Source organism: Lampetra fluviatilis, chromosome 41 (genome assembly GCF_964198595.1).
Source record: "Lampetra fluviatilis chromosome 41, kcLamFluv1.1, whole genome shotgun sequence".
Lineage (NCBI taxonomy): Eukaryota > Metazoa > Chordata > Hyperoartia > Petromyzontiformes > Petromyzontidae > Lampetra > Lampetra fluviatilis.
Genome location: NC_136315.1, coordinates 9170830 through 9231777, shown reverse-complemented (window position 1 = coordinate 9231777; position 60948 = coordinate 9170830). Strand labels below are relative to the sequence as shown.

General features: G+C 47.0%; 2 protein-coding genes across 2 annotated transcripts in view; both read left to right on the top strand.

The window, feature by feature from the left end:
• The first annotated feature begins 16891 nt into the window (after positions 1 to 16891).
• Positions 16892 to 22041, top strand: CHCHD1 (coiled-coil-helix-coiled-coil-helix domain containing 1). Its single transcript, XM_078875624.1, has 3 exons — positions 16892 to 17198; positions 19775 to 19893; positions 21366 to 22041. The coding sequence occupies exons 1-3, from the start codon at positions 17063 to 17065 to the stop codon at positions 21513 to 21515; spliced, it is 405 nt and encodes a 134-aa protein (XP_078731750.1). The 5' UTR covers positions 16892 to 17062; the 3' UTR covers positions 21516 to 22041.
• A 37236-nt stretch (positions 22042 to 59277) lies between these two features.
• Positions 59278 to 60948, top strand: part of LOC144946579 (neurotrypsin-like) — a 50053-nt gene continuing 48382 nt past the window's right edge. The window contains exon 1 of the mRNA XM_078875594.1: positions 59278 to 59284. Coding sequence (XP_078731720.1) covers positions 59278 to 59284 — 7 coding nt within the window. The remainder of the gene's footprint in view (positions 59285 to 60948) is intronic.

The following is a 60948-nucleotide window of genomic DNA, read 5'->3' as shown; positions in this document are numbered from 1 at the left end:
AATTTTACAAAAAGCCCTCGACTCTTCTTTCCCGAGTCACGTGGCCCCAGTGAATGCGAAAGGCCGCAACTCCAGGGTCCTATTGGCGAGCCAGCAGCAGAAGTCCCACGTGGCGGCCAAAGAAAACAGCACAACATTTTCCAGCTGCTTCAAGCAAAGCCGATCTAATTTTTTCCCACCGGAGTTCAGGAGCCGCAATCAACGTCTTGGGCTGCATGTGGTTAGCCGAATGTTTATGCGCTGATGTATTTTATGCCCCGGGTTTTCACCGCGAGGGAGCGTGCTACATTTCCCTGCCGCCATGTTCGCAATAACAGTTCGTGTTATTTTGTCTCGGTGATTGTTATTTTTATATTGTCTAACCCATTCCGATCAGTGCCGATAATTCACCGAGGGCCCGTTTCGCCGCTGGAGCCATGAACCTGGGATCAACGTGGACGTCTGGAGCGTGCGGCGTGTCAGCCCGAAGTTCACTCAGTGGGGACACGTATCTCACCGTTAAAATACTGTGACCTGTAATGATCATTTAAGCCATCTGTGTGCGGTTTATTTTTCATTTAATGGTTAGTGGTGCTGCGGGTTAGAGGCAGGGCTTAAATTGCCCCAGAATATTTGTACGGGTCACTGGTCGACTCGAGTAGGCCAGGTCGGAGCATAAGCTTCCTCCGCCACAGCCATGCTGAGAAGTATACTCGATGTGATGTGCCGGGTACGGCAATATATTCCAGGTAGGCAATCGGGACAGACCCGGATAAGATAAACCCCTTTTTAGAAAGTTCGACTCACAATATTAAGTTGGGGTACAAGGATGCATTGATTCATTGGTCAATATAAATTCGCATGCTCACGATGCATGCAAGAAATCGCACGTGTAAGCATTACTTTTAATTCGTATATAATGTATGTAATATGCTCACTCGACGTCTACTACCACTAGGGAACTGCTATTTCAACCACGATGCCAAAATAATTAATTTCTTGAATCAAATCACAAACCCCAAATCGTGACAATCGAATCCCAAGGATGGTGGTGGAATAGTCGCCTACCTCATCTTAAAGTTATAAGTTTCAACCTTGTTAATTAATCAACCGTAATCTTAACCTACCATATATCTGGAGTTGATTAAACTACTGTAGTACCATTTAGTGGGGAGTAAACAGCAGTTGCCCTTCGGGTAGACTGAGGAATTTCATTTAAAAAATTGAATTACCACCACTTAGTCATAGGGCCGCGTAGAGAAACGAGTTCCGGCCCGTTCTTATAATACAGGGTATTTAAAAAAAACGGACCCGATTTGATATCGCTATATCTCTGCAACCACGAACCGCCCATGAATGAAACTTTTACCAGTTGAAAGGGCGGGACATAGAGTTTCAAATGATTACCACTCGATGTCTCTCCCAGCGCACAAACAGCCCCTAGCCATTCGCAAGACAAACTGCCTCAACGTTCGATAGGTCGCATGGGACCCCAAGACTTGGCGCTACACTCTTGGCCCCCAAGATCCCCCAACATCATCACACCTTGCGACTTTTCTTGTGGGGATACGTCAAAGACCGTGTTGTTTTTGTGCCACCATTAGCGACTAATCTGGATGACCTCAAAAACAGAATCACGGCAGCGGTGACTTCAGTGGAAGAAGACACTTTGAGAGGCGTTTGGGACGAATTCAACTATCGTCTCGATGTTGTCCGTACAGCAGGTGGAGGGCACATAGAGCATTTATAAAATGGTTAGTAAAACTTGATAACTCATTAAACCGTTTGTCACTTTTTGTGTAATTGTAACATGTTTCCATCGTTTTCTTGGTTCTTTCGGTAAAGTCACGTAGAAGGGAAATAATAAAATAATAAAAATAAAACATTATAAAATACAATTCTCACGACGTTTCGACCACAACGCAAGCAGCCGCCCTCAGGTGAAGAACAGGTCTGTCGGAAAGACAGCGTCTGAAGACAGACCTGTTCTTCACCTGAGGACAGCTGCTTGCGTTGTGGCCAAAACGTCGTGAGAATTGTATTTTATTATATTATATTTTATTATTTTATTATTTCCCTTCTACGTGACTTTACCGAAAGAACCAAGAAGATGAATCCCTGCAGTCACGAAAGCTTTAAATCGAAATGTTTCCATTGTGAAATATACTGCTATGAAATTGGGTAAATTTTTTCAAACACCCTTTACATGGGTAGACGTTTTGACTTTAACCTAATCCCATGTACAGTGGATGTAAACAATCACTTGGCTCGTGAAAATGTGAATCACGCACCCAGAAGTGGAGAGGCTTGCCAAAGACAGACCCAGTTGGAAGTTGGCCTTAAGTTGGGTGGGCTGCAATCGCGTGCTGACCTGCCGTGTCACCTAGACATTCAGCAGATGTTGGCTGAAGATGATGTCTCGGTGGGGGTGTTGCACTTGTGCTGCTGATGATGGTGGCGGTTTCAATTGCTAGTGGTGGAATTGGAGATTACACTGGTCAACATACTTTTTCTGGCATAAGGTATTCCAACGGTTTTAAGGTAATTTGGGGTGCTGATTCCAAATCTGGCATCAGTTTTTGTCTATCACATCAGGTTTTTGAGATATCAAATATTGCATTTTCAATGAAAACTGCAGAAGAAAAATATTAAATAAATGTGGATATCTACATAAAATTATATTATAAACACACTATCCTAAACATACAGCACCATATTTTAACACTAAAGCAGTCACTGACTCGTAACAACTTGCAATCATATGTGACATAGTTAATTTCGGGTAAAATCAATGAAAATGGGGTATGCCGATAGCATAAAAATGATGTGATAGAGCAAATCTGAGATCAGATTTGGAATCAACACCCTGAAATTAGTCTAAAACAGCTGCAAAAGTCCAGGCCAGAAAACAATGTGTTTTTTTTGTTGACCAGTGTTATGATCAACTGGTTGACTATTTTTATTCGACCAGGTAAGCACCATTGAGCTGTAAAGCTATTTTTCAGAAGCGACCTGGCTATTACAAATGATAGCTCAACGAAGTGGTTCATCGTGTGGAAATTGAGAGCAGCCAAATACTCTAAACGCACGTTTTTACATGTGGAGGCAAACTCCAGAGGACCCGGAGAAAAAATCCACGTGACCACGGGGAGAGAGACATGCAAACTCCAAATATACATATTCGTAGGTTTTTTCGGTAAAGTCACGTAGGTAAAACATCAAAATTAATGAAAATAAAATAAAAACAAAAATCACGACGTTTCGGAGGCAACACAAGTCTCCGTCTCTGCATCAAGTGATGCAGCTAATTCGGCTGTGACGGTCCCACCTGATGACGGAGACTTGTGTTGCCTCCGAAACGTCGTGATTTTTGTTTTTATTTTATTTTCATTAATTTTGATGTTTTACCTACGTGACTTTACCGAAAAAACCTAAGAATATGATGCCTTGCAGTCACGAAAGCTTCAAATCTAGAATCCAAATATACACGCATCGGGTTGGGATCAAACCCACGACCTCCTGTAGACCAGGCAAGGTAGTTAACATCTCGCCACTGCGGCGCCCCTATGATGGTGGTGTTCATGTTTTGATGATGATGATGGTGGTGGTTGTGGTACTGGTGCTAGTGATTGTAATTATTACTTTAGCTGTTCAGCCAGGAAAACCTCACTCAGTCTCAAAACTGTTTCTCAAGACTTTTTTCCTGCCAAGTTTTCACAGTACGTTGCTGCTGTTTGTACTCGCAATTGAATAATATCCGGGTAATGTTTCAGCATTGGGATGTTTAGCCGATACCAGTAACATCAATCGTTTCTTTTTTGTAGAGTAGCATGGCGACGTGACGTCATACGCGCTGTGCGGTGCGATGACGTCATGTCTCCTCGTGGTACTTCAGGGGGCCCGGGATGGAGAGTAGTTGAAGCGGCAGCAGAGGGGGTAGAGCTCTGGGAGTCTGGAGAGAAGCCGGCGTCACAACCCTGATTCATAAATCGGTGCAAGCCCTCACATGAAGACCTGCCTCCGAGTCGTCATTAAGTACACAACATTTGTATCTATGGGAGGAGACCGGAGAAAGCAGAGGAAAGCCATGCAACGTAAGGGGAGAGCATACGAATAATATACAGGAAGGCTCCCGAGTTGAGAGTTGAACCTAGACACGTTTTGCTGTGAAGCAGAATGGTCATCACTGCTCCACGCTGATGATGATTTTGATGCAAATGCAGACGCCAAAGATGGTGATGTGTAGGTCTGTTGTTGCTGATGGTGATCTATGCACATCTAATGATGTTGCTGATAGTGTAATTGGAGATGATACTGATGATGCCGATCATAATGATGGTGATGATGTGCAATAAATTCAGAACCTTCATAGCTTCGTTGCTGAACTGTTCAAACATCCTGTGCACAAATTATTTTATGACGCAGATCCGAGTCCATTTTCTTTGTGCAAAAATAAACACGTCGCTTCACTTCCGATTGCTATTGTATGCTCCATTTACGGCAACACGAGTTTGCAATTTTAAAATCAAAAGGGGCCCTAATATTACGGTGCAATGTTTTCCCTGCATAGGGTTGACTTGGCGACGTTGCCTTTGAGAATTCTGAAGAGAAAAAGAACGATTTCCTGTCCGGAAAAAAACACGAACACGTACATTCTTTTGTTTGCACCTGTGCAATAAACGTTGGCGCTTGATTCTGAATCGGAATGATCACATTTGTGTCTCAGTCTGGATTCTTTTACAGCTGGCCTATCCAATTATTTAAGTAATCAATTACTCAACTTTAATTACTTTATTGATTAAGTAATCGATTACTTTTAATTATTATCGGTTACTCGACCCATCGAATAGCCACAACGTTTTTGAGAGATAAAAAAAACAGTTTCACCTCTGCCCCTGTGTGTGCTGCTGGACGGGAGGTGGAAGGGCTATTCTTTGGTGACGTCATCGGGATAATCAACCTGCGTCACCCTTGGGCGTGGCTCCGAGTGGGGTTTCCCACCTTCAGGGGTTGAATTTTGTTGAGAATGGCCAACACATTCAGAGAGTAATCGACCGCAAAGAAAGTAATCGATTACAATTTTCAGTCAATGAATCGGCTTTCATAGACTGATCGTCCCAGCTGTAGTTACATTAGCATCAGGTGCAAACGGTCAATCCGACGCATCTTATTTGTCTGAATCTATCATTTGTCTGAATCTATCGATGCGATGCAGACATTACGAATGGATTCTTAACAAGAACAGTCCTAAATCCGCCTGCAGAAGTTGCATTGCAAACAAGCAAACGAAGATCCCCCAGTATAGCCTCAACAGACTGTTGGGGCAAGTGCTGTGAGCGAGCGCCTATGAAGGACGGCACGGCACACGAGGGGTGGATTGCGAGCACCACGCCCGACCGCCTTTGTCTCCCGAGTGGCAATGTTTCTTACACATCTCACTAGCTAATCAATTTAGGCTGAGTCGACCTTGGGGAGGCCCAGTACCGGTTCAGGAAATCGTCACTGGGTGTTGGCCGTGAGCGAGAATCTAACTCGGGTGGCTTTGCTCGTAGCACAGCGCGCTCTCCACTGCAAACGCGCGCACACTCACACACAGACACATTCACACACACAAACAGACACACACACAAAGACACACTCACACACACAGAAACACTCACACACACAGACACACTCACACACACAGACACGACACACAGACACATGCACACACAGACACACTCACTCACACACAAAGACACACACACATACACAAGACCCACGGTGCATCCACGTGGGCAAGTGATATCGGGAGAAACGCTCAGGGCGGGTGCGGCAAGCGAGGAGGTTGTGTGACGAGCACAATGCCCAGCCGCCTTTGTCTCCCCAGTAAGGTCTACACACTGCACCTGGCATTCACTTTAAGGCAGGGTCAACGTAGGTTCATATGCCAATGATGTGCCATTTTTCTACTCCTTACGTGAAACAACGGTTGTTTTTTTGTTTTCGTGTTCTAAATTTGTTTTTTTACTTTCGTCATTTTGGTGACCCGTGCACTCCTGCGACTGAGGCAATATTCCTGAACTGTCGAGTTATAAACTTTGAAAAAAAAATTGAAACCTGAATGTTGAGCATGGCCGGAAATTGAATCCAGGTCACTGAGATCGTGACGTAGTGCGTGGAATGCTCCGCCACAGCTTCCACACACAAAGACAAAGGTCCCCCCCCATGTAGCCTGCATAGACTGTTGGGGCAAGTGCAGTTAATGAGCACCTTATAAAGGCTGTAACGGCATGTGAGGTGGTGCTTTGGCCAATAGCAATCACATTATTAATTAGGTATTCGTTTAAGGCTGAGCCAATCAAAAGAAGGCACATAACTATTTCAGATTCCACTGCTGATGGTAGCCGTGGCCCATGACCAGGGATCGAAATCAGGTAGCCAGCAATACAAAAAATATACTAAAACTTTTTATTTTATTTTGCCAGGTAAGGCCCACAGAGCTATGTAGCTCTTTCCAGAAGCGACCTGGCCACAAATGATAGCTCAACGAAGTGGCGTATCACGTGGAAACTTATAGCAGCCAAATACTCGAAACGCGTGTTTCTAAATGTGGAGGGAAAACCGGAGGACCCGGAGAAAAACCCACGCAACCACGGGGAGAGAGACACGCAAACTCCAAATATACAGCAGCAGGCGTCAGGGTCGGGATCGAACCCCACGACCGTCTGTATACCAGGCGAGGTAGTTAAAATATTCGTAGCACATCGTGCTAACTGCTGCACCACTGCTCCCCACAATTCAAAACACATAACACATGCTTGCCATGCACACGTGGCATTTGCATTCATGAGCCTCCTTTGGAAATTCCGTAACAAAAGGGGAAATCTTTACGATCAATTCATCTGCTTCTGTGTTTACTGCAGCACAGTAAACGCGTTTCTCATTCTGTGTTGGTTCTAAGAAAGTCGACAAACATTCCAAGCACTGCAAATCCCCAGAGGCGAAGGATTCTTCCGCCAAATGAACAGACGCGCGTCACATGTGCACTTCGTAAATGACCAGCCAGGAATATTAATCCAACAGGCGAGCCTCAAAGGCTAAATTAATCATGGAGGCATACGACTTGAAACTTCTTCTTGGTTCTTTCGGTAAAGTCACGTAGAAGGGAAATAATAAAATAATAAAAATAAAACATAATAAAATACAATTCTCACGACGTTTCGGCCACAACGCAAGCAGCCGTCCTCAGGTGAAGAACAGGTCTGTCGGAAAGACAGACGCTGAATGAGACGTTTCGGCCACAACGCAAGCAGCCGTCCTCAGGTGAAGAACAGGTCTGTCGGAAAGACAGCGTCTGAATGAAACGCTGTCTTTCCGACAGACTTGTTCTTCACCTGAGGACAGCTGCTTGCGTTGTGGCCGAAACGTCGTGAGAATTGTATTTTATTATGTTTTATTTTCATTATTTCCCTTCTACGTGACTTTACCGAAAGAACCAAGAAGATGAATCCCTGCAGTCACGAAAGCTTTAAATCGAAACTTGAAACTTGGTCAAAGAGACCGGGTTTCAGGGCATGGTCATCACCATTCCTAAATACACTGCTGGATGTATGTTTGTTGAACTTCTTTCGCACCGTACGTAGCCAACCGTGCTAGTCGGAGGTGCGGGGAAGGACAGCAAACTAAACACAAACAGCAGTTCTCAAGTAATGGGTGTTCAATGTAGACATGAAAGTGCCATGCTCCAGGAGCTTCCTAATATTCGAAGGAAGAGCGTTCCAGACGGTCACAAAAGCGCACCTGAAAGCGTGCGATGCAGTGACCATCATTGGGGATGATATCCTTAATAGCTATTTGATATCCCCAATGTATTGGTATCTTTCACGATCTTGCGAGCTGATTTCATTGCTCCATCTCGTCCGTGAAGGTCTTCCCAGAAGTATTCCATTCCTTGGCTGCCACTTTGTCGCTATTCTTGACCGTCAGCCATCAACCGTCCTGCAGTGAATCAAATTCCTTTGCTGGGCCGGATTTAAACAATCCCTTGCTTGCCACCAGGAGCGGAGAGGTGACCAGATGTCTCACAAGGGTTAGAGACAACGCACCGGCACCACTGAGATATCGAGGTTCGACTCCAGACCAGGTTTTATCGACTCATGATGGCACACGAAAGGGTGTGTGTGGCCAACCCCACTCCCGGCCGCGTTTGTCACCCCAATTGGCGATGTTTACACACCGCACCAGGTACTCGTTTAAGGTTGAGTCGACCTAGGGGAGGAGAGGCCCAAGACCGGTTCAGATAAAGCCGTCACCGGTGTTAGTGGCCACGGATGGGTGTCGAACTTGGGTGGCCGGGTTGGCAGCGCAGCGCGTTCACCGCTACACTCCCGTGTTCGCACGGTTGGCTAAGTACGGTGAGAATGAAGTTCAACATACTACATGCACACCAAGGCCGTAGCCATGGAGTCAACATTCGGGGGGACCAAATCTTCCAAGGGGTTTGGGGATCCCCCTCCAGAAAAAAAAATCTAAATTTGAAAACGAATTTCCCGCCTAAAATATTAAAAAATTCACTAACACACAGGATGGACTTTTTTTTATATTTATGTTTTACAATAATATCTAATAGTGTATTTTATTACATTGCTCTGTTTTTTTTCTTTTTTACCTTTTCTTGTTTGTATGTAATAGCAGAGATTAGGGATTAATAAAGTACAACCATAACCACAATAATATAAACAGAAATCTATTTTATAGCTACATATTGTGGGGGACATGTTTAGCATATTGTAATTACGGCCTTGATGCACACACAGCGTGTATTGCAAGAAACATGTGGGCGTGTTTAACCAGGAGGAAAACTCATGTTCCTAATCGTATCGCTAATTACTCGACATATGATGGATTACAAGTGGAAAGAAAAACGGAGAGAAAAAACTGCGAGATGTGAGAATGCGCTTCGAGTACACGACGCCACGTTTAACAACCGTCAATCACACATCCATAATCGTAGACTTTATACGCTATTTTGTTTTAACCCGCGGTTGCACCCATTATGAATGGATCGCCCCCCGTACAACACGACACGACCTGTGGATTTACAAAGCAGCGTCCGAACGCGACCGAATCTCAGACGTGTGTCCCATCGGTGTCCCGTGATTGACATTGAGAAGAGGACTTGCACGTGTCTGCAAGCCGCCACCGGTGTTCGCGTGCCGCTCGTGAGCGTTCGAGCAGTCAGCCCCAGTTCCCAATTTTATTGTTTGTTAAACTTTATTGTTGCTGTTGGGGCGGTGGGGTGGTGGGGGGGGGGAGTTCCTTGCTTCAGCCGACATCCATCACCGATCGAGGTTGACATTAGCCAGCGTCGCGCAGAAATTCCGGGCTACTAAAAGTTTGTTTGATCGCGTGTCAGGGCGAATTAAAAAAATTAGAGCGAGCCTTCCGAGCGCGTAAATATTTACGCGCTCGTTGTTTACCGCACGACTCCTGCCGCTTCCAATTTTGACACTTGAATCTACGCGCCTCAGCTGTCGGGCAGGCCCGCACCAAATGGCCGTGGCCTCTGTTGACAAAGACAGCGACTGGTCGGTCGCCTATTGCGCGTATTTAGGTGGGCCCCGGGCTTACGAGGAGGGAGAGGGGGTTGTTGGGATTAGACGAAACTCCGAGTGGCGAGCCAGCAGTCCTGAGACCCTGGGTTCAAGGTCCAGGTCAGCAATTAGAGGGAGGGGGGGTGTTGGGGGTCAGTAACGGTTGTGTGCAGAGAGTTCATCGTTTCAGCCCGGCCCTATGCTGACTTCACAGCAAACGAAATAACTGTTTGAAAAAACGAGGTTAAAGCTGCAGCTCTGTAATTGCTCGCTCATGCCACCGCTACACGAAGTACTTTTGGAGTTAGATTCGAAGCTTTCGTGACTGCAGGAATTACTCGCTGGTTCTTTCGGTGAAGTCACGTCGAAAGAAAATAAATTAAATCATTCTTTGGAAGAACGTTAATCAACCAGGTAGGATGTTGACTTGTGTTAGCCGACTCTCTGGGTTGTATTGCATTGTATTTCTAAGTTTGCTATGTTTGTTTTCTCATTCATTCGTACCTGATGATGGTTGCTTGTGTTGCAATCGAAACGTCGTATTCTTTTATTATTAAATTTATTTTCTTTCTACCTGACTTTGCCGAAAGAATCAAAGAGTGTAATAATAGGTTTTCCCCTTTTTTTCTGGCAACAAAACTGAAACCTTTTTTTTAACAAGGAATCATGTTTACATTAACCACATTACCTGCGGTCAAAATGCATCCGGTCGAACACCGTATGAGTCTAAGCTCTAAGGAAAGCCGTCTCTGGTGTGGACCAATCAGTTTCAAGGACAATGCATACATTATCAGAATGTTTTTTTATTGCATTCTGACCGCAGGTATTGTAGTTAATGTAAACATGATTCCTCGTAAAAAGGTTTCAGTTTTGTTGCCAGAAAAAGGGGAAAAAACCTATTATTACATTTTGGTACTGGCAAAGGAGGCCTCATGAACCAAAGAGTGATCTTCGAGTATTTGGCAGCGGTAAATCTCCACGTGATGAGAAGCCACTGCGTTGAGCTATCATTTGTGGCCAGGTCGCTTCTGAAAAAGAGTGGCTCAGTGGGCCTTACCTGGTAAAATAAGAAATAGTTTACAGTTTATTTGTTTTTTTACCAGAGGAAGATCTCGGAGAGCCCCTCTCCAGTGAGTTCCTCTCGAGCACGGGGCGGGAGGCGCACGCGGCTCTCTAAGGACTGCATCGTGGCTCTCTAAGGACTGCATCGTGGCTCTCTAAGGACTGCATCGTGGCTCTCTAAGGACTGCATCGTGGCTCTCTAAGGACTGCATCGTGGCTCTCTAAGGACTGCATCGTGGCGTTGTGTTTATTATGAAGGGAACACCGTCTCACCACCACAGTGCATTGCGCCTCTTGAAATATTGAGGTGGTTTTTGTTGGATTGTACCGAATTCGAAAAAAATGTCTCTTCTGGGTTATTTGTGTTTGCCGAACCCCTGCGCTGTGTGGACACAAGCGGAGGTGATTTGAGAGACGTGCTACTGATTGTAACTGTCGCACCATGACAATGAGCCGGTGACCTCGGGCATGCAAGTCCAGTGTGCCAACCACCGCACACACTGTGGTAGCATCCTGAAAAATGTAAATTGGTGAAAACAAATTCGGTTTCTCAAACATCATCGTCTCCAACGAGAATCGGGTAGCGTTGGTGGTGCTGAGTCGGTGTTGGGAACTCCACAAATTGCGTTGGCTGGGAACAGTTCATTTACACAACTAGCTATGAGATTTCCCAATGCAAGTTCAAATATCACTGTCCAAAAATTACAAATGCGTACAGTACGGCATTTAGAATACTCACAAACACTTTACATTGTACAGTGCACTAAACATGGCCACGTTTCATTCTACAAGAAGAAACATAAGCTTCCAATTCAATCATTTACCAAGTATTTAATTTATGGGCTGTTGAACAATTATAAATAATCGCTACCTAATGACCCGTTTCCATCCATCAATCAAAATGTACCGAGAAACCCCAATTTACAATCAATTGCCGTTGCTACGTGGACTTAAAGTGTCACTCATTGATATACTTACAGAATCATCCGTTCCTCCACATTCTAAGCAAGCTTGCAAATGAAACGGCGTTTCTTACAGTTACATACCACAACAGCAAACCTTAATAATTTCAATTAATCAATCAGCCCGCTGTGTAATATACACACCACTACACTGGCAGCTTTCCAAGTAAGCACTTGAAAAAAAGTCACTCCTAACCTAAAACAGATTTCCTGCATGTTCTGGCCGGGCCCGTGTGGGGGATGGACGATTTTATGCCATGGAAGAGAGTGGAACTTGATATTCACTGTGAAAATATACTGCGTTAAGTAGCGTGTGCTGTTCTAATGCATTGCTTATTTAAATCAAAGTTATGATTTAACGTGTGGCTTTAGCAATAACAGAGTACTGAAAAGTTATGTTTTTTTAATGAATGAAAAGACGATAAGAAATCTTTTCTGGGGTCAGATATTTCAGGTCAAAACTTTAGTAGTGTCATATAATTTGCAAAGCCATTCGTTCAAATGCTTCAGACTGGTAGATAAATCTGTCCTCGTTCATATAAACTGTATACCACGAGTAGAAATTTTTATGATCACAATGTACGACTAGTATTACCAGGGCTTAATCCTCACCAAATATTTTCTGGGCCACTGGTGGAACTTGAGGAAGCACGTGACTAGTCGGCACAGTCACAACCAAAGGTACACTGGTGTGGTGTGCCGGGTGCGGTACTATCAACGCCTGGCAATTTCCGACATTGCTGTGTGGCATTCTAACTGTAGCTGACTCATAACCACAAGACTGTGAGTCAAACGTACTCATCATCCTTTTTGGGCAGAATAAAACAAGTATCATTTTGTGGGAACTCAACAGCGGTTGTCCAACGAAAACACTGGCCCTTGCAATAGGAGTGTGTGGTGGATTGATGGCACAGTGATGAGTGCACTGATGACCTGAGTTTAATCCCTGGCTACGACTAACATCAAGTGGGAAGTGAGATCTGAACGGGTCAAACAACCTCCGCGAACTGCACAGCATGGGGTGGCCTTCATCCAGCAGTGAAATGACACAATATTGTTATGATTGGAATATGCGATTTCCAGCACTGGCTAGGAATCACCAACAAGAAATTATCGCCTACCCATTGGTCATTCACGGATGGCGACGCAGTCCATTTGGACCATCGGCCTCGCGAAAGCCACCAGACAAGCGGGAGTGGGCCGTGAGACCTGAGCTGTCTCGTCGCCCCAACAGTGGGCACAGCATGAACCCCGTTGGCCACCTGGGCACACTTTGAGAGCGCGGTGTTGAATGTGTGTGAACGCAGCCTTGTTTTGATGAGAGCCCCCAGTCCGTGTGGCGTGCACGCTGTAACGTGAGTCGTGTGAGCAGGGTTAATGCCCGGCCTCTCAACAGCTGTTGCCGAGTTTCTGCCACATGTGTTTTGACTCTTATTTGTGTGTGTGTATATATTAATCACGGTCAGTGAGAAAATGCCCGTAGGCTCACAGTGTCAAGCGGGCATCTACAAGCAGCATCATGGAAGGTATAATCATCATTTTCATCAAGATCCATGCATGGGCAGAGAGCCCGTCGTTGTCCACTGCACATTTCATCACTAGTTTTCACCTTTCCTGCGTCTTGTGGCAATATGCTCAAGTCGTTGCCGCATTTATTTTCTCGCACAAAGAGTCAATACGCTCCTTGAATTGAGCAAAGGTTCTAAGAACTTGGGAAAAGAAACGGAAGGAAATTCTAAGGTGCGGCAGCGCCAGGGGAACAGACGGCAAGATAAGTGTTGTGGGCTGCGGTGTGGTGGTTGAACACAACAGCGTGGGTGAGATGGAACCTTCACCCTGGTAGATATTCTTAGGTTTTTTCCGGTAAAGTCACGTAGGTAAAAAAACAGCTATCGTGCTGTGACGGTTCTATCTGAAGACAGAAGCTTGTGTTGCCTCCGAAACGTCGTGATTTTTATTTTATTTTTTATTTTACTTTTATTAATTTTTATTTTTATTTTTTACCTACGTGACTTTACCGAAAAAACCTAAGAATATGAATCCTTGCAGTCACGAAAGCTTCAAATCTAGAATTAATACCCTGGTAGATTATACAGTGCTCTCAGCACGAGTGGATACATTCATGAGCGAAATTCAAGGAAAGATTCCAATTGTAGTAGCGATAGAATTGATAAGGAGACGTGCAGCTTACGTCTTTATTGTATGTATGCATGTGGTGGGCCGTGCTGGCCTTAATAGGAGCTCGCTATCCGCACTTTCCCCAAGGCTACACGGGGTAGCTTTTCGTCTTCCGTGGGTATACGTGTGTACACGTGAGCGGTGGTGCAGCGGTTAGCGCTACGCTGCGCTACGAACCCGGCGAGCCGACTTCGATTTCCGCTCACGGCCAACTCCAGTGACGATGATCTGAACCGGTAACGGGCCTCCCCTAGGTCGACTCAGCCTCAAATTAGTACCTGGAGCGGTGTGTAAACATCACCACTGGGGAGACAAAGGCGGCCGGGCGTGGTGTTGGCCACCCACCCCCTTTCGCGTGCCGTGCCGGCCATAATAGGTGCACTTGCTCCAACAGTCTGCTCAGGCTATACGGGGGTGGGAGATCTTTGTCTTTGTACGTGTGAACACCTGTGTATGTGTGTGTGTGTATGTGTGTGTATGTGTGTGTATGTGTGTGTGTGTATGTGTGTGTAAGTGTGGTGTTAAGGTGCACAGGTGGCGCACACATGGGTCCAAGCTCACAGACGCGTTCGCACGCACGCAGCGTAAACAACACGTCGTCCTAAAATACATCGGTGGTGCTGCTACTGCTGCTTGCTAATTGATGTCGCCCAGCTTGGGCTGACGCGTGAGCTCGCGAGGTGCACGGCAACCACGAACGAAGGTGGTCTTCAGTCTAAGACAATGTTCATCACAAATTTTCACGGGGGGGGGGAGGAGGGTACGTTCGCCGATAAGACATCGTCAGTGTGAGCGGTCGCCACACCATTGGAAACCATTGGGAGGTTTGACAGCATCGCGATGATGGGGTGCGTCAGGGGTCACACTTAAAGGGCCGTCCATAAATGACGTCACGCACCTAGGGGGGGGGTCGGATATTTGTGACGATGTGTGACGAGGGGGGGGGGTTGAGAAATGTGACGTCACATCAAAATGCGCAACTTTAAATAAATATAGACAACACGTTCTACTTAATTAAATAGACTTTTTAATAAATGTTTTCTCCTACAACATCAGAGTGCAGCGCCACATTAAATACGCCACATTAAATACGCACTACAATGACAATAGTTTAAAGCGATTTGAAGCATGGTTTATTTTCAAAATGGAAATATGGTTTTGGGGGGCGGGGGCAGAGCTTTGTGACGTCATATTTGAGGGGGGGGGTCTGACTTTTTGTGACGCCGTGTGACGAGGGGGGGGGTCAAAAATCGTCCAAAATCGCGTGACGTCATTTATGGACGCCCCCTTAGGTCACCAGAAGGTCCCAGAGGGCCTTGCGTTGAAGACCACTGGTCTACGAGAGATGTATCTAACTGTGTCAGGTGGGCCACGTTCAGGTCACGGCCAATTCTGACGATGCCAATGCACACACCGCCGTCGCTTCCTTGCGATAGCGAAGCTCGTATCGTGGCGTGACGGCTGGTCGCTGGGAGGTCTGGGGGGAGGAGGTATACAAAAACAATCTGGGACATATCGTCGTAAGAAATTCTCACTATCACAGAAAGAGGGGAGAACTGCACGTGAATAGATTGTCTTGAATTGCGCATTATTACACAACTGACACAAACAGGACTTGCCCCAGGAGGACCTACACATTTCCCAGGACAGCTACCTGAAAACAGTGTGATCGTGTGAAAACGAAGACAGGTGGAAATGCTGCTGGGACACTGATCAGGATGCGGCTTTGTTGAACTAACTTTACATCGTAAGTTGCCAACCGTGATAATCAGATGAACGACTCTTCTTCTCGTGTTTCCAGTGCCTTGTCCCACTGGGGCTTCATTTGCCTTTGATAATGGTGCATATAACCCAGTGTACGCACTGCCCTGTTGAGGACACCATAGTCCTACTGGAGGCTAATGGGAGGTTCATGGCTTCAATTTTAGGAGGAAAAAAAGTCCGTATCAAATGTTCAGCCTTGGGTCAAGAAGCATGTGGATAGTTTGATAACCAATGTGAAGTGATGATGATGATGGGCCAGTATTAGGCTCCCACCAAAGCAGTTCTCATCGGAGCTAGATTGGCCCATTTGGTAGAGAAAGCGCTCCTGATGAAGCCACTAAGTTACTCGATTGCTCCATCTTCTCGTGTCACCTGATAGATCATGTGGTTGCTGCAAACCAATGACAATGATCTTGGATCAAACACTGAAGGGACTGGATCCCCGTATTCTTGAACAGGGAAATTGAGTTTTCAGGTCCATACGGCGTACAGCCGTTTCAATATGGGCACAAAAAACAACCTCTTTGTTTGTGTTTCTCCCTTGTGATGAGACCTTGTAGGATGAACGTGGAGATGTTTAAGGGGCACGGGGTGATCAACAAGGTCTGAATTGGTCTGTAATAAGGTCGGCACTGATAAGGGGTTGACAGGTATGACATCTGCATTCACGAACAAACCACCACGTCATTCGTTTTAAAACCATCCTACTTGCGATCCTCCCCGAAATGTAATGAGTCCCAGCATCTCGCGTGGGGCACAGTGAACCGTTCAACTCAAGGTAAGTGATAATAAAACAGCTAAGACCCCACTTGCTTGCCCATCGCCACATATATAGCCTCTTGTTGTTGTAACATCTCTCTCGTTAGTTCAGCAGTTCCACTGCTGGATTATATTTTTACCGCCTGAGGACGACCGCTTGTGTTGCTATCGAAACGTCGTGATTTATTTTATTTTCTACCCACGTGACTTTACCAAAAGAACCAAAGAGTATGGTTTCCTGCAGTCACGAAAGCTTCAAATCAAGATAGAATGTAGTCTTTCATGTGACTTAATTTTATGTTTTAAGTACTACAAAGAATGTATTACAGTATTGCGTGCGAATGTACAATATCTGTTATTCAAGAGTTTAACAATGCTTCAATTGTTTGTTGTTGAACCTTAACATATTATAACGCTGACCCTACATGCGTTTAAATACAAAGCATTATTGTGTTCCGACTTACGAACCGTGGCCCAGGAACGTAACCCGTTCGCAAATCGAGGACTGGCCGAGATTCTCCGTGCCCACGTGACGACACTTCGCGACAAGTTTTCCCACGCAACTTTACGACACCGTGGGGGCGAGATTATTATTTCGCGACACTTCGCGACCCAACCCCTTTACGGCACTTAACATGGCGGCGCCCTTGTGATGTTGGGGTCTTGCTACGTCTCGCGTGGTTCTCCAAACCACGGCTCCTGGGCAGGCCCCTGCACTCTCCTTGCTGCCCCTTAGCTGCCCCTGCAGTCCCCTTAGCTGCCCCCTGCTCAACTCGCGGCGCCATGGCCTCCAGGTGCGCGGACATCAACGCCAGGGTGGCTTTACTGACCGCGCGTTTCTCCAAGAAGCCCCCGCTGGAGCCCAAGAGGGTCCTGGCCCTGCAGGACAAGGCCGGCTTCAAGCGCGAGGCCTTGGGCGGTGAGTGCCTCCCCTCCCCGTCTCTCTGCCCGGTCAATCCCCACGGCCCCCCCACCCGTCTCTGGGCTCCGGGACAAATGCGATGCCTGGCGGCGAGGTGATGTGTGGATTGAGCGACAGCTTTTACTCATCTCTCTGGGTTTTCTCTCTCTCTCGGCTTCACGCGATGCAGGTTTGTGGGTTAGATCGCGTACGTATAAATGTGCCGAAACCCTCCACCCGACACAGCCAATCCGTAAAGGATTTGTCACGTAAAAAAACGCCAAATAGTTACTACTTCAGCCCACCGGTGTGTTGGAGAGTGAATCCACAACACTCTACGTGTTAAGCTGCGTGTGGACTGACTTCATATCGTCCTTTTGGACTTACACGCGATGCCAGGCGGCGAGTGGATGTTGAGAGCTGTGTTGAGTGTTGGGGTGGTGGTAGGGAGGGAATGGGAAGCTTGGATGCGGGCAAGCGGCAGAGGAACGGGGGTCTCCAGACGGCAAGGTCAAAGAGTGAATGATAGAGGATGTGGTTGGAGTGCACTGTAGTGAGATGTTAACTACCTCTCCTGGTATGCAGGAAGTTGTGGATTCGATCCCGACCCTGACGCCTGCTGCTGTATATTTGGAGTTTGCGATGTCTCTCTCGTCATCATCACTGTGGCTAGGAGATGTTAACTACCTCTCCTGGTATGCACGAAGTTGTGGATTCGATCCCAACCCTGACGCCTGCTGCTGTATATTTGGAGTTTGCGGTGTCTCTCTCCGTGGTCGCGTATATATTTTTTGCTCTGGGTCCTTTAGTTTTTCCCTCCACATAAAAAACATGCTTTTAGATTATTTATGCTGCTATACATTTACATATGATAAGCCACTTCGTCGAGTGATCATTTGTGGCCAGGTCGCTTTACCTGGTAAATAAAATAGTGTTGGTGTGTGTTAGTGTCTGGGTAACGCTGCCGGAATGGAATTTTTATCTTCGCCGTCGTCATCATGATTGCTGCCAATTCTGTCGTGATGACCATAATTATCGGCATTTCTATTGGTTATCGCTGTTATATTCTTTGGGTCCTTCGGTAAAGTCACGTTGACTTTACCGTGACTTTACCGAAAGACCCAAAGGATATTAATTCCTGCAGTCACGAAAGCTTTAAGTGAAGATTTATCGCTGTTATGTGGATATCATCACGGTCTATATCATGACTGTCATCGTCGTCATTGCTTTTGTCGTCACTATCATCACTTCATAGTCATCACAGTAATAATTATGGACAATGATAGTCAGAGGTATCGTCATCATCAACCTCATTGTCACCAATATACCCTGGAATGGTGACAAATCAAAGCATCTCTAACTCAGAAACATATACATAATGGTTAAAAACCACACGTGGTACAATCTTGCGAGGCGGATGTCGTTTCAAGAAGAAATGATCTGAATTCATAAGATGTGATACATCGAAGCGAGGGGAGTTCAGATACATTTGACTCACGGTGCCTATAAATACAGTATTTGTCTACCCGTGGGTATTGGTGTTGCCCCAGTTGAGAGGGCACTGTGTTTCATCACTGCCTCCCCTCTCCGTTGTGATGTCATTCATACTACATTATACAAAAAAAAGTTTTGCTGGCTGACTTCATGCTTGGACTCCTGTATGGCTGACTGGCGCGCAAGTTCGCGTGCGCGGTAGTGACGTCATCCACATTCCAAAGGGTTTTTCTGGGTTCGTGCCTCGTGTTGACACACCCCCACCCTCCACCCCCACCCTCCACCCCGGCCGTATATCCCACGCAAATGGGCAGGCAGTGTTCGTATTTTAAAAACAATGTTTAGAAAACACCGCAGTGTACAAACAAATTGAAAGTACATACATTCAGAATATTTATACTGGAGGAATCCAATAAGCTATAAAGTTCGGCTGTCGCAATTTTCACCTGAAGACGATGGCTTGTGTTGCTATCGAAACGTGATTTTTTTTTATTTCTACCTACGTGACTTAACAAAAGAACCACAGAGTATGGATTCCTGCAGTCACGAAAGCTTCAAATCTAGATGATAAAGCTCTTGTTCACAGATGTCCAGTATGGGGGGGTCAGCACGTTACAACAACAAATAATACGTCAACAACGATAGGATTGCTTAGCATAGGAAAGGTAAGCAAATCTCAAAAAAACATACATTACAAATATGTGCTTGTATCTTCACCAGACTGGGTTAGTATGTGCATGTCCCTTACAAGTGCATAAACCTACAAGAAAAAGAGGGAAGGTTACAGGGACATTGAGGGCATTGGAGGGACATTGTGGTGTGGTCAGTGCCAGTTGGTGAAAGAAGCAACAGAGTTGCAGAAGCACAGTTCGAGGGTGGGGGAGGCACAATACCGAGAATCATTATTACGACATTTAGTTATGGCCCAGTGCAGTGTAGTGAAATGGCAACCCAGATCTGATGAATCATTGTCAATATTTCTGATAATTTTATGTCACATATGTTCCAGATATGTCATTCACAAAAAAAACCTTAATCCAGACCTTAAGCTCTGGGACTTCATGCCGATGCCAATCGCTTTTGCTGTGTGTTTATTACAGAGGCGACGTGCATCACGGAGATGATGCTGCTCATGGCATGCTGGAGGCTCAACAACTTTACTGACTCGCCGTGCTCCAGCGAGATCAGGGCCTTCTCCAACTGCTCTTCCAAGACGAAGGTAGTGACACGGCGTCCGTCATTCTGGTCGTTTAAATAAAAATGTAGTGATACTTTTGCAATTAAAAATCTACTTTGCAATCACATAGGAATTACATTCATAAAATATGTATAATACTCTACAGTAGACCATTGGTTAACAGTGACATTGGTTAATGGTTTTTCGGTTAACGTTTCGCCTCCCATAGGACCCCATGGTTTCGACTAGCGTTAACATTTTGACTAGCGGTAATGTGTTTACGTGACGCACGCGGGCGCCAATTTCAGCCAATCCGAGCGCTCGGAAGTGAGCTCAGCATGGAACGGATTAAAAACGTTAACCGAGGGACTACTATAATCGGTATTTAACTTTTCTTTCTAAATCCACTGCTGGATGGACGCCTTTAAAAGCATTTCGTATATAGTGGGGGTTTTGACGGTAGTTCACGATGCAGGTGAGTTTGGGGGGTTGTATGTATGTACGTATGTAGAACTTCTTTTGCACCGTACATAGCCAACCGTGCTATTCGGAGGTGCGGTTAGTTGAAGGTGGGTACCGCTAGCGATTTAGATATCGCTTGCCATTGATGTTAGCCATGGCCAAGGCAGAACAGAGGTTTGCCGGCGTCATAGCGGGGCGACGCCACCGTTCCTGGCAGAGTCGCCCTTGAAAAAGAGCTTCTTAGCTCAGAATCAGAATATTTATTGATACTGGAGGAATGTGATGAGCTTTAAAGCCCTTTTTCACAGATGTCCAGTAGGGGAAGATCAGAACGTTACAATAACAAACAGTACACAAACATGATAGTAGTGCAGAGTTCAAGCTCAATGGGGCTTTACTCTGGAAATGAATTTCTGATTCTTCATCAGTCCTAATCTCTCTACTGTTAAAGGAAGGCAAAATGCACACAACGCATACAAATCCAAAAATGTATTTGTTAAGCGCACTATTTGACGCGTGTATTGTGAGCGCAGGAATAGATTTGTATCGATCGATCTAGACAACTGTACACGTCAAGTCACCATCTCCATCTGAAGAAATCTTGCGGGGAGCAAATTTGGTGGCGTGGGGGGGGAGAGAAAAGGAGGCAAGTGGGTGAACTGCTGAGTCTCAGTCGGTTGTCCTATCACGTTGGTTGTCAGTGATGTCGCTTGTCAATCATGTTGGCGTACTTCGATTTAAAGCTTTCGTGATAGCAGGGATTCATATTCTTGGTTCTTTCGGTAAAGGCACGTAGAAGGGAAATAATAAAATAATATAAAGAAAACAATAACGTTAAGAAAAAAACGCCACTTTTTCAAAAAAATTCTTGCTGTGGTTTTCACACCTGATGATGATTGCTTGTGTCGAAACGTCGTGAGAATTTTATTTTATTTTATGATTTCCCTTCTACGTGACTTTACCGAAAGAACCAAGAATATGTTGGCCTACCTTTGGCGGAGCTGCGTGCCGGCGTCGTTGACGCGTGAACAGCTTCCGCTTCTCTCTCACAGGCGCAGTTGAAGGACGAGCAGGACAGCGGGAAGCGTACCCACAGCATGATGAGTCAGAAGCAAGCCAACGCTCTCCTCTCACGCTTTCCCATCAAGGCAAACGTCAGGCGAGGCAGATTCTGGGATCTGGCATCTTCGCAAAAGTCTTAGTCCCCCGATATACACCACGACAAGTTTGAGGTGCGACCAGCCTTTTATTTTACGAGGTGGCAATGGTATTCATCAGTCCAACATTTTCCCAGCATTGCGATAAGTTTATTGACATTGAATGAGGTTCTGCTGGAATACGGTGATGTCACCTTGTAGGTATGCAATGATACATGGCTTAAAAAATATAGATTCTTAGGCATGTGATGTACGCCTAAAACCATCTGTGAAATCATCTTGTTATTCAAGAACATGCAGATGAAGCCGATGTTGCATCGTGGCTCATGGAACAAACAGAACTGGTACACGACAGGAAAATGAGAAACATTACAAACGAGGCAGTAAAAATCAGACATCGTGATCCCCAAATCATAGCAATTTTAATTTCTGGGGAGTAAATGGTGACACGTCTATGGCCTTGTATTTAAATGATTAGGCACATGTGTAGAGATATGGTGAGTTGTGTGCGATGGCGGAAGTGATGCTGGTCAAATTTGTTGTGCACTATAATAAAGGCATTCTCTTACAATACAGCGTTGTAATGTTTTTTAGACCGTAAATGATAATGCCTTAGGATTTCGTGTGACACAGAGCCTAAATACCCGAGTCACTTTTTTGTTCCAACAATAATCGGTCCAAAATGTTGTCGAATTATATTTTCCCATAGTTTTGGAGAAGAAGAAAAATCTTAATAATAATCTTACATTGGTGAAATAAGTGAACGTAAATGTCGAAGCAGTCGTTGCAAACATTACCATCGTTTAGTCACCGAGCCACACTGCACGGACAGTTTGAGTTAATGAAAGGGGCGAATCTAAATATTACCCGTCACATTCTTAATTAACATTGCCCAAGAAAATAATGTCCACAGTTGGTGGTCCAAAGACCACATTTCGTTGCCTTTATTCCCTGTCTACAAATGGAAATTTCCCAAAAATGTCAGATTGGTTTTCTATATTTTTTATGTTACAAGTCAATGTAAGAGGAGTGTCAGTTTGGTTTATCGTTCGTGCTTTTGCACCTCCGACACTGCCCTTTCCAAACGTTACGTTCAGTGAATATGGCCGTTTTGAAGTGTACACGTTTAAACCCACGTCGAATTATGTGTTACACTTTACATTTTTCTATTGCAAGTTATTTCAGAGGTGAATAAGGTTGTTTGCAACGTCATTCAAGTTGGTTACTTGTATGTGTATACAGTATTGTATACTTGTACGTAGTTGTGTTTGCTGTAAAAACACATTAAACCTTAAAAATAACCATACAAGTCTCACCAACTTCATACTTTTTTTATTCTGTCTGCCTGTATTTAATAAATGTCAATTAAGGATGGCATTAAATAGATAAAATAAGTGGCCGATGATTTTGAAATCAATCTCGATTAAGGCTCAAGATGTTTTTAAGGGCGTCCGACTTGTTCCACCCAGGATTTTTGGATAATTCATGGAGCCTGCAGAGACCCCGTGTATATAGGAGGATGCACTTCACAGCATGATTCTACTGCTACTACTACAGTCATAGGTCACTGCAGATGGGTGCCTCGTGAATTGTATTGCTCCATCCCTGTGTGATTCACCAACCCCAACTAGATGTTGCTGGCTCCTTGCCAGGCACCAACACGTGTTGACCTCTCTTGTATATGTGGCTTATCGAAAGTCTTCCTGCATATTCGGAGTTAACAACAATCTCCAAATACAAACGTTTGAAAAGCTAGCTTCAAAAACTTAAAATGTTTCCATATTTTGAGAAACCCAACGCAGAAGATTCCTGGGTTTAACCTTCCACGAAGCTCATGGTCCACCCTAAGCCGCATCCGCACAAACCATGGCAGATTCGGATACCTGGTGCACAAATAGAAAATTAAAAACTCTGCAGTGTGCGACTGTGGTCATCCAGAACAGACCGTACAACATATAGCGACGAATGCCCAATCCACAAATACGGAGGAGACGTCACGGCGATACACTACTCCGCTGCTCCTGATGCGGTTCTTTGGCTTGACCACCTGAATGTGAAATTGCAGTCGTCGCTCTGCATCTACATCAGCCGTACGAAAGAAGAAGATATTTTGAGAAGCCGAAATTATAAAATGTTTCGTTTTCTACTTTTTAGTGCAGACCGGAGGAGAGGTGGCCCAGTAAGTTAGTGCAATGTTTGAATAGACTCCCTCAATCTTCACCAGTGGCTTATGAGGAGTGGGGGAGGCCTTCATCCAGCAGTTGATTGACAGCTATATATAGTTTTTTTTTAAATCATACACTGAACTATAATTGTACCATGTGTGAGCTTTGTAGTTTCTAAAACATCACTAGGATTTATGTCCACTAGTAACAACTGTTTATATTTTACATAATATCCTGGGTGCTGGTAACATTTTTGTTTATTTGTTGGTGCTGTAGGCATTAAGTGTATCCATCTAGTATACATTTGAGGGCCATTCATTTGGCTTGGACACATTTATAGTCATGCGAGGGACATGATCAGTGTAATCTGATGTAGTTTTAGTTTTTTTTACGGTAGAGGAAGGCGAGTCCGTTGTCTTCTTGCATGATGCAATTTGTCACCTTGGATAGAGAATAGGGCATTTTGACCCATGCTGCAGCACTGCCAGGGGAAACAGATGCTTCCTTATTACCTGCTTGGAATGCGCTTATGCATTGATTTCTTATAATCATCGTCATCACGATCCTTGGGCTGATAGCCTGTAGGTTGCTTATACCCCAATCGCTATGCTTATCTTCGGGGTCCTATTTAACCAAGTGCATCTTGAGACTAGCAGCAGGTCTTGAAGGACTGGTATTGAACTTTACAGCAGCTACGCGATCTGGTGGATGGAAGAATGCCATGGTGAAGTGTCGTTGCATCAATAGGTTTGGCCAAGATGACCTCTTGATCTTGTGGTCGAGGTTGCCAGCGCTGAGTTTGAATCAAGTGTAGTTCGTTCGAAGTCATAGCGCAGTCACCAATGACTGCACATAATCCCATTACATTTTGTATTTGTATTTTCACTTAATTTGGCAAAAATTTCCAGTCCTGAGAAACATTTCAGTTTGACTGCTATGCTATGAATATTTATATCATGGGCTACAGGAAAGTGCACAGCCCACAGCTTGGAGAAGTGTTCGCTTATAGGGATCTCAGAAGTAGTTCTGTGGTGTCCCATTTTGTGGGCCATTCTCCAGCGTGGGGTAGCACTGTTCTTGTCAGAGTTACGAATGGACATTTCTTCATCTCACGACGAAGCCAGGGGAATCGATTGTGGCTTGTGGTTTCGAACATTCTTCCATTAGGCGCAACCCAACATTTTAAACACATTCCTGCGGAGGGAGCTGGTAGGAACGTTGGGCTGCTCGGTCAATGGCCAGGGTCAACAGCGGCGTGGTGTATTCCACAAATATGGCCGACTGTAAGGGCGGGCACAAGCCGGCGTGAGTAGGTTAAACGTTGAGTTTTATAAGGGCACCACGGGGTGACCAGCCCCTCCACACCCAGCCCCACCCCTCCCAACCCCCACCCAGCCCCACCCTCCCCACCCAGCCCCTCCCCACCCAGCCCCTCCCCACCCAGCCCCTCCCCACCCTCCCTACCCTCCCCTCTCCACCCAGCCCGACCACTCCCATTTTTGGATGCACGACGGACGGACACAATAATCCCCTGTGGGCTGGTGGAACCAGGTGGTTCCTACCAGTATGAATCAAGCTATTCCTTCATGCATAAGTATATTTTGGTCGTCTGTAAACTTGGCAGAGTGCTCAATCAGTTCATATACAGGGTGCTTCAAAAAAATGTGAACACTGCTGAGAATTTGCAACAACGCCACAAGAAAAGTGCCTCCGGCCTCTGGAGACTACCTGGAGAAAATTCTAGGCACGCGTTGACGATGATGGCGAAAAAGTGTAGACTCTTTGACTTTTTGAAGCCTTTAACATTACATTTGTTATCATGTTACAGTGTATTTATTATCTGTCCTTTTTACAAGAAAAACGATAGTCCCATATAAGTGTTAACATTTTTTTGAAGCACCCTGTATTAATTTCCTGGTCAAGGATCTAGTCGGCCCATGACCCTTCTTTTGGTTGCTAGAATGAGTGCCACTATTTTATCGAGTGGCTACCCTTTGGAGGCACGAGTCCTGCCATCGGGATGTCAAAATCCCAGCGCTGACTCCGTGGCCGCCACTGGAGATTAGCGCTGCTGTTGACGGTCGGGCACGGTTGACTTCACTCGTGGTTTTAGGAGCGCTTCGCTCGAAGCGTGTCCACGATTGTTGAGTCCACAGCCATCGCGGTTTTGTTGTAGTGACACATAAATTGTATCCGTTTACCTAACAGGCATAGCTTAGTAGCTAACACGTGTTTGGCAGAGCTGCCGTTTGCAATAGCCCAATGTTTTGTCAGTGTATACAGGCACACACACACACGCGTAGCAGTTGTTCAAAAACAACATTTTATAAATCGAGTCTTGTATGTTGCACAGAAGTGAGAGTGTCCCCCCTCCCATGCTCTGGTGAGGCACATATCTCCATTCATGGCTCAGAGCCAGCGGTGGAGATTCCACGTTCCCATGGCTGAGGCTAGTGTTTAAAAGTGGCACTTGATTTACACTCGTACCATATACCGGTACTTATAGTCCCGCGAGGCACATCGTTTGTCATGACATTCTAAGTCGAGGGCCCTTAACTAAAATGATTACAACCAGCACTCTAATAACATAATAAATTACGGGCTTTTGTTAATCCAGACCTGGATGTAAGCCTCCCCGTGCCATGTCGGTCACGTGCGCTGTTTGAACAAACTTCGCCAGGGCATTAAAGGTTTCGCCCGTGGTGGGGATAATGAGATGTATTGAAGTGACTTTGGAAATAGTTCTGTGGACTTCATCTTCCGCAGTAAGTCTGAGCATTTGTCAGCGTTCACTCTTGTGATTCCAGACCTTCGCAAAATGCGCTCTTATCACTCCACTTTAAGTCTGTTGCAAAAGTGGCTCAGACTCCAGGATGGATCCCGAACATCTGCTGCCGGTAACTGGGTCCCAGGTCTTTGGTCCGGAGATCCTGGTAAGGCGGCACTGGCCGTATCGCTGTTTATTTTTACTCGTGTTTTCGTGATTTGCTAACCTTGCATATAATTTTCACTGCTATCGTGTGTTGGTGTTGTTTGTTGTAACTTTCTGACCCACCCCTCCTGGACGTCTGTGAAAAAGAGCTTCATAGCTTATCAGATTCCTCCGGGTATAAATACATATTCTGAAAAATATTCTGATGTTTGTATGCAGGTACAGCTCCAGATTCACCGTAGGCTGTGGTTCATAGCCGGCATCGATTGGGGTATGTTGAGGCTGGTACGGCACATTATAAAAACTATAAACTATTATTTTATTAATTTAACCAGGTAAGGCTCACTGAGCTGCAATACAGCTCTTTTTTACACGCTTTTATTTAACTCACTCTGTTGTATCCTCACATATTGTAACTCAATTTTAACCCACTTCCCAATGTGGTATCGACTGCAAACTTGGTATACGTATGTTATACTGATGACAACACTATATTCTATCATTAAAAATAAAAATATATTTTTTTAAACATTATTTTTTATATGTTATGTTTCGGCTTGGGTCTAATTGTCCACGCTCAACTCACGTTGGCTGTAAATCACCACGGCCCCTTACGTTATGGCAAGCTTCGGGGCCACTTCCTGGAGTCGTGGAGTTCTGCCATTACTCGTACGGTACATTTCATTAAAGAGTGTTTAAAAAAAAAGTATTTTTAAATATTATTATTCAGAAGCGACCTGGCTATCACAAATGATAGCTCAACGAAGTAGTGGCTTTATCACGTGGGGAATTTAGCGAAGCCAAACACATTGCCCTGCGAGATGGAATGGAGCGAATTGATGCAGACTCGTCGATGAGTAGGTTGTTCTCGAACATGTGGTTCAGCGCTACTCGAGAGAGAGACACCCACACGGACGTTTCTTTGAATAACGAGCGACACGACGCTGATAGCAGATTTAGAATAAATTATGGGTGAAGGAAAAAGTCAGTCTTGTAAACCCAAACATTCTAACATTAAACACAACGCTGTTCAAAACCCTAGGATGAATCGTGTGCTCTTTTGTAATGCAAACGTAGATTTATTTTATTTTATTCGAGCTTAGCTGTGCTGTGGGTACGTTGGTCGCGCGTGATTCAATCAGGTCGTGAATTCATTTTCCTGCCAAGTATTGACTCGGCACATCGTCATCATCCCAGGGCTGATCAAACATTTCCAGGAGCAAATGTAGACCTGTTACAAACGAGGTCGATCAAAGGACAAATCGGCCAATAATGTAATCACATGGGCCATCGACAGAACGCCGGCTGGACCAAGTATATCACATTGCATCGGAGAGAAAGGCGCAGAGGGCCTTCATCTACACGTGGAGAGCCTTCATCTACACGTGGAGAGCCTTCATCTACACGCAGAGGGCCTTCATCTACACGTGGAGAGCCCTTGCGTCAATCCGCTGCTTTCACGCTGGTCTCAGAAAATGGCAAACGAAGATGTTGATTCCTGGAAGCAAACGGTGGGCGGCAAGGCTGTAAGCAGCTACATGCGTCTGATGGGAAGATCTCCCAACTGATGGCACAAGACCGTGACACGCGGAAGGTTTGAGTTGTCACCCGTGTGTCGGTGATGTGGGACGGACCGAGTAAGTGAGCGAGCAAGATTTAAAACACTGCATCGCCTTGGATCGATGTTGTTCTGGAAACGAAAAAAATAACTCCCAATTGTTTTTGGGTTTGCGTCCGTCTTTGCTATGGGAGAGATTACAAAAGATGCCGTCCTCGCTGTCTTACTTAAGACAGCGAGCGGGGCTTGCTGTGGCGCCGTGCCGCCGTGCCTGACGACAGCATTTTGATTTAACACCAAAAATAAAACATTGTGCTCATCAGTATTTACGGCATCCTATTATTAAACGCATAATGGGGTTTTGTCTCTCTGTCTATTCTAACTCTCCTTGCGGTGTGTGAAGTGTGCAGGACTTGGAGATTCGGAGCCGCTTGGTCTCGCCAGAACCACTTGGGCACGACTTGTATTTGTGGGTGTGTGGGGTGTGTGAGGGGGGGGCTGAGTAGTGGGGAGCCGTAGTGTAGTCTAGCGGTTCGTGTACTGCACTTTATTCACATACGTGCTTGTGTACCGCGTGTGTGTGTGCGTTGCGAATGTGGGGAGCGGTCGTCTTTACGTTTTGCGCGTTGCGCTAAGAAACCGGCAACCCAAGTTCGTTTCCCGCTCACGGCCAACACCAGCGACGATTGTCTGAACCGATCGTGGGCCTCCCCAAGGTCGACTCAGCCTAAAATGAGTACCTGTTGCGGTGTGTAAACATCGCCACGAGGAAGACAAAGGCGGCCGGGCGTGGTGTTGGCCACCCACCCCCTCGTGTGCCGTTCCGGCCTTCATAGGTGCTTGCTAAGAGCACTTGCCCCAACCATCAGTTTCAGGCTATACGGGGGATCTTTGTCTTGTGTATGTGTACATGTGGGCGAGCGGTGACGTGGTTAGCACCCGAGTTGAATTCTTGCTCATAGCGAACATCAGTGGAGATGATCCGAACTGTTCCTGGACTTGCCCTGCTGGGTTGACTCTGCTTCCAACGAGAACCTGGGGCGGTGTGCAAGCTCCGCGGGCCGGGTGCGATGCTGGCCACACCGCCCCTTTCGTCGTATGTTTTCCAGCCTTAATAGGTGCTCGCCAACAAACCCTTCTTGCCCCAACGGTCTGTGTAACGCTCCGCGGGGAACCTCTTGTGTTTGTTTCCGAACGTGGCGGCGTGTATTTTCGTGGATGCGAAAATGTGCGTGATGTATTTGTCTTTATTCCTGCCTTGCTGTTTTGCTCTTCGCTATAAACAACATCGAAAGGGGAGGTTGTAAATTAGGTGGAAAGGAACAGCGCAGCTTAGCCTGGAGCCGAGGGGTCATGAGCTCGCAGAGGAAAGCGTCCCCTCTCTCACGCGATTCAACCAAACGGGAGCCAGTTGAGGTGCGTTCTCTTCGGGCTTAGGGGCGGAGGGGGATCCTGGGAATACCGTGGTCATGTACCCGTTTTGGTAAGGCTCTGTAACAAAAAAAACCCCAATCTTGTCTTTGATATGCCGTACGGTTTAAGACCCAGATCTCCCTTGCAAAAAAAAAAAATGGCACTTTTAGTCTTAATGGGTTCCTTACGTGTTGCAAAGGAAGACTCGAATTACAGCGACTCGCTGACCTCCCAAGACTGATAAGTAATCACGACAAAAACCGTACCACTCACCTCGCCTAAATAGTCAACTTGATTGATGCCGCCTTTGGTCACACACGTACGTGCACAGCCCTCATCAATCCACTGCCGGGTGAAGGCCCGCACGGGTCGGTTAAGGTGGGGAGCATATATACGGTGGCATAGTACAGTACAACAATGGATTTTGCTGCACACCGCAACGTGACAACATTCGCCGTGTGTGTACAACCGCGTCATCCCACCGAGTCGCTAAAACGATAAGTGCTACTTTTGCTGATGTGCACAGAACTTAGTTCTATGACGAGGTCAGCCGTGACATTGGAACGTGGAATTTCCCACCATCGGGCTCGCGGTCGCCGTGGAGGTGAGCGCAGCGCCTTTGATTCATAATAGAAAGGTTTTTTTGCGGGGGGGAGTTAGATCTAATATATAAATGTGTCCGTTAAACCCGCCACCACCCGACACAGCCAACTAGTAAGGTTTGTCACGTAAACAGAACGTGCCAATTCGTTGCAGAGTAAACACAAAATATTTTAAATTCGAGTGTTGGAGTTGTTAATGTTGTTTGTTTACGCACCCGGTGTGCTGAACTACTCACGAATTGGCACGTTTTGTTGACGTGACAAACCTCACGAATTGGCTGTGTCGGGTGGTGGCGGGTTTAACGACACATTTATATTGATGCAGTCTAACCCAAAAATCTCTATTATCGATAATATTGATCGCGAAAGCCGTGTTAATTCCTTTGATTGCTTGAGCGAGAAGACATCGACGATTATTAATGGTAAATGAGACAACCTTACTGCAGTGCTCAGTCTCTCCTCTAGCCCCCAATCGAGTCGAGACAATCCTCACTGCCTTCAACATTCACTATGATCTTGTCTCTCTGTCTCTCGGTCTCTTTGTCTCTCTCTTTGCGTCTATCTGTGTCACTCAAGGTCCCTCCACGGACTCGGCCTGGCGACCTGCGCACTCATCTCACTCTAGTTCCCCTCCACGTTCTCTCTGCTGCAGCAACCAAGACCTGCTGCTGTCTTGAAGTCCCCGAGTCAATCTCCGTTCCATCGCAGGTGGGGGTCCCTCTCCGCTGGCTCACCTCGGAAGTCAGAATCTCCATCCTTGTGGCTCTCTTTTCAAGTTCAGGCTTGAGGCCTTCCTCTTTTCTTCTGCCTATGAGTGACCATTTCTATCTCTTCAAATGCATTGATCATGACGGAAATCATCATTCCCAGGACACCGCTCTCCCGAACCTCCCTCCGTCGCTTTACCGTGAAGTGAGCCTCATCTTCCCCCACGATCTTAGAACGCGCACGCCTCTCTCACTGCACGGCGTCTCGAGACGCGATGGCCTTGGGGCACTCTACGTCTGGCATTGCATTGTCACGCACGCGCGCACCCACGTTTAATGCGCGCGACATGAACCCCGCTGTCGTTGCGGTAACATCTGGATTTCGCGGTGGCTAAGAACCCAGGACTTTTCATTTTAATGGCCGCACGTTTTTACGCAAGAACAAAAAGAAATGCGAGAGGGGAGGGTGGGTGGGGGGGGTAGAGGAGCAAAGTCAGCCAGGGTCATGCGCAGGACTCAAGTTTGCCAATGCGAGAGGCGGCTGCAACCGCAGGACTCTGCGTCGTTCTGCCAGCTGGCTCCGTGCGATTTTGCCCGCGGTGAGACTTCACCTTAAGGCACGCGCACACACGCACTTGTACAGTGCATTTACATTATAAAGGCAAAGATCCCCCGTGTAGCCTGAACAGACTGTCGGGGCAAGTGCTGTTTGCGAGCACCTATGAAGACCGGCACGGCGCACGAGTGCCAATGATGTTTTACACACCGCACCAGGTACTCAGTTGAGGCTGAGTCGACCTCGGGGGAGGTCCAGGACCGGTTTAGATATCCGGTCGATGATGTTGGCCGTGAGCGGGAATCGAACTCGGGTCGCCGGGTTCGTAGCGCAGCGTAGCGCTGACCGCTACACCGCCGCTCCCCACACTCGCACGCACGCAGCACGACAAACACGTGTGTGAGTAGCAATGCCGATGACCAAAAAACATCACTCGGTAGACCTCAGAAGCTGAGCAAAGTTTTGAGCTTGGACAATGCCCTGGACGGGTGACCACCGTGTAGTCTAACAAGAGATGGAGTCGGCTGCTGCGGGGAGCTGTGTTATCACCAGAGGGTTGGGGTGAGATGCAGCAGAAATACAGGACAGTAATCCCTCGTTTAACGCGGTAGTTGCGAGGAATTGCTGCATGTATACTGGATAGGCATGAATAATAAATGAAGACTACACAGGTGTCATAATCACTTTCGCACCATGAAATCAGCCTGCAGTCATCGCATTGCGGGACAGAGAGAGATGGGATGAGGGTACGTCAAACGCGTACTCTGTCGTTCCGCGTACTGAATCGCACCGCTCAGACGCACAGCTCAAGAAAGTAGTTCGTCATCGACCGCTCAGAAACTGCGTTATAACAAGTGTGCGCGTTCCGCGTTATAACAGTCGCGTTCCGTGTTATAACGGGCGCACATTCCTCGTCATAACGGTGCGAATTCTGCGTTATAACGATGCGCGCGTAACGCGTTGTGCGAAAAGTGTTCCCGAACACAAGAACCATCCATAGATTAATTATCGGGGTAAGAGCTGTGTAGTTAGTATGACTTTGCACATGAGGTGGTGGTTTGGCCAACACCACGTAAGTCTGACCGCCTTTGTCTCCCTCGTTCTGATGTTTACACACTCCACGTCAGCTGCCACACTCATCTAACACCGAGTCAAACTGTGTAACCTTCGCCAACCCGTACTGATCAGCGTGGTGAAGTATGGTCAGATCATCCTCCAATGCCTGCACGGCATGGGAAGGCCCTCATCCAGCAGTGCATTGGCAACAACAAAACGCGCCGTGCATGTTACATTTGTGCAGTTGATGGGTGGGCCCAGAACTGGTTCAGATAAACACATGCCACTGATGTTATCCGTGGCCAGGAATCTAACCCGGGTCACTGGGTTCGTAGTGCAAGGTGTGTGCGTGACCCGTTGTACCATCACGCCAAACCCCACATTGCATATATGACTCCAATGCACAATGACGCGTGTTCAATAACAACCACGCGTGTAGTTTATTCACGTGGTGAAGATAGATATTCGGTGCACGCGTAAGACATACAGTGTATGTGTATAGCACGTTTCCCCAATGACAGAATGGGTTCTCGGTGAAGGCTTCAGAGAGAGAGAAAAAATGTGCTGCTAATTGAAAGCATGTGTTTCAACTCACTTTGCTTTTCGTTTCCAATTTTAATCACGCTTCGCATCACCACACGTACTCGGGGTACGTACTGTGCACGCGCAGCGCGAGGAGATGGCTTTTTTGAGATTGAGAACAGCATAAGGGCATTCAAACTATGAATGTGGCGTTAAAATTGCGCCCATCATCCTACCAGGGTAGATACAATAAGAAAGCTAACAATGGGAATGATTTTTTAAAATATATATTGAGATACTGTATGATTATTTATGGCCCTTTGTGAATTCGCTGCTAGATAAAAGCCTCCCCATGTATCAGTCATGGGCGTCGTTTGACCATACTTCACCACACTGGTCAATTCGAGATGGTGAATTTCAGATATCGCTCATCGATGACGTTAACCATGGGCAGGGATCAAACTGAGATGGCTGAGTTCCACCGCACCACCGACATCACCTGGGTTATGAGGTGACCAGGAGACGGCAGTACAGAAATTGGATTCTTGAATCCATCTGTGCAGAGATGCGAGCGTTATTATTCTCTCACGTGCATGGACTTTTTGTACTACGTGCTCCAGTATCCTCTCCAATGCAAAGAATGTACACGTGGAATTGGCCAAAACATTCCAATGCAGGGCTATACTGATTTTTTTCGTGATTTCTCTTGTCAGATTTTTTTGGACGAGTTATTGTTATTTGGTTAACGAGACGCAACGACCTGGGCCTGCCACGTGAACATCTGGCTGTGCGCACACAACACAGACTCCGTGCTTGGCGCTGCCAAAACCCTCAATCACCGCATCTCAATTCCACGCTTTCACTGCTGCAAACACCGGCCCTGCTTCCTTTCGGACTTGAGAGTTTCAAGAACTCCCGTCCGTCAACGCGCGGCGTCGGGCCAACGTCGGCATGCCGTTCGCACCGTTGGAGTAACGTTGGCCCGGCAACGTTCGAACGTTTACTGGGCCGACGTTCCCTTCCGTCCCTCCGTCGCCGTGACCCGACTCTTTCGTGGGGGTTTGGGGGTGGTTGGACTTTGAGGGTGACGCCCCAAGACAATGGTCGTTCGACTCGGGCTAAGGGAAATCGGTTCCACAAAAGTCTCCTTTCTGCGGCTGTCATAATAAATCAACCTTAAACGTCGGCGACGTTACACGGAGCCGCGCGTCTTCACAAAGGAGTCGGATCGTGGGTGCAGAGGGACCCGGCCTAATTTATACGCCACCGCCGGTCGCACCCTCCGCGACAAGTCGGATGGCAAATCGGAATCCGGCCGGTCACAATCGCACGAAATATGCTGTACCTCCGATTAGCACGGTTGGTTACCTCGGGTGCGAAAGGAGGTGAGCATACATACACGCATGTATCTTAGAATGTTCTCGTTATTTAATTGGCGCCACCTGTGCCACCACTCCACTTCCTCCGCATTGTGAATTATAGTTTAATTTATTTCATTACACACATTTATACATGTTGTTATGATGGTAATACACAACGATAATTCACAGCCCTTTGTCAATCCACTGCCAGATGAAGTCCTCTCCATGCCATGTTGGTCGCGGTGATTGTTTTGACCATGCTTCGCTACATTGGTCAGCGTGGGTTGGTAAAGGGGAGAATCCCAAGAACCGCATCAGTTACCATTGGCTGGGAATCAAACTTAGGTTTCCAAGATCACAGATTAGTGCCCTGACAACTACACCACCCACCATAATATATACTCTATTAATACACATTTGTATCTTGTATGTGCAACTACATGGAAACGGAATTACCAAACAGGAATATTAGACACTGATAAAATTGACTTTAAATAAATAAAAAATATTTGTGTTGCGCCAACATGCTTTGTAAGTAGACGACAAACCCATCAAGAATTCCGGTGATGCTCACAGCTAACGTTGTGGTAGTCAGGTTCTGCACCCGGCGCTGTAATTCCGTGACCACGATGAGACCGTGTGCGTGGTTTTCGCACGCCACTAATAAATACAAGACCACGTCTCGTATCCCCCACCCATTCACTCAACTTGCCTGCGATATTTTGCAAGCCAAAAATATTTTAGATTCCAATTTTTGTCTTATTTTATGTTTTCTGTACTACGTTGGAGTATGTGCATACATACTGTATGTATTGAGCTGGTCAAAACGTTTTAAGATTGATACACGTGCTAAAAAAAAAAACATGCGTTGCAATGCTGGCATAAGCAATTTTTGTTATGTCTCTTTCTGTACGAATTAATCATGGTTAGGACAACACAGCACTTACAGCCTCATATACCACTTTAAATTATTCATCTCTGGCCCTTGTATCGACTTGCACAATTGTGGCGGTGTTACTGGGCCACCCCTAGGTTAACTTGGCATAGAACGACTACCTTTGGTATCATGGGATGCGGTCAACAAACATGATGTGTGGATGCGATTGGCTCGAAGTACCAAATATCCTGCGCTAGCCCTAAGAGCTGCTTGCTAAAAAAAACATTTTTTGGATGTTACTCAGTTTTAAAACAACACTTGTTCCAAGTGAGGACATTTGAGCCCTTTTGTTTTGCTTTTTGGAGCGCTGTGATTTTTTCGGGACGTCCTCATTACACTTCGGGTTTTTCACATTTTAAAACCTGACGTCCTCTTTACTGTACATAGATTCGGCCTCGTTACAGCAACAACAAATACTTCAGATACAAATCAGACTCTAGTTAAGGCTCACGTTCAGAAAGCACTGCACACGAGGGGGTGGCTGGCCAGCACTACGCCCAACCGCCTTTGTCTCCCCAGTGGCGATGCTCACACCGCACTAGGTACACATTTGAGGCTGAGTCGACCTAGGGGAGAAGGCCCAGGACCGATTCAGATAATCGTCACCGGCGTTGGCCGTGAGCGGGAATCGAACTCGGGTCACCGGGTTCGTAGCGCAGCGCGCTGACCGCTACACCACCGCTCCTCCGTATAACCCATCGCGTGCCACGCGCATCAAATTTCCACGGTGACGTTTAAGCGCATGGGCTGTAAATGCCACCCATTAGGGTAGTTTGGTTGCCACGTGGGTGCACATCCCATTGCTTTACAAACGCTTTGAACGAGATGCGACGCAGTGGATGAGCGTTGGGTCGGATCGCGCCGTGTTGACAGCAATGCGGCGTCTTGTCAACTCGTCACCATCTGCCATGGTCAGTCCGCTGCTGGATGAAGGCCTCCCCAAGCCTGCCACCACTTCTCGCGATCCTTCCATGAAATATCCACGACGACAGCCGCCATTCACTAGCACGGCACTTGTGCCAGGCCAGGTGCACTTTGGGGCCACGTGAAGTGCCGAAAGCCCCTCTGGCAGGAGGTCACGGGACAGACACTGCAGGTGGTGCCGTGGGTTGACTGCTGTGCCAGGCTAGGTGCAGGAGGAGGTCACGGGACAGACCCTGCAGGTGGTGCCATGGGTTGACTGCTGTGCCAGGCTAGGTGCAGGAGGAGGAGGTCACGGGACAGACCCAGGTGGTGCCATGGGTTGACTGCTGTGCCAGGCTAGGTGCAGGAGGAGGAGGTCACGGGACAGACCCAGGTGGTGCCATGAGTTGACTGCTGTGCCAGGCTAGGTGCAGGAGGAGGAGGTCACGGGACAGACCCAGGTGGTGCCATGGGTTGACTGCTCTGCCAGGCTAGGTGCAAGAGGAGGAGGTCACGGGACAGACCCAGGTGGTGCCGTGGGTTGACTGACTGCGATGACTGTCAGATGCCCCAGCTGTGCCCCCACACCGTGGCAGCAGTGATAATTATCCACCCGGCACCCGCGCGCGGATTGATTCCGTCGCTACATCTCATCCTACGGTCGTCTGCTTTGGAGACTTCGCGTGAAAGGCGACGGGTTGGGCGATAGCGTGGACGTAGACACGACTCGCTCCTTTGTGCTCCTGCACGAAATGCCCCCTCCACTCGAGCGCTGCGTGCAGGCCGTTCTCATGCGACCCGGGTGTTCATCGCTTCTCCGCACACACTCGATCTGGCAGTGCCCTCTCACCTGGGTCATTCATTCATGAGCCGTACGCAAAGGGGGACGCCCCTCGTCGATGACAATACAATACGCACGCACGCGTAAGAAGCGGACACGAAATCGCACAGCTCATATCGGGAAAAAAATGTTGAACGATGAACGGTACGCATTTAAATGACGACTTGAATTCCAAGAATAAACGCGTACGCTTCTTCTATGGTGCCTTGCAGACTCACTCAAAGGAAAGATGAAATGGGTAGCGAATTGTGAATGTGTGCACTGTGTGTGTTTGTGTGCGCGAGTGTGTGTGAGTGTCCGTGTGTGCGTCCGTGTGTGTGCACTGCGTGTGTGTGCGTGTGTACGCGAGTGTGTACGTGCGTGTGTGTGAGTGTCGCCCAAACACCGAGCCTGCGTGCGAGTTTAAATGCACGGGTTTTACAAATACGTGTGCCGGTTCTGTAATCAGCTTTCCCCAATGGCAAGTTTAGCTGCAAGGGACAAACACAATGAAGGCAGAAGAAAGGGAAATGAAAGACAAAGCCAAGCATCCAACATCTGTGTCTGCGCACCGGCTTTGCTCTGACTCGTTGAGTCGTATAAACCCCTCCAACCACCACCACCAACCCCATCACAGCCTCCCCATACATCACACACACCACCGTTACACACCAGCAACCATCACTTCCTATGCAACACCCATACTACACCCACCACCCCCACACACCAACCATAACCGCCCGTAAGATATGTCCACCAGCCACACTCCCGCAATACCCACACAACAATCAACACCTCCCCGCATGGAACAACCACCACACACCCCACCGGCTCTTCATACAACCAATTCATCATTGACCCCACAACACACACAACCTCCGTCAACTCCTCTGAACAATTAACAAAACCATCCACCGCATACTCCCTACACATTCAGACGCCCACTCAACAATCACCACCTCCCACGTGACACCCACTCTCCACACACCACCGTGATCCCGCGACACCTATAACCAGCCACACGGCGACATCATTACCCACAACACCCACACGCAACACACCACCAGCCGCTAGCCGTGCAACAACAACAACAACCGCCGTTCACCACCAAGTAGCAGTGACGTTACCACGGCCCTTGTGCCAGGCGATGTGCACTCGGAGGCCACGTGAAATGTCAAAGGCTCGTTGGTAGGAGATCACGGGACAGACCCAGGTGACTGAGATGACTGACAGATGCACCACACCCATACGACACCCGCTCTAACATGCAGACGCCGTATCCCATGTAACTTCTCATGCCCACACAACTGCACCCACGCATTCCCACCCAGCGCGTGCTCTCTGTCCAGCATCTAACACCGCCCAACAGAAACCCTGACCCCGACACAACATCTATTCACCTCCGGGCATCTCCAATCCAGCTGCAGTGACCACTGCTTGCACACAGAGTGTTAGGACATTGGGGGGGGGGGGGTCACCACGTTTGACTTGACTCTGTGTTGAGGTGTAATGTAAGGGAGCACAAAGTGACGAGGTGCAGAAGAGGTGAGAGCAGTGGCTGCCCCAGAAGTTCGCTCGTCACTTCTCACCCCACATCGTTTTAGCAAAATGAATGGAGAATGATTATCACTATGTAACACAATTTTTGTTCGTGGGTAGTAAGTGTTATTTCGTAATTGCTTATGCCTAAAAAGTACAGGAAATGGCTATTATTCCGCACAAACTTTGCTTTTGTGACCAGGACAGTGATATTTAGAAATTTACCTATTTCCAATGAGAAAACGGGCGAATTTGTGTCTTTTCGTTCACATAAAGTCAGAAAAACCAACATATGAATCAAACTTGATTTGAAGCTTTCGTGACTGCAGGAATCCATACTCTTTGGTTCTTTCGGTAAAGTCACGTAGGTATAAAATAAAATAAATACATGATTTAAAAAATTACATGTATTTATACTAAAGTAGTACAGAAATGACTACACAATATTTAGAAGTGAGTAGTTTTTCGAGATTTACGATTATACGGTAAATCGCTTTCACGAATCAGCTCCCAAATGGAGTCTCCCATCATGTTCTCGTTATACTGTCCTTGGTAGCGGCGTTCAAAGTCCAGTATATCTTGATGGAAGCGCTCGCCTTGCTCCTCCGAGTACGCTCCCAAGTTCTCCTTGAATTGATCAAGATGAGCATCAAGGATATGGACTTTGAGGGACATCCTACAGCCCAATGTGCCGTAGTTCTTCACCAGTCTCAACCAGCTCCGCATAGTTTTCGACCTCGTGATTGCCCAGGAAGCCACGAACCACTGCGACGAAGCTGTTCCAAGCCGCTTTCTCCTTACTAGTGAGCTTCTTGGGGAATTCATTGCACTCCAGGATCTTCTTTTACTGTGGTCCGACGAAGACACCGGCTTTGACCTTTTCCTCAGACAGCTTAGGGAAGAAGTATTGAAGGTACTTGAAGGCTGCCAAATCCTTATCTACAGCTCTGACAAATTGTTTCATAAGGCCCAATTTGATGTGCAGTGGTGGCATCAGCACCTTCCGGGGGTCCACCAGTGGCTCCCACTTGACGTTGTTCCTCCCAACAAGGAACTCGGTCTGTGGCCAGTCCCGCCTGTGGTCGTGCGTCTTGGTGTCTAAATCTTTTGTAGTCATTTTTGTATTACTTTAGTAGAAATACATGTTCATTCTGATTCATATGTTGTTTTTTCTGACTTTATGTGAACGAAAAGACACAAATTCGCCCGTTTTCTCATTGAAAATAGGTACATTTCAAAATATCACTGTCCTGGTCACAAAATCAAAGTTTGTGGGGAATAATAGCCATTTCTATACTTTTTAGGCATAAGCAATTACGAAATAACACCTAGTACCCAGGAAACAAAAAAATAAGAAATTGTTCTACAGTCTTATAAAAAAAAACTGCCACTCACCACTACGCACTGCCACCCACTAAACCACCCACCCCTACACACTGCCACCTACTACCACCCACCACACACCACTACTCACCAGAGGTGGGACAAAGTCATTGTTATGCAAGTCCAAGTCGAGTCGCAAGTCATCAAATTCATGACTCGAGTCTGACTCGAGTCCAAGTCACATGACTCGAGTCCACACCTCTGCTACTCACGCCCACCCACCACCCACTGATAGAAAGCGCTACTGCCCTTTAATACCCACCAACACCGACAACGTTATCACCACCACCTATGACAGTAACCCACCCACACAACCTCCCCCCCACCCCCCCCCCAACTCAACTCAACCCACCCACACAAACTCCCACCCCCCACTCCCCCACTAAACCCACCCACACAAACTCCCCCCCTACTCCCCCCCCCCCCAACTCAACCCATCCACACAAACTCCCCCCCCACTCCCCCCGCACTCCCCCCCCCCACTCAACCCACCCACATAAACTCCCCCCCACCCCCCACTCCCCCCCACTCCCCCCCACTCAACCCACCCACACAAACTCCCCCCCACCCCCACTCCCCCCAACTCAACCCACCCACACAAACTCTCCCCCACCCCCCTCCGCCCCCACTCAACCCACCCACACAAACTCCCCCCCCCCACTCACCCCACCCACACAAACTCCCCCCCCCACCCCCACCCCCCAACTCAACCCACCCACACAAACTCCCCCCACCCCGCACTCCCCCCCCCACTCAACCCACCCACATAAACTCCCCCCCACCCCCCACTCAACCCACCCACACAAACTCTCCCCCACCCCACTCCCCTCCACTAAACCCACCCACACAAACTCCCCCCCCCCCACTCAACCCACCCACACAAACTCCCCCCCACTCCCCCCCCCCACTCAACCCACCCACACAAACTCCCCCCCCCACTCAACCCACCCACACAAACTCCCCCCCACTCCCCCCCCCCACTCAACCCACACAAACTCCCCCCACCCCCCACTCAACCCACCCACACAAACTCCCTCCCCACCCCCCAACTCAACCCACCCACACAAACTCCCCCCACCCCCCACTCAACCCACCCACACAAACTCCCCCCCACTCCCCAACTCAACCCACCCACACAAACTCCCCCCACCCCCCACCCCCCACTCAACCCACCCACACAAACTCCCTCCCCACCCCCCAACTCAACCCACCCACACAAACTCCCCCCACCCCCCACCCCCCACTCAACCCACCCACACAAACTCTCTCCCCACCCCCCAACTCAACCCACCCACACAAACTCCCCCCACCCCCCACCCCCCACTCAACCCACCCACACAAACTCCCCCCCACCCCCCAACTCAACCCACCCACACAAACTCCCCCCACTCCCCTCCCCAACTCAACCTACCCACACAAACTCCCCCCCACTCCCCCCCCCCCACTCAACCCACCCACACAAACTCCCCCCCACTCCCCCCCCCCCCCCCCCCACTCAACCCACCCACACAAACTCCCCCCCCACTCCCCTCCCAACTCAACCCACCAACACAAACTCCCCCCCACCCCCAGCCCCCACTCCCCCACTCCCCCCACTCCCCCCCCCCCACTCATCCCACCCACACAAACTCCCCCCCCACCCCCCAACTCCACCCACCCACACAAACTCCCCCCCCCACCCCCCCCAACTCAACCCACCCATACAAACTCCCCCCCCCAACTCAACCCACCCACACAAACTCCCCCGCACCCCGCACCCCCCCCCACTCACCCCACCCACACAAACTCGTCCCCCACCCCGCACCCCTCCACTCACCCCACCCACACAAACTCCCCCGCACCCCCCCACTCACCCCACCCACACAAACCCCACCCCACACCCCCCCACTCACCCCACCCACACAAACTCCCCCCCACCCCCACTCCCCTCTCCGTGCGTCTCGCGGTCTCACGATCCTTAGCCACACTCTGAGCGCCGTCTTCATAGCGCTGTTGTGGCGTCTTCCTCCTCCTCCTCCTGTTGTTGTTGTTTCTCTCTCTCGGTTTGTTGTCCTCCTCCTGTTGTTGTTGTTTCTCTCTCGGTTTGCTGCCTTGCTCTGTAGCCCATTTTGCGCACTGACGTGTTATTGATTATTCGCGTCAATTGATTTCTAATTTGCCGCTTGGGGAAATGTCGTGGAGCCGATTGGAATTTCCGTGTGTGCCGTCGGCATCGTGGATTTATCCCATTACGCAGTGTGCATGAACGAGTCCTCGTGTGCGGACAGAGGTGCCGATGTATGAGTGTATGAACACGTGTTGCATGAGTGTGTTTCAGTGTATATGACTGTGTGCATACGTACACGCATGTTTGGGGGGGATATCGCAACTCTTAAGTACACGTGCGTTATGAGTATGAATGCGGTGCGTGTGTGCGTGTAAAGGGGCTTCGATGTTTACGCGTGACATCGCGATACGCATCTAGATGTGCATGTAATGTCCGCCGGGATGACAACGCTGAATTACAACGCGCGTGGCTCGGCTGTATCGGAGAAGCTCCGAGCAGACACTTGTTGAAGACGGCGACCCGGGTTCGACACCGGGCCAGGGTGACGGCGGAGGGGACGATGGGACGACGCTTGCTGTGGCTGGCAGTTGCACTGGGAGGTCTTGCGCAATCATCAGAGGTGAGTGCCGACAGCCGTGCGCACGTGGTGTGTGTGCGCACGTGGTGTGTGTGTGCGCACGTGGTGTGTGTGTGCGCACGTGGTGTGTGTGTGCGCACGTGGTGTGTGTGTGCGCACGTGGTGTGTGTGTGCGCACGTGGTGTGTGCGTGCGCACGTGGTGTGTGCGTGCGCACGTGGTGCGTGCGTGCGCACGTGGTGCGTGCGTGCGCACGTGGTGCGTGCGTGCGCACGTGGTGTGTGCGCGCACGTGGTGTGTGTGCGCGCACGTGGTGTGTGTGCGCGCACGTGGTGTGTGTGCGCGCACGTGGTGTGTGTGCGCGCACGTGGTGTGTGTGCGCGCACGTGGTGTGTGTGCGCGCACGTGGTGTGCGTGTGCACGTGGTGTGTACTGACAACCCACACTGCACACACACACATCCATACAATGCCAGTGCACTGGTCCTTGCACAGTGTTGTGATGCACCACGTGTACACGGACCACATGTACACGCACTGTGGTACACGCGCGATTCAGAGATTCAGTTCTCACGCGATCTTTTGCGGAACGCTGCTCGGCTGGTTTCGAGTACTGTCGGTGATTTAGCGGCGTAAGGCACTACCACGAGAGTGCAAAGTACGCGCCTATCCATAATGATCAAATGTGTAGCTATCATTGTACCCTATATCCCTGTTGTCACGTGGACAGTTTCATAAAAACAGTTGACGGCATCGTCTCGCCGTTCCTTTCGATCCGTGTTTTCATTTGTAATTAAAACATCTTCCGGACCCCTCTGGCCGATATTAACCACCGCGTTAATAAATTACGGTTGTTAATCGATAGCCCGCAAAAACCGGTAACCGTTACCCATAATAATTATTGGTTACCCGTTTGCGCGAGTCGGGAGCAGTTGAAGCAAGGATTTGGTCGAGGCCGTGCATCGCTTTGGCACGCGAACGTGACAAACGCTACGGTGGCGTGAGTCACCGCATGGTAACATTTTTATTGTTATTACTACACGCTTTCTATTAACTCACTCTGTCTGTTGTTGTTGTCGTTGTTGTTGTTATTGTCGTTGTTGTTGTCGTTGTTGTATCCTCAAATCTTGTAACTCAATTATAACCCACTTCCCAATGTGGTGTCGACTGCAAACTTGGTATACTTATGTCATACTGATGACAATATTATATTCTATCATAAAAAAATTAAAAAACATATTTTAAAACATTCTTTTGAATATGTATGTTTCGGCTTGGCTCAAATTGTCCACGGTCAACTGACGTTCTCTGTAATTGCCCACGGCCCCTTTCGTTCTGGCAAGCTTCGGGGCCATTCCTGGAGACGTCGAGTTCTTGCATTACTAGTAGGGTACATTTCATTAAAGCGTGTTTTTTTTAAAATATAACTTGTCTCTCGTTGGCTCAGCGAGCAAAGCGAAGAGGTTGCAAGTCGTGCTGCCGATGGCGTGTGATGTTTGCGTGCTCACGCCGCTGCCTGGCAGAGGCTGACCTGCCCCAACGGGAGATGGGATTGAATCGACGCACCCTCCCTGGATCGCAAGTCGCGGGTGCTCAACAATGACGACTTCCTTTCGGTTTCGTTGCTCAGTGAAACGCTGGATAAATGTTCATTTTGCTCCACATCTCGAAACGTGTTGCAAACTAACCGGGTTTTTTTTATTCCTCTGGTTTTCTGCAACCGATTTGAACCACATTAATCACGCACATTCCTTCGTTACCCGCTCGACAACATTCACCATATACGTACTTGTACAAAACGGCAAACATTAATTATTTACTTCCATCACGTTACGTATATTCAATACAATATGTTTAATTTACAATTGGACATTTTACACAAATCAATAAACTCAACACATTCGACAACACTGCCTGTGGCCTTAAAAAAGGATGAATATATGCTAGGCGACGTTTCGGGCAATGCCCCTTCACAGCACATCCTACCTGTCAACTCATGCGGTTTATCCGTATTCTTGTACAGGGAAATTGAGCCAAATGTGTTGTGTCAATTTGTTTGTGTTTCTCCCTTGTGATGGGACTTTGTAGGATGAACGTTGAGATTTATAAGGGCACGGGGTGACCAATAAGGTCTGAATTGGTCTGTAATAAAAGGTAGGGCCACTGATAAGGGGTTGACAGGTAAGGCATATAGGGAAGCCCGAGAAGAGAGTCAAACGTTATTCATCGCTTATGTACAATAGCTTTCCAGTTTCAGAATTAAGTGCGGTGCATACGCACACCTGTTCAGTGTTAATCATATACGCAAACGTGCACGTTGACAAAAATCTGCTAAATTAGTGTTCGCATGTGCATACACACGTGCGTGGAAGAAGCTGATGGAGCGAGTGTCGAGTTTAGGTACCGTGAGCGTAAATTACTTTAATTGATGCTACTCCATAATCTGTCCTGACAGGTTGATAAATGTTATTTAAGTTTACAAGTATGTGTGTATGTGTGTTCATGGGGGAGCGGTAGCGTAGTGGTTAGCACGCTGCACTACGAACCTGACGACTCAAGTTCGATTCTCGCTCACGGCTAACAGCAGTGATGATTATATCAATCGGTCATGGGCCTCAAAATGAGTACCTGGTGCGGGGTGTAATCATCGTCACTAGGGAGACAAAGGCGGCCGGGCGTGGTTCTGGCCACCCACCCCCTCGTGTGCCGTGCCGGCCTTCATACGCGCTCGCTAACAGCACTTGCCCCAACAGTCTGTTCAGGCTATACGGGGGACCTTCGTCTTTTGTCATAGGTGTTCGCTCACGGCACTTGCCCCAACCCAGTGAAAGCCTGTGCGGGAGGGGGGATCTTTGTCTTTGCCTTTGCCTTGTGTTCTGACAAACACAACACACTTCACCTGGAGAGCGTGCCCCGTAATTATGAGCAGGCTTCGAGCCCTCTGGGACTATGGGAGAGATCCGTGTTACAAACAAACGTCAAAGGGTAATAACAAATATGCAAAGCTGTAACCCAAAACACACGTTCAAAACAAACACGAAACAAATAAAATCGGCGCAAACGGGAGTCGCTCTTTAAATTGTTTAGTACAAGACTCGAGCTGCTGTTGATTACATAACAAAAACAACCTCTCGTATGCAATAGTCCAAAATTTAAACTATAACGATCATTTCAAGCTCATGATATGCGCTGAAGCTCCCATGCCAGTCGGCCATGCGAGTTGTTTGACCATGCTCCGACGGCTTTGTTGAAGGCTTTGGGAGTGGCTGGCGCCGACTTCAGACACCGCTCGCCAAAGACGTTGGCCACGTCCGGGAATTGAACTCAGCTTTTACACGGTGGGGGTGGGGTGGGGTCACGTGTGCGGTGACTTAGAGGCCATCAAATCTGCCACGTGCTTCTCCAATCCCGTCAGCTGGCAGAAATGTCTCAGCCTCGCCGTGTCGCTCACCACTGGGGACGCCACCTCCAGCGGAGAATCCGAGTTCCAGTGCAAACATTCAGCGTCTTAGAGAAAGAATTTAAACATTTTTTAAAATAAAATCAGCTTTCTCATTCTCACCATCCGCCTGCATCCACCCTCGTCTCGTCAGTTACTCAGTTACGGTGCCGTGATTTATAAATCTGCTTATACCACTTGCCCTGAACAGCTTCCTTCCCGTCTTTCACGCTGCCGCAATGCTTCATTCTAAACGAGGGTCGTTCCATTTAACGCCGTGACCTTTACTCCTAAGGTCATGTTATCGTTACGCCATCCTGCCAGAGACATCTTCAATCGATCCACGCTTATTTATAAAGCGGTAAAACATAACACAACAAAGACGGCCTTCGTGCTCGAGGTGGTTTATTTACTCCAGGTTGAAACTCTCGCGATATAAAATGAGCCTCACGTTCCCTCCCCGCCGCGCCGTTAATGCCAATATTGTTGGGGTATGTTGGTGGGGGGTGGAGGTATTGCTGTTCACTCACGATGCGGTTGAAGTCTGTTCTCCGACGATCGGGTCCCTTCTCCTGCCTCCTCCTCTTCCTACTCCCCTTCATCCTCCTCCCTCCTCTCCTTCCGCCTCTTCGTCTTCCTCCTCTTGTTCTTGTTCTCACGACCTACCTGGACACTCCTCTCGGATAAGTCTCGAGCGCAGTTGTTTCCACAAACATAGCGAGCAGCAATCGCGTTTCAAGCAGAAGTCGCGTACTGCACTGAACGCGATTTGCCCGATGCTGCGATTGGGCAGACGGTGCCACAAGCACAACACCTCAACACGAGAGGCGTTGACGTTGTGCTCTTGACAACAAACAACAGGCGACGTTTCAGGCAATGGCCCTTGCTGTGCTGAAGGGTCATTGCCCGAAATGCCACCTCTGTATGGTGCGCGTACGTACGTTGAACTTCTTTCGCACCGTACGTAGCCAACCGCGCTAATCGAAGGTGCGGCTGCAGGGGGGGCGGGGGGGTGGACAACAAACTAAACCCAAAAATCAGTGGACTCTACAACATGTTTGCTGAGCAAAAACTCAATGATTGTTAGAGGGTCACATCTGGATTGCGCCACAGCGCCCGTGTAGCTAGACGACTGGGATCAAAGTGATGGAAGTGAGAGGCGCTCACGAGAGGGGTTTGGAATGATTTTGGGAAACTGAACTTGAAGGGAAGTTGGAGAGTTCGGCCCATCGACCCTGGCGAGGGAATGAAACGAGCGCCAATGTGTGTGACGTCATCACGGGGTTGATTTTTGTCCACTGGCTCCAGCCATGGGAATGTGCAATTTTCACAACTTCATGAAGAGTGACGTGGCATCATTATCTCTCTGACTTAATTCATCTCAGACGTGACATGTTCATCTCCGCCTCATCCGAAATTACCTCTTCGCTTCGATGTCATTGTCACCTTTTCACCTCATTCAATGTCCCTTCCTCATCTAATCTTGTCTTTCATCACCTCCCCACCTTGTTGTGCAGATACGTGTATGTTTTCTTTAAAAATAAAACCTGGCGCGTAAGCTTCGTCTGTTAACGGAATCTATATACAGTGATCCTTCGTTTATCGTGGTTAATGGGGACCGGAGCCCCTCGTGATAGGTGAAAATCCGCGAAGTAGGATTGACCCCCCTAGGGATTTCCGTATATGTGTGTGTGGGTACCAGAATGTTTAAAATATGTATATTTATACTTTTTATATATATATTTTACTTAAATCTATTTAATTATAAACCTTAATATTATACATTCACTCACTCACATATATTTTACTTAAATCTATTTAATTATAAAACCTTAATATTATACATTCACTCTCTCTCTCTCATACGATACGTATTATGGTGTTCTACACTCACCAGTTAATTTCGAACACAACACTAAGATACGCGAGACACAGTTGACAGCGTGAACGAGAGTGGCGAGATGCAACAAGGGAAGAAGCTGGGAGAGGATGCGATGATCTGAACATGGCTGACATTGTTGAAATGGCCTCTGTCTTGTTGGGGGTGGGGGGGGGTCCATCAGGTCAGGTCAAGTCAGGTGTGATCAGGTGAGGTGACCTGACCACTTGCTTTCTGACATCCGTTTCTCCATCAGGTCTATTCTCACGCGGGAAAGGTGCCATTGGCAATGCAAATTACACATCCCCCGAATCTGTATGTGCCCGATATCACCAGGTCTCAGAAGCTACGCAGGCTTTAGCTTGGCTAGTACGGGGACAGGATACCTGCCATGCAATATCAGATGTCAGAATCAGAGTCTGGAGGTATCCGCTGTTGTCGCGCTTGGGATGCAAGTTGGCCACGAGATGGCATGGGGGAATACTCCCCGTTTGTTGCAGCAAGCCAAACACAAACGAGTGAAATTTAGCCCAATCGCATTGGTATCATCATCATCATATCTTAAGTTGTTTATTCTTCTGCCTCCAATCTTCGCGCCTGCTTCGATGGAATCCAGACCTGCCTCTCGCATGATGTGCTCACTGTACAAATTGAATCGGTAAGGAGACAGCACACAGCCCTGACTTACTCCATTGCCAATGTCAAATTATTGCGTCTCCCCATACCCCGCTCCCATTTCCTTCATTGTAATCCACGTCAGTGCACGGCCCACACAATCAAACGCTTGGCTATAGTCAATTAAGCAGAGGCACCGCTGTTGCTGGGATTCGTTTGATCTTTCCATTCTCCGTCTGACGTTTGCAATTTGTTCCCTTGCTTCCACTGGCGGAGCCAGTGGGAGGGGGGGGGGTAGCACGTGCCCCCCCAATGATCCGATCGAAATCCCTAATTTCGATCGGATCATTGGGGTTTATTAGTAATAAATCGGCATTTTGCGACCCCAACTGCCACCGTGTAGCATATTATGACGTGCCAGGGACTTTATGAGATGATATGACAATAGTCTGAGTCCATAATTGGCAATTAGTAACGGCAAAGCAGTTGTAAGTGACTCACATAATTGTGCGCAGTTGCGTATACAGCACACGACTTCCCTGAAGACATTCACCTTCAGCGAGCGCGATGCCGATCACACAACGCGGTTCGAATTCGACCCTCGATCGATGGCTGCGCCATCGTCGCACACGCGTCGAATAAGAAGCAAGGGACAAGTCCTTACTTACTAACAACTCCTTACTCACGAATAACTCCTTATTAACAACTCCTGACTTACTAACAACTCCTTACTCACTAGCAACTCCTTACTCACTAACAACTCCTTACTCACTAACAACTCCTTACTTACTAACAACTCCTCTATCATTTCTCATTGCAGGAGGGGTTGCCTCCCCCCATACCTGAAAATCCTGGCTCCGCCATTGCTAGTTCTTCTCTTTTTCCCGAAGCCTCGCGTCAACACCCGCTGGTTCTCTGTGTGCACAGCTCTCCATTCTGTGTGTTGGATATTACTCTTAGGCTTTTTCGGTAAAGTCACGTAGGTAAAAAATAAATTTTAAATTAATGAAAGTAAAAAGTAAAAAAAATCACGACGTTTCGGAGGCAACACAAGCCTCCGTCTTCAGGTGGAACCGTCACAGCACGATTGCTGTATCAAGTAAAAAATATATATAATCTCTTCAGCAAAACCTTGCTGGTATGGGCTATAAGAGCTACATGACGGTTGTTGGACCATTCTCTGGGGTCGCCTTTCTAACGTCGAGTTATGTACATACATACTGACTGCTCCCAGTCTCTGGGCCACTCGCCACTGGACCAGATCTGTTGCCACAAAACTGTATCTCAATAGCCTCATCTCCTGCTCCCTTGATGAGCTCAGTGGGAATGCCATCTCCTCCCCGGGGCTTTGTTGTTTGCGAGCTCCTCCAGGGCTCGGAGTACGTCACGCTCAATCACGGTAGGCGCTCGTTCGCACTCTCCTCCGTCAATGTGTTTTGTTAATGCCTTCAACGTAGCTCATGCAGTCGGTTCAACACGTGGCAGGCTCTCGCGACCAATATTATTCATGATAAAGATTTTTGGGGTTAGATCGCGTAAGTATGCATGTGTCGTGAGCCTCCGCCACCCGACACAGCCAATTCGTAAGGGGTTTGTCACGTAAAAAAACGCCAATTAGTGACTACTTCAGCTTATACGGTGTCTCTGTGTATCCTCTCCATCTGCACTTTACTTCTTCTTCTTCCAGCAGATTCTTTCCAATTTCGTTCTTCATGCCACCAACTCTTGACATACATCTGCCAGTGATCTCTCTGATATTTGTGTTAAAGAGAGATTCCTCGCACATCAGTGCAAGCTTCTCTAGAGCACTGTTATTTATCTCTCCGTGCGCGTCGCTGAAATTCTGCATTTAATTCCTTAATTTCTTGAGACTCCGCTCCGAAAGCTTTCATATTCTTTGCTATTCCATCTGCTATCTCGATTGCTTCTTGCGACGGCTGTTTGGCCTTTCTCTTGGCTTTTGGTGCTGCAGAGCTGTGGCACTCACTGTGGTCTTCATGTCTTGCCAGAGTTCATCCGGGTCCATCAGGTCCAATGCAGAAGATTTGCTGCTGATGTACATTGTGAATTGTGTCGGGAACTCGGAGACCTTAAACCTTCGAGGTATTTCACGTAGTTTTTTTCAGTCTCTTGACGAGGGAGAGCTTTGGCGACCTGGAGGGAGTGGCAACAATCGAAACGGCTGAATTGAGAAGCATGCCTAGCATTGTTGTCTTATACAATGCGTTCTAGATTTGAAGCTTTCGTGACTGCAAGGAATCATATTCTTAGGTTTTTTCGGTAAAGTCACGTAGGTAAAACTTGTGTTGCCTCCGAAACGTCGTGATTTTTTGTTTTATTTTATTTTCATTAATTTTGATGTTTTACCTACGTGACTTTACCGAAAAAACCTAAGAATATTATACAATGCGTTAAAAATAAAAACTTACCGCGTGACGAGTGCAACTTTTTACGTGATTATTGCGATCGAGCGTTTGTTTGACCACCTCTGAACGTTGTCACCCTTCTCGTGTGTTGTTGTTGTTTTTGTTGTTGTGTTTGTTGTTGTTGTTTGTGTTGTTGTCCCTTTCCAACGAGGGGGAGTGATCTTCTCAATTGGCGAGCGCCGAGTAAAATATCCTTAAACCACATGGTAACCTGCGTGGTTCTGTGTCTGTGTTAGGTGAAGAGTTCCCAAGACAATGCCACAGAGTCGCCCCACGACGGTAAGGTCTTGTGCTTGTGTACAATTATCCGTTCTCTATATATATATTTATTTGTTTCACATTTAGTCTTTTTATCCCCGATGAATTTCCATTTTTTTACGAAAACTCGCAGAGCAGTGAAACACGTGCGGCAGAGAACGGCTCCAACAAAAAAAATCATGAGACGCAGAATAAAATAACAATCTTTAAAGTTGCCTTTAATCCTTTATAGAGTATATAGTTAAGGTGGGGGGGGGGGGGGGGTACACTCTCCCACACACTCTGCTATAAGACTTTCCATGAGAGTCAAACTAATATTTTGAATTCTCGGAGCTCGAATTTAGCCAAGTTACGATACGTGCAAAATGTAATTTCTCGTGATGGGATTTGTTGCGTAGCCGTTGGTAGCTCGGCTCTGACCATCAACTTTTATTTTAATATCGAAATATCGGAGCCCAGTTTTTAATCACAGGTGTGACCTGAACACAGATTCACACCCATGTTCTGAGTGGTGCCAGCTCCGTGCGAGCGAACCACCAACCACCCTGCACCGTTGCCACGAGCCAACGCGGCTCCGCTCCGTACTGGACTCCACTCCGGATTTTACTCCGCTCTTTACCAGATTGGACTTTTGATTGTTGCTTCTTAACTACACTGTGTGTAATTGTTAGTATTGGCGTTTCCTGCAGTTTGTTTGGATTTAACATAGACTGTGAGTGTAATTATTGGCTTTTATCATCGGGTTTTTTGCATTATATCTGTATTGCCAGTGTGGTTGTCATATTCGTTGTCATTATTATCCTTTACTGTATTTAGATTGGATATTATCTATACTTGAGTGTCATTTTTATTTACAGCGCTTGGAGATATTTCGATATTAAAATAATATTATTAGAATAACCACGATTCATACACGGCCCTTTCATAAACATCATATCTGGCTGGGTGGTAGAATGGATCAAGGACCTGAGTTCAAATCCCGTGTTAGGGGTTCTGCAATATGAGTATCGATCAGTACAAAATCAACAGCGGTTGTTTCATGGACGATGTCATGGAAATATGGAATTTCCACCACAGAGATTTGCACAACACTCATGATATGTTGTGTGTTTCATCGTGTAATTCTTACCATAGACGGACAGCAGAGTCACATATTAGCATAGCTAAGCAAGGCCTGCAAGTTATATTATCGGTCATTGCCTACAAGGATCGAGCTTTTACCCAGTCTGAAACATTCAGTTCAGCTGAATGCAGCTGTGCACACAAAGTTCTTGATTCACTGATTGCCTATTTTCCGGATAATTACATCGAGTGAAATAATTGAGGGCAAAGCCAATTATTTTATTTCCGTGGCTTGCTTCTGATTAATAATAGTAATAATAAAAATAAGAAATCAGAAATTGCGCGCGTGTGCTTTAGCTCCGAGATGAGGCTATCGTGTAGGTTGTGGGAGCAGATGGACTCAGCGCTTCGTCAAAATCCACCGCGCAAATTTTGCAAACACAAGCGGTGAGCTCTCCCAACGAAAGCACCTGGGAAGGTTTCGATTTAAAGCTGTCGTGACTGCAGCAGGGATTCATCTTCTTGGTTCTTTCGGTAAAGTCACGTAGAAGGGAAATAATAAAATAATAAAAAATAAAACATAATAAAATACAATTCTCACGACGTTTCGGCCACAACGTAAGCAGCCGTCCTCAGGTGAAGAACAGGGCTGTTGGAAAGACAGCGTCTGAATGAAAGACAGCGTCTGAATGAGACGCTATCTTTCCGACAGACCTGTTCTTCACCTGAGGACGGCTTCTTGCGTTGTGGCCGAAACGTCGTGAGAATTGAATTTTATTATGTTTTATTTTTATTATTTTATTATTTCCCTTCTACGTGACTTTACCGAAAGAACCTAGAAGATGAACACCTGGGAAGGATTTATCCGAAGTGATTGTCGCCTTCATCTGAACATCGGGGTCGTGCTCATTTCCCGTTTACAGCCAGTGGTGGAAACTCTACGCTCCGATGACGGAGGGTGGGGTGGGGGTTCAGATATATTCAATAGGAGGGCCTCTGTTGACTACCACGATCAGCCGCTGAGTCACCCAGCTGGCTGACACCGGATTCGTCTTCATGAAGCGACATTTGCACGTTCAACATTGCAATTCTTCTCGTGCTGATCGCGGCTAAACTAATATCTCGCACCCGCATTACAGTGTCCGGTGTGTTCACGGTAGACGGATAAGCGCGCACACTCGCGCCAATAGATGGACACACACAAAGGGCAACCCTCCCTCATTCATCGGCCATAGTCTAGAGCAGTGGTCTTCAGTCATTTTCAGAGGTGGGGCCCACTTTCGCCGATAAGACATCATCACTGTGAGGGCCGCCACACATTTGAAACCATTGGGAGGTTGATTTGTTTACCTTTATTGTACTTTACACTCCTATCATGTTTCGTGTTGTTTGTTGTTGTAACATTCTTACCTGCCCCGACTGGATATCTAAAAAAAACAGCTTAATAGCTAATCGGATTCCTCCACTTTAAATACATATTCTAGATTCTTCTGATACATAAACGCTACCACTCCTCGAGTTTCTGGTCAAAAGAAAAATGTAGAGCAGGCTCGAACAGTTGTATCCGCTGTAATAACCTCGTTTGCCCTGCATGCGATGTAGGAAATTTGTCATAATGTAAGTTATTTACCGGTGCGTGCCATGTTTATGCATCCAGCGTTAAATGAGGATGCCTCTTCCATTTGTAATGACAAGCGTTGCGGACAAACATGGCTTTGAATTGTCTCTCGTTTGTCTCATCCATGCGTCACTACTATTTATACGTGCTTTTATTTTCAAAGGGAATTTCAAAGTGCCCCCCCATATTCAAGTGATCGTCGGTCGATTGTTTGTTTGACACATCGGTGGAAATTCCGTGGTCGTTGTGGTTTGGACGATTCGGTCGTTAACAAGACAGCCGCTGTTGAGTGTCCATCAAATGTATGCTGTGCACTCGCTTGGTGGGGTTGTAGAATCACAACGATGATGACGATGGCAATGATGACGATGGCAATGATGATACTGATGGTGATGGCAGTGATGATGATGATGGTAAGGATAATGATGACAATGACTTATGATGATAATGGCAGTGATCACAACGGCAATGATGATGCCAATCAATATGGTGACAGTGATATCGACAGTTGTGATGATGATACATTGGATGAAGATGCCTCTTATGATGATGACGATGACAATAATGATGATGATGATGAAGGCGTAATAAAGAGCTGCACCAACGCTGGTTAATGCTTTTAACTTATGATCTCATGGTTGGGGGCTCTGATTGCTCAACTAAGTGAGCTCCCAAGTTCAGGTCACGTGGTCTCCCTGCTCAAGCAAGCAATGAGGCATCACTCATCTCCATTGGCCGCCCCATGCCAATGGTGGAAATTCCACATTTCTATGGTGGGGACCAGTCACGGAATGGTTCTCATTTTCTTGACCATGGAGTGATGAGTCGGCCCCAGCCTGATACTTACCTGCCAGCTTTCGGAATGTGAGCGTAACTTGGTAACCACAGTGCCAGGCAAGTTACTGCACCATAAAGCAGCATTGTTTTGAATTTTAATTATCATCACCGGAGGCTCCCTAGCGGGCAGTGCATAAAAAATCCGTTGTTGTGCTGTACTTCTATGCTCCCGCATGTATGTGCCCACCACCCACCTACCAGCATGGTGAAGTATGTTCAAATAACCTCCACCGAGCGCATGGTGTGATGGGGAGACCCAAGGAAACGGCAGGGCAAGTGTACGCGCACGTCCACATAGGTCACCGCCACAGTGAGGCTAACCCGAACACATCGCGGGGTTCCGTGTAGAGTTTCGCCGTCTTTGCGCTGAGCGAGCCTCATCGGGACTCGCTCAGCGCTTGTCCAGAAGAACGAATCTGACCGCAGCTGATGAGCGCCTGAAGGTCATCATTATTCCGCTGAAACAGATGGTGCTAGAAAAAACAAACCCCCCCCCCCCCAATCAACATTGGTCTCGAAGGCCAATAGGCCGATGTACAAACACGAATGAAATGTTACTCTACGTGAAGGGGCCGGCTCCCTGCCACGCTCATTGTTGATCCCTTTCGCTGTGTGCCGGGGCGAGTTCTGACTCGGCTGGAAACATCCGAGCAGGAATTGTCTTGGGGGCAGGGGGGGGGAAGTTGGCGGAGGGAAGAAATCCACTTGTGCCACGCCAATAATGCATTTTTGGAGTGGGAACTAAAACAAATAAACTCCATCGATAATTAATCACTTTGTGCTAATTGTGTGCAATTTTTTGTAAAATGGCAGAGGCAGTGCCGAATTGTCCTCGTAGCAAAAGTAGCTACTACTGTTATGTAGACTAGCCGTATGTAGTAGCTACTACATATGTAGTAGCTATGTAGTAGTTACTACATATGTAGTAGTAGCTACTACATATATAGTAGCTACACATGCTAGGGGCCCGCGTTAAATGCTTTCAAGCTATCAATTCCGCTTCAGTGATTCTGCACTTGCTCTATTACTATAGTATTATACTGCCTTCAACTTTTATGAACGTCTGGGTGTTTAAGGTTAGCGATTTGTCGTAGTATCTGGCTGTATAGTAAATGAAAAATACAATTATTTAACTTTGCAAGTAAAAAATGTGTTTTTAATATTTGTGTTTTTTTTTTATTTAAGGCCCCATTATAACAACATATGCCACAGGCCCCACACTAGCTTAGTCCGGCACTGGGCAGAGGGTGCGGTGCCGGAATATCTTTGCCAACACCAGGGCCGGATCATGGTCCCGTGAGTCCCCTGGGCAAGTTTATTCTGGAGGCCCCCCCCCCCTCTGCCTATATTGGTGTCTTTCTTGCCTTTCTCCTCGCAAAATCATCCACTAGATCGTCAAAATCTAGAACTGTCTGACGAGGTCTGATTCTATTGACATAAGTGACAATGAGCTGAGGCGTGTTAGGCAACATGCAACTCCGCAGCTAATTTTTTATTCTGCCTAAAAGGGAAAATGTCCGCTCACCCTGGCAGTTTGTCACTGGCAAAGTTAGAAACATCCGAAGTGCCACGAACACATTGGGAAACACAGACTGAAGATTAAGTGCCTGCAACGTCTCAAGCAATTTAGTTGGGCACTTCTCACCCTCAGGGTCAGACATGAAAGACTTGAATTGGATGAGTTCGTTGGCAAAGTTCATGTCCAGGTCTGATGGATATTTACCTTTTCCACTATGACATCACTGTTAGACACCTGATCTGACATCAACAGAACTCCAAAGAGACTGGTAAACCGCTTGTAAGCGTCCAAGCGATGTTCAAGGCATGCCACTAGCTTATCAATGACCTCATCAAATGTTTCTATTTTGAACTTCTCCCTCCCCTCAAGTGTCACACCTGGCTCTGAGCTCTCATCTGCGAATGTTTTGCATTTCCTCTTTCGCTGAAGATCGTGCTTATTTGACTGAGAGACGCCTGTCACATTGAAGAATGCCCTTTCAAAAGCCTCAAACTGGTCTCGCTGTCCCGCCACAAAATCCCTCAACGGAGACAAAAGCTGCGCCGCTACAGAGACGTCAATGTCACTTGTCTGTAGGTGCATGCTTGCAGCGTGGAACCGGTCAAGAATGGCGTCCCAGAAATGTGCCATGAACACAATTCAATTTAGCACGTAGTCCAGCGGCCTCAATTCGAGCATCTCTTTTCTCATTATCATCATTGCATATACCTCCGAAGGCCTCTCTAGTGTGGGTGTCATTACTCCACAGTGCCTTGGTTGACTCTGCCCGAGCATTCCACCGAGTACTGGACAGCGATTTTAATGTCAGTCTGACGTCTTATTCTTTGGTTCGCGTATAAAGAAAAAATAACAAATTAAATAATAGCATACGACGTTTCGATTGCAACACAAGCAATCATCATCAGGTATAATGAAATAGCGACATAAAATCTAACCAGAAAAAATTATAGACAGACATATAAGCAGACAGATATCACCAAGATACACAGAGCGGGCAACACAGGTACAGAGAGGGGTGATCGTCTCTGTGGGGTGGCCTTAAATAGACAGAGGGGGGCGGAGGCAGAGAGAGGGAGGGGTTAGAGACAAAATTTACATGTCAATGAGTACAAAAAGAAGTGAGCAGGCTTAGGGGGAGAAAGAAACACACTAAAATTAAATAACCTAGCAAAGTATCGAAATGTTATGTAAAACGACACAGAGAGTCGGTCAACACACAATTAACGCATAGCCTGGTCGATTACGTATTTCAAAGATTGCTAAGTTAGAATTTAAGTGTGAAAATTTCAAAGAAAGACAAAACATAAAAACAAGAGGAACGGAGACACACAGACAGAGCAGAACCTAAGAACGACAAAAAACGAGTGTTGACAGAAAAAAGTACACTAAATATACAGGCAGAGAGAGAATAAAAACCCCAGAGAGAGAGAAAAAAGGTAAACTTGGAACTTCCCCATAGAAGTGGTTCAATCTTAACTTTGGAGCTTTCGTAACTGCAGGAATTATTATTTGGTTCTTTCGGTAAAGTCACGAAAGACTTTCCCCCATCTGTGTGTGGATGAAGAGAAAAATGTGTACAGTGACTGCAACATGTTAAAAAAAACTCGTCAGCCTCTGGGCTACTGCCGTCTCAGGTGTTAACACCAACTAAGTTAAGTTAACGCGCTGCGCAAGGCACAGACTCTATCAGAGGTTGTTTATGTTTCAGGTGGGCCCGTATCCCATTGTATTTTCCTGCCATGTTGCTTGCATTGTCACATGACTGACCTCTACGGTTTGAGAGGTCCAACCCAAGGCCCTCCACCATCAAAGTCACACAGTCTGCTAAACGTTTACCAGTGTGTCTCTCAATTGGCTCGAAGCCCAGGCATCGCTCCACCACATTCCCGCTGCTGTTAGCAAACCGGAATGTGGACGTCAATTGGTCCACATGTGGCAGGTCTGGGGTGGAGTCAACAATTATTGAAAAATATTTGGCATCCCGAATCTCATCTGCTATTGTTTGGCGAGTTTTCTGACCCATAAGCTCAATGAGTTTTTCACATATTGTCGATGACAACTGTGCCTCTTCCTTTTCCACCAAACTTTTAATATGTTCAGCTAAGAATGGGTCAAATTGTGATTGCAATTCTAGGATTCCAAGGAAATTACCGCCATGGGTTGAACCAAACCGTTCATCATCTCCCCTAAACGCAAGTCTATTTCACCCAAGAACTTGATCACTGCTACAACTCTTTTCAAAATGTCCCTCCAGTATTTACGTTCTCCATCAAGTTGCTACATGAGATCTGCATCTACAGCACTGCTCTTTGTCCGCTGGTGCAAGTCAAGCATGCATGATCTGTGTTATGCACTCTTTTCACGTTCTCCTATTTTTAAATCCTTTATATTAAGTTCACTTGCTTGCTTGCTTGCGCGCTTACGACCGTGCAAAATTTTCGGTTGTTTTTTAACCCACTTCCCGTGATCCAATCGAGCTGACATTTTGCACACAGACTCGTTGTGCGTGACAATTTATTTTCGTGAAAATTTTTTTCCAACATTTTACACTTTTAGGAAAAAATATATATATTTAATTACCAATTGCTTAATGGTGGCAGGCAATCATCTGACCCATAGGTGGCAGCCATCTCAAGCCAGAGGACGAGAGAACTCCAGCCGCCCGTTTCAAAGACCAATGTGGGCTGGGTTGTGGCCCATTGAACACGTACTGTAATTTAAAGGATTTATAGTGAAAAACTTTGTTTTTACGGGTTATACTTTTTACGGGTTAATTTTTTTCAGAGTGCTTCCAGTCACTAAACCCCTGACTAAAGCCACCGAGCTCGCTGGAGAACAATTTGCATGCAAAATAGTGCACACAACCTGTTGAGGGTGAGTACAGGAGCCACTGTCTAGAAACCTTCTGCCCATTTGGCAATATACAGTTCAGAAGTTCCTTGTTGAAACTTCAAGACTTTCCACCAAGCGCTCTGTCTCGGACTGGAGCTGGGTATTTTTCACTACGGTTTTGGAAGGGGACTGCTCCTCTTTCAATAAGCACCGACTTAACAATGTCACTGGAAGTGCTTTGCCATAATGCAGGGTCAGTGACCTCATAGCACCAGGAATGGCTTGGTTGCTGATTTGATTCTTGTGAACTGACCAACTGCTCCTGAGGTGTAAATGATGGTTCTTGTGTACCATCAGCTGTTGAGGGTTCACCTTCAAAGGATGGCTCTGGGGGAGTGACAACATTACTGGAAACTGAACTAGTGCTAGTTACTTCCTCACAGCTGACAATAGTGCTGCTGTCATCAGTATTACTATAGGATGGTTTTTGAAAGAAGTTGGCAATGAGTGGAACACTTTGAAGCAAAACTGCCTCTCTTACTCCCCTTTCTTTTTTGGCTTTCCTTTTGGAAGCACCACTATTCCAACGTTTGTGGTCCATATTTCAAACTAGTATGCTATTTATAGGAATATATTTATAGCATATCTCAATACTTATTAAATAATAATTGAATTGATATATATTGACAACACCCTTAAAATGCTTTTGTTGGAAAATACAATAAAGTGTTAGTATTTTATAGTCTACTTGTACCTAAAGGCAGCTTTGAGTAGATGAAAAGAAAAAAATAGAAACTCACATAAAATAAAATAACCCTTTAAAAAGATTGTTAGAAAATAGCCCTTGGGAGGGATTGTTGAAATAGCCTTTAAAAAGCCTTTTAAAAAAGCCTTTAAAAAGGCTGTTGGTTTATTTTTTTTGAAGTCTCTTAATATATTACTGATGGCATACCAAGCAAGAAAACAGGCATCTGTTTGTGGCTTTTTCCTACCAAGAAAAGTCTCATATACCTGCCTGACACAAGGAGAATTATGTTGCTTGAATTTCAAAAGATAACTTTTTTTTCATTGGCTGAACAACCAACAAAAGTTTCTGATAAGTCAGCGAAATGACTTGGTGGAGACTATGCACCTAGGCCACACCCGATGGGGAGGGGGAAAAATCCTCGTAAGAGCTGTTGACAATTTGCATGTCAACGTGAGCATTATCTACTTCCGTGGGTCTAACACCAGACGATAATGGAAAAAAATGAATGGGGTTTTCCTTAATCTTTAAGTATGGATTGAAAAACGATAGCTTTTGGAATTTTAAAAAATGTTTCACATAACCGCGGTGTATTTTTAATAATTGATTTGTCAACGGCTAACTAAGCTCTCAACAAACGACGAGCCCTCGGTCTCACGAGCTGGCTGTTTAGTGCAGCCAATTTGGTTGTAAGGGCAGCTGGCTGGCAAAAATAGCAGCTCGCTAACTAACTTCTGTTAACAAGCTGAATCATGTGGGCAACTAGCTAGGGGAAATGGACAGCTAGCTAAAATAAAGAGATAGCTAGTGACTGTAAGTCAAATAACGAACGGCTTGCGATAATATGACGCCCTTCAAGCTGTCCTGTTATGCAGAATGAACTGACTTGTTGGTGAATATTGTATCACGTCACAGCATCTTGTAGCGTGTCAACCAGTGGCTCAGTTGTACAGCAGCACTGCACTCTGCGAGAGGCTCTCGTTTTAAGCGTGAACTGTGTGTACCAGGGGGCCCCCAGGTGTTACACTCGATGTGTGCGCCGAGGGGCCGATGGGTCCTAGTGGTCAACTCACGCTTTAAGCACCGAGGGGCCTCACATTGTAAGGGCTGTGGGGTCCGGGGGCCCTAGTGGCTAGCTCACGCTCTAAGCACCCAGGGGCCTCGTGGTCAGC

Excerpts from the sequence above, each read along its gene's own strand:
- CHCHD1 (XM_078875624.1), top strand. The coding sequence starts at position 17,063 with ATGGCCTCCAGGTGCGCGGACATCAACGCCAGGGTGGCTTTACTGACC. Across the intron at positions 17,199-19,774 it reads CAAGCGCGAGGCCTTGGGCG|AGGCGACGTGCATCACGGAG; the intron begins GTGAGTGCCTCC and ends TGTTTATTACAG. Across the intron at positions 19,894-21,365 it reads ACTGCTCTTCCAAGACGAAG|GCGCAGTTGAAGGACGAGCA; the intron begins GTAGTGACACGG and ends TCTCTCTCACAG.